The sequence below is a fragment of the Lepidochelys kempii genome, chromosome 6, assembly GCF_965140285.1.
Source record: "Lepidochelys kempii isolate rLepKem1 chromosome 6, rLepKem1.hap1, whole genome shotgun sequence".
Lineage (NCBI taxonomy): Eukaryota > Metazoa > Chordata > Testudines > Cheloniidae > Lepidochelys > Lepidochelys kempii.
This window is the reverse complement of record NC_136385.1, coordinates 3,078,932-3,139,055: the sequence shown is the minus strand read 5'-3', so window position 1 is coordinate 3,139,055 and position 60,124 is coordinate 3,078,932. Positions and strand designations below refer to the sequence as shown.

General features: G+C 52.4%; 3 protein-coding genes across 3 annotated transcripts; 1 reads left to right on the top strand and 2 right to left on the bottom strand.

The window, feature by feature from the left end:
- Positions 1-6,991: 6,991 nt before the first annotated feature.
- Positions 6,992-25,134, top strand: NOL3 (nucleolar protein 3). Its single transcript, XM_073346565.2, has 3 exons — positions 6,992-7,352; positions 11,757-12,058; positions 18,522-25,134. The coding sequence occupies exons 2-3, from the start codon at positions 11,776-11,778 to the stop codon at positions 18,923-18,925; spliced, it is 687 nt and encodes a 228-aa protein (XP_073202666.2). The 5' UTR covers positions 6,992-7,352; positions 11,757-11,775; the 3' UTR covers positions 18,926-25,134.
- On the bottom strand, positions 23,994-42,112 carry BCKDK (branched chain keto acid dehydrogenase kinase). The gene is made up of 13 exons (XM_073346562.2): positions 42,000-42,112; positions 36,480-36,546; positions 35,998-36,218; positions 33,342-33,410; positions 32,049-32,159; positions 31,664-31,711; positions 30,796-30,915; positions 29,449-29,547; positions 28,922-28,995; positions 28,196-28,324; positions 27,866-27,955; positions 27,452-27,613; positions 23,994-25,727 (listed from the first exon to the last, which is right to left on the bottom strand). The coding sequence occupies exons 3-13, from the start codon at positions 36,196-36,198 to the stop codon at positions 25,583-25,585; spliced, it is 1,248 nt and encodes a 415-aa protein (XP_073202663.1). The 5' UTR covers positions 36,199-36,218; positions 36,480-36,546; positions 42,000-42,112; the 3' UTR covers positions 23,994-25,582.
- A 2,473-nt stretch (positions 42,113-44,585) lies between these two features.
- LOC140912336 (vitamin K epoxide reductase complex subunit 1-like protein 1) lies at positions 44,586-49,300 on the bottom strand. The gene is made up of 3 exons (XM_073346566.2): positions 49,094-49,300; positions 45,906-46,015; positions 44,586-45,819 (listed from the first exon to the last, which is right to left on the bottom strand). Exons 1-3 carry the CDS (start codon positions 49,261-49,263, stop codon positions 45,593-45,595), a joined length of 507 nt encoding a protein of 168 aa, XP_073202667.1. The 5' UTR covers positions 49,264-49,300; the 3' UTR covers positions 44,586-45,592.
- Between the last annotated feature and the right edge of the window lie 10,824 nt (positions 49,301-60,124).

Sequence of the window (60,124 nt, the reverse complement as noted above, 5' to 3'; positions counted from 1 at the left end):
TTAGTAGACATTCCAATTCACTTTGGTTGGAGGGTGAGTGTTGGGACATAAACAACTGAGGCAGGGGAGGAACATCTAAGTATGGTACCGTCGCCTGACGTCAGTCACCACTGCGGGTACCCTGATGCTTTTACACAGCCAATAAGAGGGGCTAAAATCGGGAGTAGCAGGCTCCATTTTTGAACAGATCATGATTTAGAACAAAGAAAAGCGAATTTCTACTTTGCCGTTCCCCTCTTCGCTCACTGACAGGAGGAAGTTCAACACACAGCTGAAGACGCCTGGCCAGGGTGACTCATAGCTGCAGCCAAACAGGACAAGAAGTATTGGAAGAAATCAACTCTGGCCATGAAAACAAAGAGCCCTTCTGAAAGGACAGTTCAGCTGGGGACCAGAGCAGCTGGGGACAGCACACGGGCATTTCCTGGTGCCGTTGTAAAACGGCTGCAAACGCAGTCAGGAAGGAGCAAAAAGCTTCCCTTTTGGTAGCTGATACAGCAAAGTTCAGTGGCCCCTAAGGAACAAAGTTCATCTATGGGGCAAACCACAGAGCAGACACTCCCTCTCCTTCCCCTTTTCACACACCACTCTAATTGTTTTCTGCTCAGGAACTCAGTTCCTGCTGCTGCTCTGTCAGAGAGACCAGGGACATCCTGTCAAACCAGTTTGAAAGACACATGTTGAATATCACAGAAAAGGATCATAGAACATCAGGGTTGGAAGGGACCTCAGGAGGTCATCTAGTCCAACCCCCTGCTCAAAGCAGGACCAACCCCCAACTAAATCAACGCTCAGCTGCTGATGCTGACCCAGAGTTTGGAGGCCTCTCCTGTGCCCCCACGACCCTGAAGAGGGATTCTCAAACTAGGCATTCCCCTACCTACCTGACTGGCGTGGCCCCGCAGGAGTTCTCTGCACACAGGTAGGACAAAGGACAGCAGGTTGGAACATGGTGTGAATGTCCAAGGGGTTAAGGCACTCCCCTGTGGTATGAGTAGGCTTGGAAGGACAAGACTTCTGTCAGTAAACAGCGATTTCGCCATACGCACACAAGCCGACAAAAATATATTTCCATCGATGGTCATTGAAATTTACAGACAAACGTTGCATGAAAGCTTATTAGGGCTTGATTTGAGGCTGGTTACTTTGTACGTTTTGACATGAGATGTTGATAATTTTGTTTGAAGAGTTATAAAGTTTTAACTTTTTGCACCTTAACCTCAACTGTCATTAAATAATTATTGTTCGACCCTTTCCTACCGTCCAACCCCGCCATGAATAAATCATCCCCGGAGCCCTGCCATTGCTTGCCCAGGGCTCCGGCAGCAGAGCTCCAGGGACGGGGCTCCGGCCACCACTACTGCCCCGGGCCCTTTAAATGTCCCCGGAGCCTGCTGGGAGCTGCAGGTCCTTTAAATTGCACCTGCGGAAGCCGATCCACCCCGGTATGGTGCACTGGCTCTTGCCGGTACGCCGTACCGGGGCGTACCAGCTTACTTTCACCTCTGGGACTAGACGACCTTCTGAGGTCCCTTCCAACCCTGATATTCAATGAGGCTGTGAAATATTCACTGGGGCTGAGAAGGAGCAAGACTCCGTGGCCCTGCGATTAGCGCATTCACCTGGGATATGACAGAACCAGGTTCCCGTCCCTCGGCTGTTTAATGATTTGTACAAAGCAGAGCAGCTCCAACAGGAGGGATTGAGCCAGGGCCAATGCGGAGTTGCCAGCAGCGTACTGGTGAGAGCACAGACCAGCAGTGTCGGAGCCCCCCGGTCAGGTCACTGCTCCTATGACTAGTAAATTACCTGTCACCGCAGGAGAGACTGGCTGCGACCCGCCCTGCTCCCATGAACGAGCTGCCCTCATCCTCCTGGGGGACGCCCACAGCACCAGGGCAAACATTCAGATTAAAACTCACTTCAATTTTGTCGGTCCGGGGGGGGGGGGGGAATTAAACGTGGTTCCCCTCGCAGTGTGACCAAAGAGCAACAGGCCCAGCCTCAAGAAGCCCAGAGGGCGGGGTTCAGGGCAACCAAACCCTCAGCCGCGTACCTCAGTGGAGCGGTCTGTCTGCAGGAGGGAAGGGGCAAGTCGTTGGCAGGCTGGAGTCTGAGCCGGGGGCCTGTTTCCGGCTGGATCCCCTCCAGAGGGGCAAGGGTAGAGCTGAAATCCTGCAGCTGGTGTTTGGGGGCACAGGCCTGGGAGAGCTGGGGTCTGCGGGGCGCTCTGACGGTTGAGACCACCCGGGACGGAGAGGGATTTAGTTGTTTATTTCCCAGTGGGGGGAGGAGATGTTAATTTTAAAAGGATCCCCTAGAAAACTGGATGGTTGAACATGGGCCTGTTGCTGCCCTGTGGGGGAGTCTGATCCCTCTGCGTGGGGGGAGGGGAGGGGCGATGGAGAGCTGTGAGGCAAGGAACCGCGGACATGCAGGTGGTGGCTGGGGGGGCTGCATGGCGGGGGGGCTTGCACAAGGGAGGCAGGCTGCAGCGGTGCTGACTGACACAGGGGGAGCTGTGGCTAGTGGGGAGCGCAGAGTTGCCCAGGAGGTCGGCCCTGGAGTTCGGTGCTGTCAGGGGCACAGATGTAGGCGTGGCGGGGTGGGGGTGGGAACAATTGCTGTGGGCTAACAGGGGTCCCAGCGATCACAGATAGGATCAGGACTGTTCAATATTTAATTAATGGCCTAGGATTACAGGGTGAAGAGTGAGAGGGGAAATTTACTGACACTACCAAATTATTTTGGTGTGGGAGGATTGTGAAGGGCTCCAGGCTAAAAGATGCAGATAACTGGGTAACGGGGCGGCTGGTGAAATGCAGTGCAGAAAGGGTGAGATTGCACAGGGGAAGGAACCGTTTCAACGGCGCGATAGGACAATATCAGAAAGCCAAACTAACCAAAATCCTGGCTAGAGCACTGAGGAGAGACTCCATCTACGGGACACAAGAGGGAGCCATTGCCCCATCCAGCCATCCCTTCCCTAACCCAAAGCAGAGACAGGCTATAAATAGGTTTGAAAGTACTAGATTATTATCAGTAAATGTGGGTAAACGTCGATTTCACCCTACCCGCACAAACCGGTGGAAACATATTTCCATCCATAATCATCGACATTTACAAAGAGGCAAAGTAAGAAAATTCCTGCCCGAGCATTTACCAGAGTTTGATTTAAGGCTATTGACTTTGCACACTGTGACATGTGATGTTGACCATTTCTGTTTTAATGGTTATAAAGCTTTAACTTTTTGCATCTCAACATCTACTGTCTTTATATAATCACTGTCTGACCCCCGCTGTTGTCTGATCCTCCCCCAAAATACCCTCGCAATAGTGAAACCTCAAATTGATAAAAATCACCAAAAATCCATCAAAATTATTTTAAAAAACTCCAATTCTGCCAAGCCTACTTAAAGTTGACTTCCCTTTTCCCCATATAACTTCATTTAATCACAGTAGTTTATTCCATCTAGTTCCCTATTTTTCCCTCTACTCTATCGGGCAAAATAGTATAATATTTTAATATTTGACATCTATACTTCAATTCACTCATTCACAGACAGGGAAAAAGGGAAGTCTCTTCAATTTATACCAGTGGTACATTCTGGTGCAAGGCTGCAAATATTGACTTTCCTCGGGCTATTTAGAAAGTCTTAAGAAACCCCGCAATTAGACGTCTGAGGGGTTTTTTGATTCTTTCAGGCCTCTGTCTTGCCTTTTCTAGAAGATCTTGATGGCTGAGCAATTCTTAAACAGTTTGAATTTAAATAACAACAATAACTAAGAAAGATGTCAAATAATTGGCTCAATTGGGATTATTTAATCAGAGATTATTAGTCAAAAATTAACAGCAGAATACACAAAGGAAAAGTATACATAAGAGTGGCCATACTGGGTCAGACCCATGGTCCAGCTAGCCTAGTATCCTGTCTTCTGACTGTGGCCGGTGCCAGACGCTTCAGAGGGAACGAACAGAACAGGGCAATTTCAAGCAATTCATCCCCTGTTGTCCAGTCCCAGTTGCTGGCAGTTGGAGGCTTAGGGACACCCAGAGCACGGGGTTGCATCCCTGACCATCTTGGCTAATAGCCATTGATGGACCTATCCTTCGTGAACTTATCTAATTTGTTTTAACCCAGTTATACTTTGGCCTTCACAACATCCTCTGGCAAGGAGCTCCACCGGTTGACTGTGCGTTGTGTGAAGAAGTACTTCCTTTTGTTTGTTTTAAACCTGCTGCCTATTGATTTGATCGGGTGACCCCTAATACTTGTGTTATGTGAAGGGATAAATAACACTTTGCTATTCACTTTCTCCACACCAGTCATGATTTTATAGACCTCTACCATATTCCCCTAGTCTTCTTTTTTCTAAGATTCTCATCTTTTTAATCTCTCCTCAAATGGAAGCTGTTCCATACCCATAATCATTCTTGTTTTTCTTCTCTGGACCTTTTCCCATTCTAATATATGTTTTGGGATGGGGTGACTAGCACTGCATGAAGTATTCAAGGTGTGGGCGTACCATGGATTTATATAGAGGCAGTACGATCTTTTCAGTTTTATTATCTATCCTTTCCCTAATGGTTCCTAACATTCTGTTAAGCTTTTTTGACTGCCGCTGCACTCTGGATAGATGTTTTCAGAGAACTATACTAAACCAGTCTGGACAACAGTTTAGCAGCATTGGATTCTTCCAGCTAGCTCCTAAAATTATGTCCCCTTATATACTGGTGTAGAACAAAGACAATCCTTTCTCATGATTTGATTTGATTTTGAATCAATAAGCCAATGACAGCTGTAATTACTTAATTACCACTGGGAAAATTTGCAATCACAATTAGCTTTTAAGGCTTAGACATTAATCAGTAGATTACAGGTTAGCTGTTACATTGATTTCAGAACACATCTGCTACACCAGATGTTCCTTGTCCATTTTGTCCATTATGAATCTTACCAATTACACTACATTTATGTATATTCCTTATCAATTACACTATTTTGTCTATTACAATGCACTTCTATAGAAACAGGCATCCCTTTATAGACTATGCGGCTTTCCAGAAAAGAGACAAAGGAAATGACCTATGGATTGTGAACCTCTTTTCATGGTATCTGATTTACATAATGGATTCATACATTTCAAGGCCAGAAGGTACCATTGTGATCATCTAGTCTGATTTCCTGTGTAACACAGGCCGGAGAACTGGCCCCAAATAATTCCTAGAGCAGATCTTTAGAAGAAACATCCAGTCTTGATTTAGAAATTATCAGTGAGGGCGAATCCACCACGACCCTGGGGAAATTGTTCCAATGGTTAATTACTCTCACTGTTAAAAATCTACGCCTGACTTCCGGTCCAAATGTTTCTAGCTTCAACTTCCAGCCATTTGATTGTGTTAGACCTTTCTCTGCTAGATTGAAGAGCCCATTATTAAATATTTTTCCCCTTCAGATAGGTATAGACTGTGATCAGGTCACCCCTTATCCTTCTCTTTGTGAAGCAAAATAAATTGAGCTCTTTGAGTTGCTCACTATAAGGCAGGTTTTCTAATCCTTTGATGATATAATGTATATAAACTGGCCAGCAGGAAGTTTAGACTTGAAATTAGACCATCAGAGGAGTGAAGTTTTGGAATAGCCTTCCAAGGGAAGCAGTGGGGGCAAAAGATCTATCTGGCTTTAAGATTAAACTCGATAAGTTTATGGAGGAGATGGTATGATGGGATAACATGGTTTTGGTAATTAAATATTCATGGTAAATAGGCCCAATGGCCTGTGATGGGATGTTAGATGGGGTGGGATCTGAGTTACCCAGGAAAGAATTTTCTGTAGTATCTGGCTGGTGAATTTTGTCCATATGCTCCAGGTTTAGCTAATCACCATATTTGGGGTCGGGAAAGAATTTTCCTCCAGGGCAGATTGGAAGAGGTCCTGGAGGTTTTTCGCCGTCCTCTGTAGCATGGGGCATGGGTCACTTGCTGGAGGATTCTCTGCTCCTTGAAGTCTTTAAACCATGATTTGAGCACTTCAATAGCTCAGACATAGGTGAGAGGTTTTTCGCAGGAGTGGGTGGGTGAGATTCTGTGGCCTGCGTTATGCAGGAGGTCAGACTAGAGGATCATAATGGTCCCTTCTGACCTTAGTATCTATGAATCTATGATTCTCATGGCTCTTTTCTGACCTGTCTCCAACTTACCAACTGAGAAGCTAACAGCATCTGTTCAACGATCCATTATTTTATCAGCTGCAAAAGATCTCTGTAACCAAGTCATTATGACAGGAAACATTGGTTAGAGCAATTCCTGATCAGCAAAACGCATCTTACAGTAGATGATTTTAATTAACCGCAGGAAACGCCTGCCACATACCAATTACAAGTGACCCTTTTCTTGGTATCTGGACTAGGTCAGCTAAAGTTCAGCTTAGGTTCATCTGAAATACAACAAATTATAAACGCAAGGCATGCTGGGACTTTGGTTCACCTCCGAAGAACAAAAAGGTGAACGGGACTCTGGTTTATTTACTAAGAAGAGTGATCATTCATAATTTGGGGGCTTCGGTCATTACACTAAGAATAAAAGTTGTGTTACATTGCAACCGTTCACCAAGAGTGTTTGATGTTTTTTATCTCACTTCTCCATCTGTCTGCCGGGAACTTGTTACTTAGGACCAGATGCTAAAGATGCCTAAAGTTGCCAAGAGGCTCCTCGAGCAAGATCCTGAAAGCGAACTGTGTTGAAGTGCAAGTGAGGTATACAGGTGCCTAGTTAAGCGTGGCAGCACCCAAATGAGCCAATCTAAAACAGCCCATGTGTGGTGGAGGGAGCAGAAACCAACTGCCCTCTCCCCTCCATCTCATGCAGCTTGTCTTGTCCTGCCAGCCATGCTGTGTGATGAAGGGCAAGCCGGCACTGCAGTGAATGCCATGACCTAAGATCACACCACCTCCATTTCATCTTGGCTCATCCCCAGCCAGACACAAATAGCATCAGGGACTGTGCCAAGCATCACGTGAGAGGAGGAGGATGCAAAGTGTCTCTGGCTTGTGACTTCTCTTGTGCTGATTTCCCACATGCCCAGAGAGAAGCCAGCAATGCCCTTGTCCCCATATCCTGCTCACAACACCTGCTTGACTCAGCTGTTCTGCTACCGAAAGTAGAGCAGGTGCCTCCCTGGAAGACAAGATCTAGAGAGCAACTCTGCTTTTCTGCTGTGTGAAACAGAGCCAAGACCACGCTGCAAGACAGGATCTCTGTCCCAGAGTGACTCTGCATTTCTGCCATATAACGCACAGCGGACACCCCGCTGGGAGGTGGGATCTCTCTCGACTCTTGCAGACCCTGGGAGGTAGGTACTGCTTTTCAATAAACCCTCCAGCCTCCTTCCCGGTAAACATTTCTTCGGCCAGATCCTGAGTGCCCGCTGCACTTGTCCTCACGTCTTCCGCAGACTGAGTCTGGCCGAGCAGAAGCAGAGCTAGGATGTGGAGACCGGCTTCTATGATGATCTATTTTTTTGGAGATTCATAGAGTTTAAGGCAGGGGTGGGCAAACTTTTTGGCCTGAGGGCCACATCGGGGTTCCAAAACGGTATGGAGGGCCGGGTAGGGAAGGCTGGGCCTCCCCAGACAGCCTGGCCCCCGTCCCTTATCCGCCCCCTCCCACTTCCCGCCCCCTGACTGCCCCCTTCAGAATCCCTGACCCATCCAACCCCCGCTGCTCCTGGTCCCCTGGCCGCCCCCTTCCGGGACCCCCCGCCCCCGGGACCCCACCCCCTATCCAACCCCCCTGCTCCTTGTCCCCTGACCACCACGCCCTTCCAGGATCCCACCCTGTATCCAACCCCGGGACTCCCACATCTATCCACACACACCCCCAACTCCTTGTCCCCTGACCACCCCCTCCTGGGATCCCACCCCCCATCCAACCCCCCCGTCCTCTGACTGCCCCCATCCCTATCCACACCCCCACCCCCTAACAGCCCCCGCAGGACCCCACCCCCATCCAAACCCCCCGCTCACGGTCCCCTAACTGCCCTGACCCCTATTCACATCCCCTCCCCCTGACAGGCCCCCCGGGACTCCCACACCTATCCAACCCCCCTGCTCCTTGTCCCCTGACCACACCACCCCTGGGATCCCACCCTGTATCCAACCCTGGGACTCCCACACCTATCCACCCCACCCCCACTCCTTGTCCCCTGACCGCCCCCTCCTGGGACATTGCCCTCCTATCCAACCCCCCCGTCCCCTGACTGCCCCCATCCCTATCCACACCCCCACCCCCTAACAGCCCCCACAGGACCCCACCCTCTATCCAGCCCCCCTGCTCGTTGGCCCCTGACTGCCCTGACTCCTATCCACATCCCCTCCCCCTGACAGGCCCCCTGGGATTCCCATGCCTATCCAACCACTCCCTGTCACCTGACCGCCCCCCCCCGGGACCCCTCGCCCCTAACCTCCCCCCCCCCCCCCGCTCCCCTCCTCCTTACCAGGACTGGCAGGACCCCCCTGGACTTACCAGGACCCCCCTATCAACCCCGCTCCCTGTCTCCTGACTGCCCCCGGGACCCCCTGCCCCTTATCCAACCCCCCCCGCCCCCGCTGCCCGCCCCTTACCAGGACTGGCAGCCATGCTGCCCAGAGCACTGACGGCATGGCGAGCTGAGGCTGCGGGCAACGGGGGACAGTAGGCGGGGAGCCAGGGACTAGCCTCCCAGGCCGGGAGCTCAAGGGCCAGGCAGGATGGTCCCACGGGCCAGATGTGGCCTGTGGGCCGCAGTTTGCCCACCTCTGGTTTAAGGTCAGAAGGGGTCGTTATGATCATCCAGACTGACATCCTGTCGAGCGCAGGCCGGGGAATTTAACGCAGGCTGTGCCGAGCGATTGTCATGGAAATGCCAAGGTGAAACACGCAAGGATATTTCACTCTGCTCTGAAATGGGACTACGGCTATTCCAGCTCTTGCCCCTAAATCTTACCTCCCCGCTGTCAGAAATAGGAGAGAAGCACCCAGGGACTGACTTAGCTAGCCAAGCTGGTAGCCATCTGGCAAAAGCAAGTAACTTCTCCGTTTCTCCTCTGAGATGACGGCTAGAGAAAGGAGCAGTTCTGAAGGTGTTTTCAGGGGGGTGGCGGGGGAGGGACAATTTTCTCAGCGCCTAACTTGGAAAGATAAAAGGCCCCAGAGCTGCAGTTACATTTTGGCAGCATTATCTGAACTGGCCCTGACCCCTTCCTTGCATGGGCTAAGATGGGGTCGTCCACAGGCAGCCCGTGTGGTCCAAACCCGGACTGCCAGAGACTTTCCAGCGGACCACGGGGTGTGCCAGGACTCGGGGCTTTAGCCCTTCCTGGAATCGTGCCAGGACTCGGGGCTACAGAGGGAAGCGGGACACGCTTTGTTCCAGCCCTGCCGGTCCCGGTGTAGACTTGGGATTGCAGAGAATTGAGAGGAGCTCTCTCTGCACCAGATAATCTTACAGACATGAGAGTTGCTGGCTGCCTCCCTCCTTATTTTCCCCATCCCTCAGTCAGAAGTTTCAGGGGCAGCACATAGCCTGTAGCTGGCCCTGACAGGAATGGAAAATTACTCTGACTTGCGAGAAGCCCCTGAATCACTGAGGTACACTCATCGTGATCAACAAAGCCCAGCACAGCTGGCAAAGGCTGCCTATGACCCAGCATCCATGAAGACATTGGATCATAGGCTACAAAGGGTTAAGCAAAGCAACAGCTAGGACACAGAGGCCAACAGGTAGGTGAGATTCCTCCCAGTGCAGGATGGAAAGATGAGAGGGGGTGAAGCATTCTTCTCTTGTGGAACCAGAGGCCACCGGACAGGAGGGGCACCTGCCATCACTGCTTGGGGAGGATCTGAGGGGGAAGCACCTGCAGCCATGGGTCCCTAAGGCTATCAGGTGCTGGGGAGCATCCCCCTAGGGTCATCCAGGCCACTGGGTGGGTGGAGCACCCACCAACACTGGGTGGGGCATGGAACTGCAGGATGGACATGTTAGCGTCTGGGTGAGAATCCATTGCAAGTTGGGTGGCCTCGAGGAGGGTGGTGGGTTTGCAAACACAGGTCAGAGAAATCGTTAAGCAAGAGAAGGTTTCCAGGTGCTTCTGACTCTGTGGGGAAAGGATGAAGAGTTCATGGGTACAAAGTGTTATTTTCTTTCAGACTCGGATACTTAGGTTAAAGAAACCACAAAAGGCCAAAAAGTTTTTAATATGTTATCTATATACAGCTATGCCTCTAATAACTGTATTTGACAATACTCATTCAAAACTTAAAACCGTTGACTGAAAGTGTTTTAATGCTGATATTTGCATCTATTCGACATTTTATCTAAGTACTTTCTCAAAGTCTCAGCTGCGATTTATTACATCTTTCTTGGAGATTTTTTTTAGGTTATATAGTGGTTTGATTTTATTTTTCATTTAATGCACTAAAAATATAAGCAATAGGCCCTGGGTATATTTCACAGCATTGTACACATTCCTTGAACATGGGCACTTGCAGTGTGAAAAATGTTTCTCTGGAGTCCAGAGCTTGAGTATATCTCGACCAAGAAATTTGGACCATGACAAAAAATTATTGACTAAGAGCTGAAGTCTTGGCCCAGATACCTGTGAACTGAAAAAACTGTGAACCGTTACACCCCCTGTAGGTACTCCAGGGGGCGCTAGGCAGAATTTGTCATATGAAACTTACTCGGGCACAAAACGCAAATTCGGCAACAACAAAACAGTTTATAAATTTTTGTTGATTTCACTGAATTGTTTTGGTCTGGGAAAAAATTAAGGCTAAAAACAAATTCCAAAAATAAATAAAAATAAAAACATTTAAATTTTGACATTTCTGATACCAAACACTTCAATTTATCAGTTTGAAATGATTTTTTCAAAAAGTCCTTTAATTTTGCGTTTGTTTTTTTAAAAAAAAACAAACAATCAAAAGCATTTAAAAATGCTCAAAATGGAACCAGTGCTTGCTTTTTGCAGGTCAAACAAAACATTTCATTGGATCCAATTTTTTAATTTCTATTTTTTGCATTGCCAATGAACCAAAACAGCTGTTATTTGCCCAGTTCTGATAGCAGAACCATTCTGCTTCCAAGAAGAAATGGAGGAATCTGATTAATTTTACAGATTGTTTAACCTGGGTGAGGCCTCAGCTGGAGTACTGTGTCCAATTTTAGGCACTGCACTTTAAGAAAGGTGTGGCCAAACTGGAGAGAGTCCAAAGGAGAGCAACAAACATGACAAGAGAACATAACCTATGAGGAAAGGTCGGAAGACCTGGGCATGTTTAGTTTAGAGAAGAGAAAGCAGAGGAGGGACCTGATAACAGTCTTCAAATATTTACACGGCTGTTCCAAAGAGCACTGTGATCAGGTTTTCTCCATGTCCGCTGAAGATAGGACAACAAGTAATGGGCTTAATCTGCAGCAAGGGAGATTTAGGTTAAATATTAGGAAACACTTTCTAACTGTAAGAGTAGTGAAGCTCTGGAACAGGCTTCCAAGGGCGGTTGTAGAATTCCCATCGCTGGAAGTTTCTAAGAACAGGCCAGACAAAAACCTGTCACTTATGACCTAGGTTTACTTGGTCCTGCCTCAGCACAAGGGGCTGGACTAGATGACCTCTCAAAGTCCCCTCCAGCCTGACCTTTCTGTGATTCTAACCCTCGCACCTTCTCTAACTCTAGTTCTTGCATCTCATGTCATTTTTTTATTAAATCATTCCAGATCCTGTGATTCGGTAGCAATGGCCACTGGCGACAAATACACGGCTATACGCACCAAACGCAAAGAGCTGATAGGAATCATTCAGAGAGACCCCGAGAGCGTCTTGGATGAGTTACTAGCCCAGTCCGTCATCACCGAGGAGGAGTATGACAGCTTGAACCAGCTACAAGACAAAGCGGCCAGAATTAGGAAGTTGCTGATTTACATACAGAAAAGGGGGGAGTCAACCTGCCGAGACTTTCTGGAGTGTTTAGAAATCTTATTCCCAGGCACAAATCGGCTTTTGCAACCTTCAGAATATGGTGAGTTGCATCTCTTTCCGATTTGGTTTCCTGCCGGAAGAGCCATTACACCAGTGCCCGAATGGCATGTTGCATTCCCTCGGTACATCGGTACTAAAGCAGCTGTTCCACACACATGCGCCACCCAGAACGTGCTGGTTGTCCGGAGGCAGATGACTCCGGTCCGTCCTTCTTTCCTACTTTTTTCTACAGGTGTCTAGGCCCATCTTGGCAAAGGAGAGCTTGGAAGTCTGTCAAAGCAGCTGGAAACAAAGGGGTTGGCCCAGCCTTGCTGGATCTACTTGGGGGGGCTGCTACAAGTTGAGGTTGGCCTCAGAGATTGGGGTCACCAATGGGGGGGTGAAGCCGCCAGCCTCCAGCTGGAGAGGAATGTCCAGAAGCAGGGAACAAGGCCGTAAGGCCATGGAGAAGAGGAGAAGTGGAAAGAAGAATTTGCAGGGAAGTAGGTGAGGAGAGAGAGGAGCAGAGCAGATAAAGAAGGAGATAAAATGAAAGCAAAAGGAAATTAATAAGACACTCTCTATTAAGTCAACACAATGAAAAAATCCTTGCTTCAAAGGACATTCAGACTTATAGTTCCCACAGGATTCATAACCTGGCTTCTTTGCTGTAGAGAAACTTTTGGATACATCTTTACTGTTGCATTGAAAGCAGAGTGATACTCAGATTTTCCATCCTGCAGTAAATTCTGATATTTCCACATTTGTCGGCAACCCAAATCAGGATGAAACATTGAGACTTTTATAGAATTTTTTTTCTTTTCAGTTTTACTGAAATGCTTTGTTTGGAGTCAGTTCAATATTTAACTGTTTTTCCATAGTGGCACATTGCCTGGTGGGAGTTGTAATTCAGAAGCCTGGCAGCCTCACGCTTCCTTATGCACTAGGCTTCCTCACTGTACTACATCTCTCATAATGCACTCAGCCATGTGCCCTTGTGCAGCTTTGTCAGAGGAAATAGCCCCATTGCAATATGGGAGATGTAGTCCTCCAAGGAGCCTATTACACAGGTGAGACTCAAATTACAACTCCTATAAGGCAATGTGCTCCCATTACCAGCTTCTGGAAAACAGAGGCTAGGGACACCATCCCAGCCCTTCCTGGCTAATCCTCCATGAAATTTTCTAGTTCTTTTTTGAACCCTGTTATAGTCTTGGCCTTCACAACATCCTCTGGCAAGGAGTTCCACAGGTTGACTATGTGTTGTGTGATGCCTTGTGGAGGCAGATTAACTCTTAATCATAGAAATGAAGGGTTGGGCCTGGAAAGGACCTCAAGAGGTCACCATGTCCAACTCCTTGCACTGAGGCAGGACCAACTAAACAGTTGCTTGTCCAATGATGGGGATTCCACAACCTTCCTCAGAACCCTATTCCAGAGCATAACTCCCTGTATAGTTCTAAAGTTTTTCCTAATATCCAGCATCCATCAGAGATCCAACTGTTGACTTGCAAACACTGAGCTGATTAGCCACAGATCTGTGACAATCCAGTCTATCCAGCTTCCAGTGGGCAATAGCAACCTGTTTGTGCACTGCTATGGCTCGTGTCCTGGTGCTGAAGGGCTGGAGCAAATTCCTCACACAGCTCCAGGAAGGCGGCCTGTGATGGGGACACACTCTCCTCTTGTGAGTGCCTCCTGTCAGACGGCTGTGATGCTGCAATCTCTTTTGCCCCACCCCTTGCGCCCCCTGTAGGTTGTTGACCTCACTCAGCGGGTCGTCAGTGGCTCAGCCCTCCAGCCAAGTCTAAAATGGAGGAACAAACCCCTTCTGGAGGATTCAAATCCAAAGCAAACACCAAACAAAGTCTTCCAATCCCTGGCTCAGACTGGACTCAGCCCCACTGTGCTGAGGGGGCCTTCTCTCTTCAGCCCCTCTTGGGCTTCCTTAAATCCAGACCCCTGTCTGGGCTTCTAACGGAAACATACCCCCTTCTTGGTGCTTAGTCAAGAGCCCCACCAGGCCGGTCGATCTGCCCCCCCACCTTCAGCCCTGTCTCTGGGCCTCTTTTATATCTAGCCCCTTTTCTTGGGCTTTTAAACTAGCCGTGCCCCCTTTCTGGGGCTTAGGCCCCTCCAGAGCTGGCGGGTGGGCGGACCTGGGCCTCCAGGCTACTCTGGGTCCCAAGCCAGGGACCCTACACACCACAGCCACGTGCCGCTTCCTTTACTTGGCTGCTGCTTCGCTCCGTGGGCCTCTTCCCACTCTGGAAGAGCGAAGCGCAACCCTGTCACGTGGCCTCTCTCCTGCAGAAGTTCTGGACCCGTTGCTGGTGGTCTCAGATCTGCCCGATGACGTGGTCCCAGCACTCTGCGCTTGTGAGCCTGGTCTAGGACAGCGCTCAGCATAAGGGAATCATCTAGCAATGGAAACTACATCAGCTGCCTCCCCCCTTTGCCATCTGCACGCAACTTGAGCGCTCTACTAAAGAAATGATGCCCGCCGCTTTCCCCTGGTGCCATGCCACTGCTAAAATGCCCTGTCTCTTCCTCTTCTTGCCGCTCTGATGGCTGAATCGGTGCCAACATTTGGTACAGAAGGGCCTCAGTCCGAGATGCGGGCATGCTGTGGAACTGGGCCTTTAAGGGCTGAGCTTCTGGGATACAGAGCGCAAGCAGGGCAAGGTGGAGATCTAGTTGTTGTTGGGCTCTGCCATCTGGAGCCGGAGCCAGAGCAAAGCAGATCATCTGCCAGCATCTTCAGCACGGAGTGATCACTGGACACCACACAGGCCTTGCACCGGGCTGGAATGAGGGACAGAATCCTGGAGTATAGCAGAATCTGTTTAATTTACCGACTTGCCAGGTTCATACCATTTCCACTCACTAGGAATTATATTGGGGGAGTTTGCTGGCCTACGGATTATTTTGGGGCAGTTCTCTGGCCCGTGTTTTGTAGGAGGTCAGCCTACGTGATCACGGTGGTCCCTTCTGGCCTACGAGTCTATGACATTCTCTTGCAGTGCATTGTGGGAGCACAGTCTGCCAACGCGCTCCCCACTGTGGCCTGTGCCTCCCGAGACATTTTTGTGGCGTCCACGCGAGAGGAGCACCCCAAAACGGACCGACAGCAACCCCTGCAGAACTCGCCTGCTAGTTGGGCACCTGGCAAACTTTCATAGGCTGTAAGGCCCGACAGGAGGGTTAGAACCTCCAATCTGACTTCCTGCGTAACACAAAGAGAATTTCCCCTAGTTCCTCTTGTATTGAGCCTTATAACTTGTGTTCGGGTACGGCGATTTCCAGAAAGACGTCCAGTCTTGATCGGAAGACGACAGGAGATGGAGAATCCACCACTTCCCTGGGGAGTTTGTTCCCACGGTTAACGGCCCACGCTGTTTAAAAAAAATGGGTTCTTTGTTTCTCCTTGGAGTTTGCCTGGCTTTAACTTCCAACGGCCAACCAGGAATTTCTTTATTGACTCGATTCACTTTTTGCCCTTGTGGCTTTATCATTTACAAATCTATGAAACTGAAACCAAAAGCAGGTAAGCTTTTCTGCACCATGGAAACTGAAAGCACTGACGTGACTTGGAGAAAAGTAAATACCAGCATTGACTCCACTGTAAAGCATAAAAATAATACAGCAGCATACTTGAAGGAGAACTTGAAGGAGAAGGAGAACGGTCGTATTGTGCCAGATTTATAGAGCCTGAACCAGGAGTGGCGGAAGTACCCGAAAGATGTGGGTGCCTGAACTGTGGCCCTGCCCCCCCGAAGCCCCGCCCCTTCTTCCTGAGCTCCCGCCCTGGTGCCATCCATTCCCAGCAAGGCCCCGCCCTCACACCGCCCCTGCTCCATGAGCCTCCACCCTTGTGCCATCCCTTCTTGCACCACCTCTTCCCCCCCCAAAACCCTGCCCGCCGCTCGCTCCTCTCCACCCCCTGCCTCCCGTCGCTCGCCCTTCCAGCCGGTAAAAAGTAGAAGGGCATAGTCCTCCCCCTTTTAACAGTGCGGGCGGGCATGGCTCCCTGGCCTCCTCTGTTCTGGTGCCCCTGGGCTGACCTCAAAAAGCAGTTAAAGATGCTGTTTTTTCTCCTTGGGGAGGGGGGGGCTGATTAAATAAATCTGATATGCTCAATCAAATGAGTTTAACACAGAAAATATTAATTTTAGGTCACAACATAGATTGCCAACTTCAAATTTAGGTTTAAACAAATTTATTTTAACAAAGAAAACCACTGACTTTTTTTTTTAAAAAAAATGATTTCAATTAAAATAATCTGATTTTTAATTAAAAATATTATCCACCCTGACAGGAAAAAATCCTGCCCAACAAAACCCATGCTGAAGGCCATCTTTCCCCTCTTCTGTGCAATCTTTGTTTTTATTAATGCACGACCACCTCACATAATGCTGCGGTTACATGGATCTACACACGACAGCCCTTACGCAAAAGCAAGGGAGTGAAAAATGAAAACACCAAATGCCACAGACAATGCATGGCAACCGACCCTTTCCAGAATCTTCTTCCCTCTATTCTATAGCTGACCAAACATTTTCCAATGGAATATTTTTCTGGCAGAAAATGCCATTTCATCAAAATCAGACTTTCTGCAAGAATGTGTCAATGTTGACAACATTTTGTTCTGAAAAAGGAAAACTTGAAAGGAAGCGTGTTCTGTTTTTACCTTAGCCGAAGGGAACGTTTTGATTTTTCATTTTGAAATGAATTTTCGTTTCATTTTTTATATTATGGAATCATTGAAATGTGGGGCAGGAAGGGACCTTGAGAGGTCCTCTATTCCAGTCCCCTGTGCTGTGGCAGGACCAAGTAACCTAGACCCTCCCTGACTGGTGTTTGTCCCACTTGTTCTTAAAAATCTCCAGTGATGAGGATTCCACAACCTTGCTTAGAAGCTGTTCCAGAGCTTAACCACCCTTACAGTTCGATCGTTTTTCCTAATATTTATCCGAAATCTCCCTGGCTGCCGATTACCCCATTGCTTCTTGTCCTACCACTGTTATATTATATTAATTATATTATATTTATATTATTTGAAATGAAAAGTTGTGTCAAAACATACAATATACATTTTTAAATAGTCAACGTCAGAATGAAATATTTTGCTATTATCAAAACGCAGCTTTTTGACTGGACTTGGGTTTTTTTTTCAAAAATTTCATTTCATGGGAAATTTGGAAATTTCGGGATCTCATTCTGATTCGGAACCAAAACAAATTTTGAGAGGCGGCATTTCCCGCCGTATGGAAACCCTGAGTTCCATCCAGCCCTGCTAAATTCATCACCGCCACAAGCAGACCAGACTTTCTGACCTATCCCACAGATCCTTCTCCCCTTCCTGTATGGTCCTGGAAAACCACACCCTCGTGTGAACGTGTCTGAGCTAACAGACCCAACTCTCACAAATGCATCAACCTCGGTGTGGCCACATCACCAGAGGGAGCCAAAGCGCCATATCCTTTAGTGTGCGTTGCACACGCCCCCTAGTGGAGGAAGCTCGTCCTAAACTCCAGTCCAAGTTCTTTCGTGCTGCCAACAACCTAGCCAGAGACATCTCATGACAATCACATTTGGGTGTTGTAAATGAAGCCTGAACACTGGGCGGCCTCAGTTTATAACACGGGTTTGAGGATAATTACATCCTTGTAATGTATTTTGTTATTTATTTATATTTAATAGAATCATTATTAGTATTTATTTGTACTTTTGGAGGGCCTAGGCGTTCCAGGCATGGGCCAGCACCCCAGTGCACCAGGTACTGTACATTCTTACTGTTTATTATTTGTAGTGTGCTCATCTACGAGGATGGCGACCTTGCGGTTTCTGTGCCGTGAATGAAGCCAGAGCGTCACCACCTGGCAGGTGGAGGAAAGCGCCAAAGAGGCTGATCAAAGGAATCCCTCCGCCAAACGGTGCTCGGAGTGGGGAACCATACGGGGCTTAACAACATAGAGGACAGACACATGTGGCAGATATCATAGGCCAGGGCAGGCTAAACCCCCCCTGACCCAGGCTGGGGCCCCGCCCGTGTTGCGCCTCGAAGGCCCTCAGTCCCTCTCTACCTGAAGCCAGTGACGCTCCAGCTGGAGAGGCCCCCCGACTTGCTCTGGCCCAGGGCCCTATGAAACCTTAATCCGTCTGTGGCCTTCACAACGTATATCAAGATTATGCATACATCTCTATATACAACCCGCACATCCTGACTCTCACTGGAGTCTCACCAGTTTTTATACGATACTTTACAAGACTCTGGTTGGCTAAATATTTTGACAATATCGGGTTGGATGCACCCTTCGCCAGTTGGCAGAATGGGGCTGTTAGAATCACATCTATGTAAATACTCTCAAACTTAACATAACTTTAGTCTGGGAATTTCCTAGAGCTGTGTACTGCACCATTCATTAAGCAGGTTATATGAGTGTATGGAGATACATGAAGCAAAAGAAGACAATTTGCAATTGAATACCATTCACCTATTCCTCCTCTGTTTTTCTTGGTAGATTTTTTCAATCCGGAGCGAGATTCACGCACTGTGCGAGACCCAGAACCACGGGAGAGAGATTTTTTCAATCCAGAACACCATACAGAGCTGGAGGAAGAAGATGGTTTCAGTCCAAAGCAGGAACCGGAGACTCAGCAAGACCCCGAGCCAGATAAAAAAGATGGTTTCAATCCAGAGACCGATCCACAGCTGGAGGAGGAAGATGGTTCAAATCCAAAGAAGGAATCAGACATTGAGCCAGACCTGGAGACAGGTGGTTCAGATTTGGAGCAGGAATCAGAGACTCAGCAAGATCAAGAGCCCGAGGAGGAAGATGGTTCAAATCCAGAGCAAGAATTAGAGACGGAACCAGACCCTGAGCCAGAAGGTTCAAATTCAGAGCAGGAATCGGAGACTCAGTGAGACCTAGACCCTGACGGAAAAAAACCATCACTCAAAAGATGTGTCCTCATAGGTGATTCATTCTATATCCGTAGAGTCCACTTTTGACTGCCATGGGCTGCCCTTAGAGTTTCAACTGCTTAAAACCATTAATTCGCTCCATGAGCCCGCTGATGGAGAAGAGCAATTCCCTTGCTCTTGCCAGGACTGCATTGTGAACTAGAAGGGGGATCACTTCGTAGCGCTGTGTGTGATCAGAGCAGCACCACGATTTCGTCATCCATCGGGACATGGTGCCTGAGAACGTCCCTCGGGAAACTGCAGATGGGCTAGTCGAGATTTCCTGGTATTTCCCTGCTGGGAGGGAGAATTCAAATGCACCCACGTGAACCACGAATCCCACCCAGTGCGAATGGTCAGGAATTTCAGGGCACCGGCAGGACCAGTGGGAGGCCACAACCATTTCTCTAGCTGTGGCTCTTGCAACTGGCATCCAAGCCTTTGTCACCTCGCTATCAGACCCGGTCGGACATGGCACAGAATTCTGCAGCTAAGCAGGATGTCATTTCATGAGCCAAACCTGTGCTCTCTGACCCATAATGGCTGCCAGTTGGTTCCCAGATTGACTTCAAGATCTTGGTTAAACTAAGACCTACCAATTAATAGCTGTTTCTCTCCCTGTGATATCTGCTGCCATATCCACCCTCTGCCTAGGTCCCTTCTCACCCAGAGCTGGGAAGCTCAGATGCATTCTGCAGTAGTTCCCTCACTTGTCCAACGGTGGTGAATCTTTCCTCTCCAGGGCCTCATTCTTATCTCTTCTTCTGGCTTCTTCCTTATATTTTACCATCACTCCCTAGATGCAGCCCCCTTGCACGTTCTTCACTGGATGTCACCAACTGTCATGTGGCCCAAATACCCATTTTATTAGCCCCATCTGAAGCCCTTCACCATCCGACCCTCCCAAAAGAATTGGGTGAGACTGGCCAATTTCCCCATCTCCCTCTTCATCCCATTATTTTCAGCCTGTAATAAATATAGTGAATAACTCCAGCCCTATTGACCCCACCCCTCGCACACACTCTGATGGAGGTGAGGTTGCATCTTCAAACCAGTTTGATAATTTGCACTCACTGCTCCTATGGAGGGGTCGAGGACGAGTTCCAGAACTGCTCAATGCACAGTGGCAGTCAAAAAGGTTAACTATGTGTCAGGGACTATTAGGAAAGAGATAGAAAAATAAGACAGAAAAATATTGTCATGCCACTACACGAATCCATGGGTTCAGAAAAGAGCAACCAAGATGATCAAGGGCATGGAACAGCTTCCATACGAGAAGAGACTAAAAAGATCAGAGCTGTTCAGCTTACAAAAAGAGACAACGAAAGGGGGATATGATGGAGGTCAATAAAATAAGGAACAGTGTGAGAAAAGGGAACGGAGAAGTGTTATTTACCCTTTCCCACAACACAAGAACCTGGGGTCACCCGAGGAAATTAACAGGCAGCATGTTTAATACAAACAAGAGCTAGTACTTTTCCCATGCAACACACAATAAACCAGTGGAACTCATTGCCACAGGATGTTGTGATGGCCAAAAGCATAACTTGAGTTATTTCAAAAAACAACTGGATAAGTTCATGGAGGATAGGTCCATCAATGGCTATTAGCCAAAATGGTCAGGGACACAACCCCATGCTTGGAGCCACCCTAAACCTGTGACTGCAAGAAGCCAGGAGTGGAAGGCAGAGGTGGATCACTCCATAATTGCCTTGTTCTGTACTCTCCATGAAGCTCTGTTACTGGCCATTGTCAGAGACAGGATACTGGGCTAGATGGACCTTTGGTCTGACCCACTAAGACAGCTCTTATGTTTCGTATGTAACCTCCCTCCTCTGATGGGTACAAACCTTCTTCTGATCTCCTGCCTCAGTTTATTCCTGGCCAGTTTATCCCCCTTTGTTCTTGGGCCGACATTGTCCTTTAGCTTCATTAGCTCTTTTCCCTCCTTAGTGTTTGGCCCCCTACGTATGGGATTTCCAAGGCAGTATGTTGGGAGAAGACAATTTCATCACATTTCTCCATTGTCAGAAGAGCTGGGGTGGAAAGCCAATAAGGCTGAATGGATCTAACTGAAACAATGGCACAGCCATCAGAGCGGCATTATCTTAGGGCTTGTGTACATGGGGGAAATAATTCAGATTAAGGTAGGGTGTGAATTTAAAAGCAGAATAGCTATTCCTTATAAACTCCATGTGCGGACACACTTAATCTGGAATAAGGTACCCCTGTTCCAGAATAAGCGTACTCCCACATGGAGTGAATCCGGAACAGTTAATCAGGAATAACTCCATGTGTAGACAAGCCGTAAATCTACATGGGGAGCGACTGAGGAATAGCTATTGAGGTTAATGTTCCCATATAGACAAGCACTGAGATGCTTTCCTTATCTGGAGTTAACTGGGAGCAGGCTTCTGGGCTTGCTAAAACAATGTAAATGGGTCTGCTCCTGTAACTGAAAAGTGAAGCTTACCTAATTTCGCTTGTAGTGAAGCAGAAGGTGGTTTGCCAGGAGTAGGTTTTTATTGGCAAATGTCGATAAACGTTGGTTTCACCGTACACACACGGCCCCATGCAAAAATACTTCCATCAGTAATAATCGAAATTTACAGAAAACTAAGAAAGATGCTACCTGAGAATGTGCGAGGGTTCGATTTAAGGCTATTAACTGTGTGCACTTTGACTTATGCAGTGTTGGTGTAGCCATATCGGTCCCAGGATATTTGAGAGACAAGGTGAGTGAGGGAATATCTTTCATTGGACCAACTTCCGTTGGGAGCGGGAGAGAAGCTTTTGAGCTACAAAGAGCTCTTCTTCAGGTCTGGGAAAGGTACTCCGAGTGTAACAGCTAAATACAAGATCAAACAGATAATTTAGCATAAGTAGTTAGCACGTATTCTAAGGGACCATTCAAGGTGAATTAATACCCAATGATACACCTGAGATATAGTGATGATATTTTCATCTTCTGAACGGACAACTTCAACTCCCTCATCGATTTCCACCACAACCTTCAACAACCACCGCCCGTCCATTAAACTCATTCTAGAACAGTCCCACATTAGCATCAACTTCCTGGATGCCACAATCAGCTTCAACAATGGAACCTGACAGACAACCATATATAAGAAACCCACGGATCACCACACCTGCCTTCATAGATCTAGTAACCACCCCAAATGCACCAAGACATCTGTTATCAACAGCCAGGCACTCAGATGCTCTGAGGAGAAAGTCCGTTATGTACACCTTAACACACTCAAAACCGCCTTCACCAAACAAGGATGCTCCACCAGAGAAGTAGATCGCATCATGGAACAGGCCACCCAAATACCCCGAGAGAACCAGCTTCAATGCAGAAATAAAACCCTCTCCGACCACACGCCTCTAGTTGTCACCTACCAACCACGCTGGAATCCATACAGGGTAACCAACAACTATAACCCATTCTCAATGGGGACCCCATCCTGAAATAAATCTTTCCTGAACCCCCTCTTCTGGCCCTCTAACAACCTCTCCAAGCTCATCATCAGAAGCAAGCTCCCCACATATGAGGACACACCAACTCAAAGTGGCACCAGACCTTGCCAGAACAAGAGATGCAACACCCGCAGACATTTCTCCACTGCTAAAATGATCAACACCCTCCAAGATCCATGGGTCCTACCCATGCCTATCTCAACATGTGGTGTACCTCATCCATTTGCACTAAATGCTCCAATGACAACAGTTGGGTGAAACCAGACAGACAATCACTATACTCTCAGAGGAACTCACAAGGGAAAATGGTAAAACACAAGAACACCCTGTCACCTGTGGGTGAACACATGTCACAAAGCGATCACTCTCTATCTGACCTATCAGTCCCCATCCTCAAAGGAAACCTGCACCACACTTTCAAAAGAGGAGACTGGGAGTTTAAATTCATAACTTTGCTCGATACAAAATCATGGACTGAACAGAGACACTGGATTTGTGGCTTATTCCAACAATCTGTAACCTGCTAACCCTGTTGTTCTGTCCTTTGACTAAAGGAGTGTGAACAGGCTGTTCCACCTTGAATGGTCCCTGAGGCTGAGAGTATGAGCTAACTATTGACACTGTACTATCTGTTTGATCTTCTATTTAGCAGTGACTCAGAGTACCTTTTCCACACCTGCAGAAGAGCTCTGTGTAGCCGGAGAGCTTGGCTCCCTCACCACCAGAAATTGGTCCAATAAATACCTCATCCGCCTTGTCTCGCTCCCGTGCTTTGACTCGGGATGTTGCCAGTTTGTGTTTGAACGGTTGTACAGCTTGAACTTTTGGAATCTCAACCTCCACTGTCATTAAATTATGTCTGACTCTCCACAATGTTGCACAACTGTGAAAATTTAAATTGATAAAAAAAATTAAAAATGCTTAAAAACAAACATCGGGATGAGCTGTTGAAATTATTAAAAAAATTCATCCAAGCCTCATCATAAGACTGGATGACACCAGACACACCTGTTGGTTGGTTGGTTATTTCGAAACCATTTTTTCCTCAACTGTTTTGTTCCATTGGCTAATAAACCTATTTGTTTCCAGAAGGCTGTTTGATCCCTGGATGGCATTGGCCACAGGCTCCCAAAGGGAAGAGATGCAGGGTCCAGGTGGCTCTGCCCAGTAATAAGCAGCTGGCATAGACGGGATGTTGTTCCCATATCATCGATATAAGAGAAGGGAAATGCAAAACTACACCCAGAGCTGCGTGGGGGCAGGAGACCTGACCCGTGACGGTGTGAACTCAGAGAGAGTAGAAAGGGGACGGAAGTATACGCACATAACTGGGTTGGATGGACACACACAAACAGTGTACTTCCAGCTGCTACAAGAAGAGTGGGAGGGAGGCAGAAAAACACACTCCTGGGGGACCCTCCCCAATAGAATATCTGACGGGCGGGATAGGAACAGCTCCCCCCTGCACCCCCCGCTGTTTGGATAGTCCAGCAGGAGAGAATAGGCCCCGGCCCCAAAAGATGTCATGTGAACAGAGGAGAACCTCAACTTTTGTTTCTTGTTTAATAGAGAAAGTTTCTTGCCTTCACTGGTGGCAGAGAAAGGGCAAATTTCTCACCGGATCATTTCCTTTCCGTTACACCCTCAAGCAACCAGAAGAGCTCCTTCCCACAGAGAGGCCGAGAGCAGAGCTGCACGGCAGGGTCACTGTGTGTCATCCCGCACTTTTTTCCCCATGCCCCCCCATAAGCATCCACACTCATATGTTGAACTCCACTGCCATTCCCGCAACGCCCTGTATCCGTGTCCTCCGGCTTTTCACACGTCATGGATTCCAAGGCCAGGAAGGATCTTTGGGATCTCGTCTGATCCCCTCACTCCCCTCCCATAACACAGGCTAGAGAACTGCCCCAAAATAATTCCTAGAGAAGAGCTTTTAGCAAAACATCCAACCTTACCCCGCCCATTTCCCGGAACCCAATATGAGAGACAGACGCAAGGAGCTCCATCTATTTAGCTTAACAAAGAGAAGGGTAAAGGGGGGGTGACTTGATCCCAGTCTATAAGTACCTACATGGGGAACAAATATTTGATCACGGGCTTTTCAAGCTATCAGACAAACCTAACAATTTCCAATGGCTGGAGGTTGAAGCTAGACAAATTCAGACTGGAAACCCAGGGCAAATTTTTAACATTGAGAGGAATTAACCACTGGAATGACTTCCCAAGGGTCATGGTGGATTCTCCATTACTGGCGATTTTAAAATCAAGCTGGGATGTCTTCCTGAAAGATCTGCTCTACTTCAAACAGGAGTTGATTCGTGGAAGGTGCACAGCTTGTGTCTGACCAGATGATCACAACGATGCAAGGAACCGCAGCTCTGCCCTGCTCCCTCCGGCACAGAGTCACACGGCCTCGCCGCCTTTCAGAATCGGCGCTTTTAATCAGTATCACAGCGAGATACACGTCCAGGGTCTGGTTCCCCCGGGCCACCCCCGAGGAGGGGGGTCAAACCCACATCCTGCCCCACCCCTACCCCCCTGAAATAAACGAGAAAGCGGGAAAACAAAAACCAGGGCTAGAATTGGCATCCGCCATGTGCCGCGGCTGGGTGGGGAATCCAGCATCCAGGCGCAACCATAAAATTCTTCCCCTGTCCAAAGTGTGAAGGGGTGGGGCTGTTGAGACAGGTGGGGGAGCGATTCTGGGGCCATGCGCAGCAATAAAAGTCTTCCCCCCCACTCCAACGCCGTCCTTCGATTTGGTTTCTTGAGAAGAAGGGAATGAAACAAGGGTGAGAAAACGAGTGTGCAAGGTGCTGGCAGTGTGGAGCTACCAAGGGAGGTACATGCGCCGGGAAGCGTCCGTTGCCTTCAAAACCTGTTTGGGGTTGGTCGACCCAGGCCCCGCCCCACCGAATAAAGAATCCATTAGGGTGCTTCCAGGGGCGGGACTGGAATAACCAGCAGGAGGCGACGTCCCGTCCATAAGCTCAAAGCCCCCCCCCGTGGAGATGCAGGGAACCCAGGAGTCCGGGGCCGTGGGATCAGGGCCGTGGGTATCCAAGCACAGAGTGACGGGAAGCAAAGCCAATGTCCATGCGGAGGGGGCCACGGCCCAGGGAGAGGGGGGCGTCTCTAGATGCGGAAACTCTCCTCCTTGCCATCAATGTGTTTCAGACGGAGGTACACGTCGGTGCCGATGCCCTGCAGGGACTGGATGCACAGCGATCCCCCCAGGTACTCGGCATAGGCACGGGAGGTTGGCAGCCCGAAGCCGAACCTGTGGCAGAGACAGACAGATGCGGGGAGGGGGGCAGGGTAATCACATGGGAGTTATAGACTGAGACGGTCAACTCTTTGGTCTACCATAATACACCTAATAAATAATGTACAGCACCTAGCACAACAGAGTTCTGGGCCATGACTGGGCTCTGAGGTGCTACGATAATACGCCTAATAATGTACAGCACCTAGCACAACGGGGTTCTGGGCTATGTCTGGGTTCCTAGGAGCGACTGTAATACACCTAATAACGTACAGCACCTAGCACAACGGGGTTCTGGGCCATGTCTGGGCTCTTGGGCACTACCATAATATACCTAATAATATACAGCACCTAGGACAATGGGGTTCTGGGCCATGTCTGAGCGGCTAGGCGCGACCGTAATACGCCTAAGAACGTACAGCACCTAGCACAACGGGGTTCTGGGCTATGACTGAGTGCCTAGGCGCTACTGTAAAACACCTAATAACGTACAGCACCGAGCACAATGGGGTTCTGGGCCATGTCTGAGCTCCTCGGCGCTACCGTAAAACACCTAATAACGTACAGCACCGAGCACAACGGGGTTCTGGGCTATGACCGAGCTCCTCGGCGCGACCATAACCACAGCTAACAAATAAGAATACACACCACCACAGGTGCCGACCCTGAGTGTGCTCGGGGGCTCAAGAACTCACAGGGAAAAAAACAGGGGGGGTGCTCAGCACCCACCACTCGCAGCTGTTTGGCCGGGGTGCCGCTCAGCTGTTTGGTAGCTGGCTGGAGGCACTTGGGGGAGGGTAGAGAGCAGCGGACGGTCAGGGAACCTCGGGGAAGGGGTGGAGCGGGGGGAAGAAAGGGGTGGAGGGAGGGCAGGGCCTGGGGGCTGAGCACCCACCGGGAAGAATAAAAGTCAGCACCCGTGCATGCGACATATTGTAAATGGCCAACACGGAGATGCTGTGGTGTGGTCCTGGCCCGGGAAGCAGGACGCCTGGGTTGTGAAGGAGCGGAGCGCGGTCTAGTGGGTTAAAGCACGGGGGGGCTGGGTCTCAGGACTCCTGGGTTCTAGCCATCCGCTCCAAATCTCCGTCAGACTCTCCGGGGCAGAGTCGCCGGGGAATCGTTCGACGACTCGTCTTTTCGTCAAAACACACGGGATGAACAAATTGGAACCGGACGAAACGTTTCGTCGTTTTCCCAAATGACAACGTTCCAATTTTCCCAATTGAAACCCCTTCGACCTTTGAGCTCATCAGACCGATCAGCTGGCGAAAACGGGTTGAAATCACAGAACGGTCGGACAGGAAAGGACCTCGAGAGGCCATCAAGTCCGGCCACTGTGCTGAGGCCAGGACTGAGTAAACCTAGACCCGCCCTGACAGGTGTTTGTCCCACCTATTCTTAAAAACCTCCAATGAACATCCCCAGTGCTCCCAACCGGGGGTGAACTAGCCTTAACGTTAGAAAGTTTTTCCTAAGATCTAAACGAAACGTTCCAATGGACCCAAATCGGGGGTGGGGGGAATCGGCTTTTCAATCCGCGGACGTTGTCAAGATTTTGGTTCGCGGACGGTGAACCTCTTCAAACTCTCGGCAATACTGGCAGGCTGGGGAAAGCCTGTTCCGGCCCGGCTGGGCGGATCCCGGCTGAGGACCCGTCCAGGACGCCCCGTGGGCGGAGGATGCCGGGAATGCTACCATGCAGCTGGCAATGCGGCGGCTCGAAGCGCCGGACTCACCCATGCATCGGGCCCGACTGGCCGCTGTTGACCATGTCCACCATGTTCCCGAAGAGGGTGTTCATGCGGGGGTCTTGGGCGCTGGACTCCGCCGTGGTGAAGTGATAATCCGTCACCTTCTCCAGGTGTTCGTGGGGGATCCCGCCACCCCGGTCCGAAATCCTATCGGGGACGGGGAACGGGGTCCACTCAGTACCGGGCAGCCGACACACCACGGCTCACCCCACTTCCACCCATCTCGCTGGTCCCCGCCCGGGGCAGGATCGTCTGTTCCCCAACGGAGACGCCCCATCCGGGCCCACCCGATTCTCAGCCAACATTTCCCCTTTCTTAATTTCAGCCCCTGCCTCAGCCACCCCGGAGGGACCCCCGCTGACGTCACCGGGGGGCGGGGTCGCAGCCGGCACACGGTACCTGATGATCAGGTCGATGTCGTTGTTGGCGATGGTGATGACAATGTCCGGTACATTGTACGGCGTGTCCAGGTGAGACTCCATGGTGGCCCTGGGGAAGGGGGAGAGTGAAAAATGTTGCCTAAAATCAGGCCCCGCCCTGCCTATCCGCCCAGTGCCCCCTAGCGGGGAAAGGCCCCGTGTCCATTCCCCACCCCCCTGAGCCAGCCAGTCCCCTGCCCTGGGGCTAGATCAGAGCTGGCGCCCCCTAAAGAGGAAAGGCCCCATGTCCCATTACCCGCCCCCCTGAGCCAGCCCCTTTGCCATGCACTGGGTGGACGGCGGAGCTCACCTCATGGCGTTCTTGAGCAGCTCCGGCAGGATGTAGTCGAGGGGCATGGGGATGAAGGGGAAGCGAGCAGCCACATGCCCATTGATCCGCACCCGCGGGGCGTTCCCGTACTTGTGCTCACACAGACGCCTACACCGAGGGAAAGGGGGGAGGAACAAACCATTAGCCAGGCTGGGTCGGTCACTCAACCTCCCCACCGCACCGGATCAAACCTGATTCCGACTCCCCCCGATCTAATCCACCATATCCCACGCCCCTGCCAAAACTGGAGAGAGAACCCAGGAGTCCTGGCTCCCAGCCCCCGCTACTCTAACCACTAGACCCCACTCTTGTTTATATGGACAGATGTCCCCTTCCATTCAGGATGAATGAACATCCCCAGTGCCCCAGCCATATCTCAGGGAGTTCCCTAGATACACGCAGCAGCCAATCATCTACCCTTAAAAGATCTATTCATAAAACCGGGGTGATTTTTCCAGACACATCTCAGCCGGTTAGCGGTTAAACAAGAACAGCAGGATCTCTGCAAGCCACCAGCTGAACGGGAGAAGGGAACCACCCCGTACGAATCCACCTGCAGATCCAGCGGAGCGACACTTGGAGGAAGAAGACATTTCCTCCGCTCTCCCGCCACGCTACACGTAAATCGGAGCAGGGCGAAATGTAAACGGTGTAACTCCAGGCTGCCTCCACCAGTTGGTGCCACAGACCGTCATTATTCCATACCTTGCAAAATCCACCCACTTCTCAATGATTTTCTTCGGGGAGAGACGGGTGCAGATGATGCCCACGAAGTCCGGCTGCCAATCAGACAGAGACCACTAATCAGGCAGGGCTTTAGCCCGTGCCCCATGCCCTGCCCCCGCCCCGAGCCAGCCAGTCCCCCGCCCTGGGACCGGAGAGGAGCCAGCGCCCCCTAGAGGTGAAAGGCTCCATGTCCATTACCTGCCCCCCGAACCAGCCAGTCCCACACCCTGGGACCAGATGAGAGCCAGCGTCTCCCAAAGGGGAAAGGCCCCATGTCCATTTCCCGCCGCTCTGAGCCAGCCAGTCCCACGCCCTGGGACCAGAGCCGTGCCAGCACCCCCTAAGAGGGAAGGCTCCAGACCCAAGCAGGGTGGTTCCATAATATATTATGAATTTCCAGGTGGCCGACTCTAATCCGTTGGGGGCAGCCAGCTATTTTGCGTGTGTTGCCCGTTCTAGGGCGGCAGGGAGCCGAGGGGAATGGGTGAGCAGAGGCCGGGCCGTACCTTTTCCTCGTGCAGCGCCAGGTGATGGATCGCCAGCATCCGGATCCCCAGCCGGGAGGTGAGCATCTTGTCCAGGAAATAGCGGAGGACCTTCTCGTCCTGATACGGGAGGAGAACGGCAGCGAAGGGGTTAACAGACAACAGCTCAACAAAGACGTAGAGAGGACTCAGGGGACCTGGCCTGCTGTGTGATGTTGGACAAGTCATGTCCCCGCTTCGTGCCTCAGTGTCCCTATCTATAAAATGGGTATAAAGATACCGGCCTCCTTTGTAAAACGCTTTGAGATCTACGGATGGAGAACGCGGGTTAAGTACAAGGAATCAGGACTGTGCTGAGACCAAAGCGACACACAGAACCAAAGCCAAATACTTCCGTATGGCTCGGACAGACAGGGTTATTTATGAGTAATAACCAGAGACAATAAATGGATAAAAATTTTAAAAAGCTTCAAAATAAACATCGATATTCTCCATGGAAGCCGCAAACAAATAACAATGGAATTCCGCCAAGCCTAGACATCGACAAGTGGCTTAAAATATTGAATGATTATTCAAAAATAATCATAAATGCAATCAGCATAATGGGATTTAAGGAGCTAATACAATGCAAGAGAAAATCAACAAGAATCAGTAAAAGATTAGTAAAAGATGAATACTGATGATTGGAAATGAGTGTAATGGGGGGGAGGAATACTGAAATAAGGATAATTAATCCAAAATAACAATAAATACAACAAGCATAAGGGGAATTAATAATTGATAATAAAATCTGTATTTACCAGTTAGTAAAATATGAAATTACCAACACAGAACATGATGATTTAGACATAAGTAGGTGGAATATTGACAAAAATCTGGAAACGATGATAATTAGTCATCAATAATAATAACAGACGTAAAAGGTGCTAGCAAAAATGATCATTCTAAATAATAATTAATAAGCATTAACTCAGCAGTGACAGTGCGGGTTATAATCATTCCAAGTGCTCACGTAGTACTTTTCATCAGCAAACGTCACTTTACAAAGGATGGTATCTGTCTCATTCACAGATGGGGAAAACGACACACCAATAGGGGACGTGACTTAACCAGGCTCACCCAGCAGAGCGCATAGCAGAGCTGGGAATGGAACCCAGGAGTCCTGGCTCTCCACCCCCGTACCCTAACCTACTAGACCCCACTCCCCTCTCAGAGCTGGGGAGAGAACCCAGGAGTCCTGGCTCCCAGCCTCCCCTGCTCTAACCCACTAGATCCCACTCCCCTCTCAGAGTTTGGGATAGAACCCAGGAGTCCTGGCTCCCAGCCCCCCCCGCTTGAACCCTTCTCACAATCCCAGCCCCCCAATACCTGGATGTGTTTACGACACTCCCGCACCCCCTCGGCCAGCAGCGTCACCACGTCCTTATGATCATCCAGCAGCTGCCGGACCAGCTTGCAGTACTGGGCTTCTGCCTCTTGGTCCTTGATCTGGGAGGGGGACAGGACGGAAGGGACATGAACCTGTGTGGAAGTCAGCGCCCCCTGGAGGGGAAAGGCCCCATGCCCCGGATCGGAGCCGGTGCCCCAGAGAGGGGTAAGGGCCATGTCCCATTTCCACCAAACCATCAGCATATGGTCAATTTATTGTGTCACCTTAGCCATATAGATCAAAGTACAGAACAGGAAGTAAGTAAGAAAGAAAGAAAGAAAACTTAGATCAATCATTCAGTTGAGATACTGGATGATGCATTCAGAGATGGATGGAGGGATGGATCCAGTCGAGATAGATGGCTGGTGTGTACTGATGGATGGATGGATCCAGTCAAGACAGACAGATAGCAGGTATGGGGTGGATGGATTCAGCCAAGATACATGGCTCACATCTACAGGGATGGATGGATGGATGGATCCAGTTGAGACCACCGGATGACATGTACAGGGAGGGATGGATGAAGGGTTGACAGATGGATGGATCCAGTTGAGATACATGTACAGGGATGGATGGCGTATACAGGGATGGATGGCGTCTGCAAGGGCGGATGGAGCAGTGTGGGGTTGGGTGGATGGAGATGTGATAACCTAGGTTATCCTGACCCTCCCTGCAGATATTCTACCCTTCGCTCGATTGGCCCAGGCACAGGATCAGTCGGCAATGGGGGAAGAGAACGTATAACCTGTTCCCGTAATTTAACTAGCGCTTTGGGTGCTGGGGGCCACCCGATAATCGACTACTCACCGTGGGGAATTCGCTCAGCATCTGGAAGGCTCGGATGTACAGCTCATGCTGAAGGACGGAGAAACGAATAAGCGTCAAGCGAGGCAGGGAAACACTGACTGGCAGCAGGGTTCACCTGATAGCGCACAGGACTCCTGGGTTCTCTCCCCAGCCCTGGGAGGGGAGTGGGGGCTAGTGGGTTAGAGCAGGGGGCACTGGGAGCCAGGACTCCTGGGTTCTAACCTCGGCCCTGGGAGGGGAGGGGAGGCTAATGGGTTAGAGCAGGGGGGGCTGGGAGCCAGGACTCCTAGGTTCCATCCCCACCCACACTACAACCGCCAGATCCCCCCTGTGTCCCCTTCCCCCTCACGGTGTTCCTCAGCTGTGCCCCCACTCGGGTACGTACCACGTGGAGGATGGTGGGGTTGCATCCGATGATGAAGGGGAGGCTGCGGAAGCCCTTGATGCGATGGGCGATGCGGACGGGCAGCTCGCGGTGAAGGTAATGGGCACTTTTCTACAGGAGGAAGAACTCAGAGTGTTATTGATCGGGGTCAGGGGACAGTGGCCAGAGCAAAGGGACTGGGAGCCAGGACTCCTGGGTTCTCTCCCCTGCTCTGGGAGGGAAGTGGGGTCTAGTGGTTAAAGCAGAAGGGGCTGGGAGACAGGACTCCTGGTTTAATCGAACTAAAGAGATAAGGTGCTGATCCTATGTCTGTACCTAATTCTGTTCTTCCTCCCTTAATCCCGACCCCTGCAATCAACCAGTCCGAATTCTCCTTCACTTTCTGTCTTAAACTGTTTTGAAGAAAAATTTCATGGCTGTTCCTCAGCCGCCCCCACCCCAGAGGTGGCTGCATCTCAGCGCTGGGTGAGCCATTCCTGTGCAGAGACTGGGATGAAGGTTGTTACAATCCCATCAGTTCATTTAATGGGGTAGGACGTAACACGCCGGGCGATCTGCCTGGAAACAGCCAGCACACCCTCAGGCCTGGGCAGACTGGAGAACTGTGCTAAGCAACGAGGCAACGAGTGTGTCAGTTCTCAGCTGCACACACAGTGGGAGAGAACCCAGGAGTCCTGGCTCCCAGCCTCCCTGCTCTAACCCACTAGACCCCACTCCCCTCCCAGAGCTGAGGAGAGAACCCAGGAGTCCTGGCTCCCAGCCCCCCCTGCTCTAACCCACTAGACTCCACTCCCCTCCCAGAGCTGGGGAGAGAACCCAGGAGTCCTAAGAGATCCCAGCCCACAGGCTGAATGAGGCACTGGCTGGGTGTGCCCTGGCATCTGTCCTGCTCAGGAGATGCTGGCACCCATCTGTTGGCATCTTTAGGGCTGCTTCCATCCCTCCCTCACAGGACCCAACCTGCAGCCTGCAGCTCCTCCCCACCAATTCTAGCAGAACTAGAGTCAGAGTGGCTGGGAGCCAGGACTCCTGGGTTCTCTCCCTGGCTCTGGGAGGGGAGTAGGGTCTAATAGTTAGAGCAGGGGGCTGGGAGCTGGGACTCCTGGGTTCTATTATTAATTCCCTGCGTGAATGTGTGATCCTTCCCCCCGACCCTTACTCTGTGCCTCAGTTTCCCCTGCATGTATAACAGGGATAGCACTTTTTTCCCCTCTGGTTAAGTGGGGTTCAGCTGGAGCTCTCAGATGGGCCAGGTGGGGGCATGCTGGGGGGCTGTGCCGGTCCACAGCTTACCAGGAGGTGGCTGCCATCCTGCGACCGTCCCGAATACAGCATGGTGGTGGGCGTCAATCTCACAGACGGCTGGGAGAGAACATGAAGGAGGCAGATTAGTGAGGGGTCCAGAGCGCCCCCTGAGGGCAGAGGGGGGATCAGCTGGTGGAGCATGGCAATACATCTGTAAGGCACGGCCACGCCCACGTGGGGCATGGGGAGTGGGTCTTTGGGGTGCCCACAGGAACAGAGGAGAGAGAGGGAGGGAGTGTGAGATGGGGAAAGAATGGGACAGGAACGCCGAGAGAATGAAGGAGGAAGAAACAAAAAAGGAAAGAGAGGGAAAGTGGATGAGGAAGAAAGGAAGGAGAAAGAGGAAGAGAAAAGAGTGAATGAGAAAAAAAAGAAAAACAAGAATGCATGAGGAAGAAATAAAAGGAGCACGAGTGAGGGAAAGAATGAATGAGACGGAAAAAAAGGAGAGAAATAGGATTGAATGGGGGAGAAATGACAGGAAACAGAAACGAGTGAATGAAGGAAAGAAAAAAGAGAAATGGAGAAAGAAGACTGAATGAGGAAGAAACAAAAAGGAGGGAAAAGATGGTGAAAGAAGCAGAGCAGAGGGAGAGAAAAGAACCAGACAGCAAGAACGGAGCAGGAAGGGGCCTGATTCCATTCCTCAGGAGACGCCCACACGGGGCTGGACCCCCCGCCTCCCGAGGGGACCCCCACATGGGGCTGGACATCCCACCTCCCTAGGGGACCCCCACATGGGGCTGGACATCCCACCTCCCTAGGGGACCCCCACATGAGGCTGGACACCCCACCTCCCAAAGGGACCCCCACATGGGGCTGGACACCCCCCGAGCCAGGACATTACACACACACAGAACAGCCAAGTGTCAGGGTTGGGGTTCAGGAAGGGGCAGTTCGGGGAAGGAGGAATTGGAAACCCCGACGCAGCGAACACCACCAGGCTCTGACACAGTGGGGGGACAGCAGGCTAGATGGGCCCGTGGGTCTGTTCCGGGGCAGCAGGGAGGGGGCAAGATCCCAGGCTAGATGGGCCCGGGGGTCTGATCCAGGTGGCAGGGAGGGGGCGGGATACCAGGTTAGATGGGCCCTTGGGCGAACCCCGGACTAGGTCGTGCCAAACACCTGCGCTGGCAGTCCTCGCGGCTTTCGCTGCCAGGAGGCACATGGGAGCCCAGACCTGCTGCTGGGACCAACGCCCCAGATTCCCCGGTGATGAGCCAGCACCCGCCGCGGGGGGCAGAGCAGCTACAGCCGTCCGGACGCCTTCAATCTGCAGCGCCTGGAAGGGCCGGGTGGGTAACGGCTCCCGTCCCCCAGTCTGTTCCCTTGTGCGGCTGTTCCCCAGCTGCCCCACCCCAGAGGTGGCTGCATCTCAGCACCAAGCGCGCCGACCTCGTTCCTCAGGAACTGGGTCTCACAATTCAGCCCCGGCTTTCAACGGGCCGGGGCCCAGGATCCGGGCCTCCCCTGGCTGAGGTGTGGGCTCTTGAGAGAGGAGGAGCAGGAGTTGCCATGGATACCTAGGCAACCGAGAGGGTTGCCACGGCAATACTGCTACCTGCCCAGCAACGGGGAAGGGGTTTTCAAAGGATGCTAAATGGAAAAAGCAAACAGGAAATCAAAAGTAGCAAATGCAAGGCGGGGGGGGGAGGGGGGCGCTTCTGATCGGCCTCTTCAAGTCCGGGTCAGAGCCGGCGCCCCCTAGAGGGAACAGGCCCCGGGCCCCATTCCCCACGCCCCTGAGCCAGCCAGTCCCTGTGTCTTGGGCCAGATTGGAGCTGGTGCCTCCTAGAGGGGAAAGGCCCCTTAATTTCTGTCTCCGGCCTATTTCACTAAACCCAGATTAATACCGCCTGGACTGGCAATGCATCCCTTCTTCTGTGGCACGTGTGTGTGTGTTTTATTTGCCAGCAGCTTCGTACCTGGAGAGCGGCTGAAATTAATATTATTAAACTCCCCTCTAGTACAGGGGACAGGCAGTAATTCTTCAGCACGTGGCCTGGTTTCTCTTGAGTAAATATTTGGCTGCTTAATGCTGGCTCATGCTGCCAAGCTTCTGCTCCCCGCCCGCTCTCCCCTTCCTATTTAACACAATGGGACCGACTTACCCCGCTGCACATCCATTGTAGCAGGGAATGAATCTGGGTGACTAGCTGCTGTGCAGCGTGGGGGAAAGGAGCCAAGAGAGGAACAGATGACTCTCACACAAGAAATGGGTCGCCCAGTGCGGAGATGCAGCCACCTCTGGGGTGGGGCAGTTGGGGCCCAGCCGTGCAGCAAGGCCATAGGGGGTCGGCTCAGCTGGCGCTGAGATGCGGCTGACTCTGGGGCGGGGCACGGCAGCCGGCTAAGATGTGCAGGGCTTTGGGACAGGAAGTGAAAAGGAATCCTGTGTCCAATTGAAAGAGCAGAAGGGAATTTGGGAGAGTAGAGAGGAGTCCCCGGAGCTGGAATTTGGCCAGGATCCCAGGATGAATGAGCCCCACCCGGCTCTCTGCAGCACAGCGCTCCCTAGCGCCACACTGAGGCATTGAAGCCAGAGGAGAACACCCTCTCCCACACCCCCTGCAGCACAGCACCCCCTAGTACCACCCACTGGGCTTGCCTCAGTTTCCCTCCTGACTGAGCCAACGCCCCTCACCTTCTCCGCTGCGATGTCAATGGCCGACTGGTTGTAGAAGGAGGTGACTGTCTTGGATCGCTCTCGGGCCAGCTCCACATGGTGGTTATCCATGACAGAAGTGGACCGGTACCGGAGGGCCGGGGACAGGAGCCAGTTCATGGAGGGGGCCCGGTTGCCTGTTCCCCCCAGCTCCACCCTCAGCAGAGCTTTCCACAGCATTTTCCTGCCTTCACAGACACCTGGAGATGACAGACAGGAAGGTTCAGAGCAAAGCTGGCACTGGGATGCGACTACCTCTGGGGTGGGGCAATGGACGAACAACCAGAGATAATACCACACAGGGATGGCTCGCCTGGGGCTGAGATGCACCACCTTTGGGGTGAGGCAACTGGGGGGAATTGCTGCACTCAGTGGGGCGGTCTGGGCAGCAACCGTGGGCCCGATCGTGGTTAGGAACTCTTAGCTGCTCTCATAATAGACGGCCTCCGGAAGTCACTTACCTCAGGTGAACTTGGTTATTTTGTGGAGGTTTCCTTCCTTGCCAACAGCGGGGAGCGCCGTTTCCATCTAAAAGAAAAGAGACACACAGTGGGGATTTCACATCGTCATGAAGAGATAATAATTCGCCCCCAGGACTCCTGGGTTCTATTCCCCTGCTCTGCTTCAGCTTCCTGGAGGCATCCCGGGCCAGTCACTGCACCTCACTTTCCCCATCGGCACAACTTGGAAATTGATCCTGCCTTTGTCGGTCTGAATGGTAAATGCTGCGAGGTCGGGACTGCCTCTCCCAGGGGTCTGCGCTGTGCCAGGCATGATGGGGCCCCCATCTCAGGCAGGCGAAGGGTCTATGCAGCATCCGGTGTGACGGGGACCTTGCTCTCGGTTGGGGTGGGTTCGGGGTGAGTGGGGGTCTGTGCAGTGCCCAGCATGACAGGGACCTTGCTCAGGGTAATAACCTCTGGGTGTACTGAGAAATTCCAAAAGAGAGAATGTGTGGATTAAACAGGGTGAGTGACAGACAGAAGGGTGTTTACAGGATGGAGGGGGGGGGGGTGTATGGGGATGGATAGATGGATGGATGAGAGGGGTGTATGGGGATAGATAGATGGATGGATGAGAGGGGTGTATGGGGACAGATAGATGGATGGATGAGAGGGGTGTATGGGGACAGATAGATGGATGGATGAGAGGGGTGTATGGGGACAGATAGATGGATGGATGAGAGGGGTGTATGGGGACGGATAGATGGATGGATGAGAGGGGTGTATGGGGACGGATAGATGGATGGATGAGAGGGGTGTATGGGGACAGATAGATGGATGGATGAGAGGGGTGTATGGGGACGGATAGATGGATGGATGAGAGGGGTGTATGGGGACGGATAGATGGATGGATGAGAGGGGTGTATGGGGACGGATAGATGGATGGATGAGAGGGGTGTATGGGGACGGATAGATGGATGGATGAGAGGGGTGTATGGGGACGGATAGATGGATGGATGAGAGGGGTGTATGGGGACGGATGGATGAGAGGGGTGTATGGGGACGGATGGATGAGAGGGGTGTATGGGGACGGATGGATGAGAGGGGTGTATGGGGACGGATGGATGAGAGGGGTGTATGGGGACGGATGGATGGATGGATGAGAGGGGTGTATGGGGACGGATGGATGGATGGATGAGAGGGGTGTATGGGGACGGATGGATGGATGGATGAGAGGGGTGTATGGGGACGGATGGATGGATGGATGAGAGGGGTGTATGGGGACGGATAGATGGATGGATGAGAGGGGTGTATGGGGACGGATAGATGGATGGATGAGAGGGGTGTATGGGGACGGATAGATGGATGGATGAGAGGGGTGTATAGGGATAGATAGATGGATAGATGGATGGATGAAAGGGGTGTATGGGGATAGATAGATAGATGAGAGGGGTGTATGGGGATAGATAGATGGATAGATGGATGGATGAGAGGGGTGTATGGGGATAGATAGATGGATGGATGAGAGGGGTGTATGGGGATAGATAGATAGATAGATGGATGAGGAGGGTGTATGGGGATAGATAGATAGATTCATGGGGGTGGTGTATGGGAGAGGGAGAGAGAGAGAGATAAGAGGGGTATATGGGGATAGATAGATAGATAGATAGATAGATAGATAGATAGATAGATAGATAGATAGATAGATAGATAGATAGATAGATAGATAGATAGATATTAAAAACTAGAGAGAAAGTGCGCTGTTTGGAGATGGACAGCTAGCTACAGACAGACAGAGGAGAGAACAGATGCAGAGGGAGGACACCGACATAGAGATCAGAAAGTGACCGAGACACCTGTTGAAGAGCTGGAGGGGGCGGGGGGGAGCTGGACAGATCACTGAGGGCCTGGCTAGAGAGAGAGCAGATTAAAGAGAAACCAGGGTGACGTGTTTTGTCCTTGGCTTGCTGGATCTGCTCCCAGGGAACAGCCTAGGTGGACAGAGCGGGAAGGGGCGGGCACAGGGGGGGGAAGAGTAGAAATGCAGACAGAGAGAGAGAGAGAGAGAGGGAGAAAGAGAGAACGAATCATTGACCGGACAGAAGAAGGCCAAGCACCGACCTGCGCCCGAGTGGAAGGAACCCCGGGAGCCCCGGTGTCCACGGAGTGGGTGTCTCTGCCTGGCCACTGAGTGGGCAAATCAAACACCCAGCATGGGGTTACACGCGCCCCACCACCACCAGGTGCATGGCCCATTGGTCCCATCCATCCCCACCCCCCTTAGCCAACACCGGCTGCCACAGCCAACCAAGGAGCACCCTGCCTATCCGCCCAGAGCGGGGCCCGCGGGACCACCCAGGGGCTGGATTTGCTGCACGAGCACCTGGACCGTGCCGCCAAGGGGGTGGGGAGGGCGTCAGAGAGCAGATGGATGAGTCAGACAGCCCAAGGACCTAGAGATGGCCAGACATCCTGGCATGGACAGACACCCTAAGGGCAGGCAGACAGACATCCTACGGACAGGCAGACAGAAGGCCAGACATCCTAGAGATGGACAGACACCATAAGGACAAGCAGACAGACGGACTGACACCCTAAGAGCAGGCAGACAGACATCCTAGAAACAGGCAGACAGAAGGCCAGACATCCTGGAGTTGGACAGACAGATACCCTATAGACAGACAGATGGATAGGCACCCGATGCATAGGCAGACAGACAGCATCCTAGGGACCTAGGGACAGACAGACAGACATTAAGATGGACGTGCCAGGGAAGGATGACAGACTGACATTCCAGGGATCTAGGGATGGACAGACACATGGACAGAACCAGGATCCCCCAATGCTTCGCGCGAGGTCTTCGTTCCCAGTTCCCCCTCTCTCCAGCAGCCCCCCAACATCAACCCCAGCCGCGCTACCCCCTCCCCCCCACTCTAGGTCAACTCAAGCTGTTGCTGTGATACACACCCACTCCCCACCCCCAGTCAATCCCAGATCATGAGCAGCTGGGGGTGTCATAGGGGGAACCTTTCCTTCCGGGGCCCTGGTTCAAATCCCAGGAGCGGCCAGTGGGGCCCCCGCCAAGCAGACGCTTGGCAAGATGAATACGGTGGGTCCAGGCATCACCCCAAGGAGGGCCAGGGCTGGAGACCCCACACATACCAAAGTGAGGAGAGCCTCATTGACACGGGGTTATTGGTGTGGGGACAGAACCCAGGAGCCCTGGCTCTCAGCCCCAACCCCACTCGACCCCACTCCCCTCTCAGAGCCAGGGATAGAACCCAGGAGTCCTGCCTCTCTGCCCCACCCCCCCAAACCTAGAAGACCCCACTCCCCTCTCAGAGCCGGGGAGAGAACGCAGGAGGCCTGGCGCCCCGCCCTCTGCAACAGACTTGGATGGTTGGATTTATCTCAGGCCACTGGCATTTAGCCTGGCGTGAACCTCACACAGAGGAGAGGAACCAGAGAGAATAAAAACCAGGCCCCACCCCAATCGCTCTGTGCCACCCCACCACCCACAGAAAAGCCATCTGCCACCAGACATCGAAGAGGAGAGAAAAAATATCCGGACTCCTGGGTTCTCTCCCCAGCTCTGGGAAGGGAGTGGGGTCTAATGGGTTGGAGCAGTGGGGGCTGGGAGCCAGGACTCCTGGGTTCTCTCCCCAGCTCTGGGAGGGGAGTGGGGTCTAGTGGTTAGAGCAGGGGGAGCTGGGAGCCAGGACTCCTGGGTTCTCTCCCCAGCTCTGGGAGGGGAGTGGGGTCTAGTGGGTTGGAGCAGTGGGGGCTGGGAGCCAGGACTCCTGGGTTCTATCCCAGCTCTGGGAGGGGAGTGGGGTCTAGTGGTTAGAGCAGGGGGGCTGGGAGCCAGGACTCCTGGGTTCTATCCCAGCTCTGGGAGGAGAGTGGGGTCTAGTGGTTAGAGCAGGGGGGGCTGGGAGCCAGGACTCCTGGGTTCTCTCCCAGCTCTGGGAGGAGAGTGGGGTCTAGAAGCCAGGACCCCTGGGTCCCGAGGCTATTCACCCACCTTGTCCTGGGGCTGGGGCAGCTGTTACCCTCTGGGAAAGCAGCGACCACGCTAACAGCCGAACAAGGCTCTGTTTGCCTGGCTGGCGCGGTCGGATTGCAAGCGCTCTGCGAATGTGCATAGCAGCCTTGCCTGCCCTCCCCCAGCCCTGTCCTCAATTCACCCCCAGCAGCTGTGCCCGGTGGGGATGGTCTCCAGGACATGGAGGGGAGGGGCCTTGTTCCCACAACGCAGCCCGTTCGGGGAGAATGACTTTGGCCTCCCCCTGCCCCCTAATATACAGTCCCATGTTGATGGAAGGGGGCACTGTGTCTTGGGACCCCACATGCCTCTACAGCTTGCTGCACTGGGACAGGGCTGATATGGGAATAGTGATCAGGGCCATACGCTGGGTATACTGCCTTGTCCGCGGCTGCTATGGGGCCAGACAGGCTTCCCCAAGCTCCAGGTGAGCTTGGAGGGGATACCACCCTAGACAGACTGCCCAAGCCATGTGGCACTGGGCCAACGAGCCATGGTCCATCTAGGCACTATGCTGCATATAAGGCCCAGTTGGCATACAAATTACCCCCTTGTGTTCACAAGCTGCCGAAAACTCTCCATCCCCAAGATCCAACCCAGCCAGATCTCAGGGCCCTGGGGTCTAGTGGGTTACAGCCGGTGGGGCTGGGAGCCAGGACTCCTGGGTTCTCTTCCCAGCTCTGGGAGGGGAGTGGGGGCTAGTGGGTCAGAGCAGGGGGGGCTGGGAGCCAGGACTCCTGGGTTCTCTCCCCGGCTCTGGGAGGGGAGTGGGGTCCAGTGGTTCGGGGGGGTGGGGGGGCTGGGAGCCAGAACTCCTGGGTTCTCTCCCCAGCTCTGGGAAGGCAGGGAGTAAAAAACTCTTATCTGAGGTCCAGCGTGGTGCATTTCAGGTCTCATCCCAAGGTGCCCGATATCAGGGGCAGGTGCATGCCAGGCCCCCAGCGCAGTCCATCGCCCCCTAGCCCGGGCTCTTCGCACCCCAGAAGGCAGGGCTGGGGGCGGCGGAGCCGGGACAGGACAGCGGGAGCCCAGCCCTGGCATCGGGGACGTACAGCCCCGGCGCCTGCCCCCCACCACGGCCAACTCACCGGCATCAAAGCATTGCAGGAGCATCCCTGGCACCCAGCTCCACCCCTCCAGACCCCACTCTGGGGATGGAACCCGGGCGTCCGGGCGCCCAGCCTTGCCCCCCTCTCTATGCACTAGACCCTGCTCCCCTCCCAGAGCTGGGGATGGAACCCAGGAGTCCTGATCCCCCAGGCCCCCCCGCTCCAGCCAGCCCCCGCTTCTCTAACCACTAGAGCCCACTAAACTCCCCCTCCCCGGGCCGGGGATGGAACCCAAGTGCCCGAGGCCGGACTCGAACCGGCGGCTCAGAAACCCTAGGGCCCGTTTCCCATCCCCTTGCGCCACATGGGGAAAGCAGGGAATGGTACAGCCCCAACCCCCCCATTCCCACCGCCACGGTGGTACGTTCTAAAGGGGGCCCTTACCGCCAGGTGCGGGGCCTGCAAGGTTCCACTCTGGGGGACCGGAGCGAGCCAGCAGCCTCCGCCGCTGAAAGTGGGGGGGAGCCTCAGCCACCACGCAGCCCGGGAGCAGGGTGTCTTGGGAAACGTAGTTCCGACCGGCAGCCTTCCTCAGGCAAGTCAACAGTAAAGCGTCTCCTGGAGAACTACAAATCCCAGAAGGCAATGCGGTGAGAAAGGGCTCCATGAGCGGCTGGGGGCGCAAAGCCTCATGGGCAACGTAGTCCCATAGGGCATCTCCCTGCTTGTCAATGGGAAAAGCCGGCCGGCCTGCCTGCAGTTCCCAGCATGCTCTGCAAAGGGAACAGGATTCCACCCCCCGGCATAAAACACAGCACAGTGCCTCATGGGAGGTGTAGTGTTGGAAAGTTCTGTGCAGAAGTCACTAGGAGCCAGGACTCCTGGGTTCTATCCAGGGCTCCAGGAGGGAAGTGGGTTCGATCTGGGAGCCAGGACTCCTGGGTTCTATCCAGGGCTCTAGGAGGGAAGTGGGCTCGATCTGGGAGCCAGGACTCCTGGGGTCTTTTGTTCATTTTTTCTACTCCAGAAAAACCTAGAGGCCCCAGGCTCAGAGCAGGGCAATATTGTGCAAGGTGCTGTACCAACACCTAGGAAGGCCATCCGTTCGGCAAGGAGGAGAGGGGACAAGTAACTGTTGAGGGTGGGGGCAGGAGGGGGCACAATTTAAAAGTTCTGGTGATTTGCAGCAGGGTTCAGGGTAGGTACTCAAGAGACAAGGGAGTTTCGATTTCTAGAGCTGCTTCTGAGGTCATGCTGTACAATACCACATAATAGCAGATGGAGACTGTTCCAAAATTAAGCTACCCAGGAAAAAAACTGGTTATAGGATTCATATGTGCATTAAAAATCTTAACAAGAAAGTTGTCTTAATATACGGTTAAGAGTTAAGGCCAGTTTGTACAGGGGTAGCTCGCACACTTGAAATTCTTTTTAAAAAACACTCTGAAATCATTATGCATTCTGCTATTTGGCTTCTTTGATGGGCTACCTGGAAATAAAGGGCCGGAACCAATCTAGTGAATGAATATAATCCCCCCACAACTACATACAGCTTTATTATTACAACCAAACCATGCGAGGTTTTGATCGGAAAAAAAACCCTCTCTTTATTTCAGTGAAGATGTTGTTTGGAGCAAAGTAACAGCGTTTGCAGAATTGCGTTTCTTTCCCAACTAAAAGACAAACAAACGTGTAGAGGTCGGCATCGATTCCCCTTGGGTTTTAATTACCCAAATCTCTCGGGTATAAATTATTCGATAAACTACTTCAGATAAAATATAGCAGCAATTCTGTTGGTGACACACATTGCTGGCAAGCGTAATTTAGCCATTGTTGAAACAGTTTTAAAATTAATATTGGGGCTTATTAATCACAGGGAAACGTAGCCCTTCTTAGTGTAGGAAAAAGTCCAAACTTAATTGTCTTTTCACCATTGCACAAAGCTAACAACAGGTACCCTATTAAATTGGCTTAGTTTAAACGCAGACTGTCCTTGAACCGCTTTTCAGAAAAATAAGTAAAAAAGCCAAATACAATTCCAAGGCCTAAGGAACACACTTGTGAATGCCACGCTGCCTGAAAAAGTGAAAGTCATGGGAGAACAACTATTCAGACGAAGGGTCAAAGGCACCCCCTTGGTTACGTTATTAAGGTTTGAAAGTCTGGAAAGAAACGACTGCCCATCACATATTGTGAACCCACTCCCTGCAAAAAATATAAAAATATAAATCCTGGCAGAAATATGGGGGGGCACATGACCCCTCTCCCCACACGTCGCCTCGGCCAAAGAGCTTAAGAGCCAGCTGCATCCACCTCTTCCGCTGACCTGCTGTGTGACCACGGGCACATCCCTGCCCCTCGCTGTATCTCAGTTTCCCCCCTGTGTGAAACAGCATCTCACCGGGGGCACTGAAGATTAACAAACTTGAATTTGCAAATTGCTTTGAGATGGTAGGTGGAAAGACTCTAGGGAAGGGGAGATTAGACCTTCAAAGAGTCCCTCCTACTGACACATGCAATTTAGGATTACGGCAAGCAACAGAAGATTTAAGGTCACACTGGCCCAACTGCCCCTTCAGTGAAATTAATGCGCAGGGAAATTTGAACCCTATGCATCTCTGCAGCAAGCAGAGCTAACCTGTGGAACTCACTGCTGCAGAAAAGCAGAGATCAGAGACTGCATCTAGGTGAAACACACATTGAACATGAATGCTACAATCGGTCTGCAGTGAAAGAAGCCCAGTGGGAACTCATGGCTCACCGCAGCAAGGCATCGAAGAGGGGTTGCATCTTCCTATGAACCATCCATTGTCGAGCAGAGATGGAAGCAGGACACCAGATTTACCGAGTCCATGGATCCGAGTTGGGGCACCAGGGCGAGGGCACGACCCCAGGCTAGATCCAACCCTTGTCCTATCGCCATATCCTAATGCTCTGTACCCTTTTAGCCTGACACCACTATCTACGCATTGCCTGGCTCCCAAGTTTCCAAAGGGTTAAATAACGAGACACCAAACACACCCAGCGGCCTATTGCTGAGGGCACCTTTATTTCAGCTACAAACAGGGAGCTCCAGCTGGTCTCGTCATGGTCATATTGATTTGGTGCACAGTGCCCCCTGCTGGTCAGTTAACAAAAGTACCGCGGTCATTGCAGCAGGGGACTTACAAGCCGGGGCTACATAGGGCTAGATCAGGATCTCAAACTTGAATCACCATGAGGGCCACACGAGGACTAGTCTATTGGCCCGAGGGTCACATCCCTGACCCCCAGCCCCAGCCCTGTCCCCACTCCACCCCTTCTATGAGGCCCTGTCCCTGCCCCACCCCCATTCCAACCCCTTCCCCATATCCCCGTCCCGCCTCTTCTCCCTCTCCTCCCCTGAGCGCCTGGCTCCCTGCTCCTCCCCCTCCCTCCTGGAAAGCACTAAGCGCCGCCAAACAGCTGTTTGGCAGCAGGAAGCGCCTACAGGTAGGCGGAGGAGCGGGGACACGGTGCGCTGGGGGAAGGGGAGCCTGGCTGACCCCAGGAAATAATCCCACGGGCCGCCGCGTGTTTGAGACCCCTGGGCTAGACTGCGTTCTTGTTTAGTCCATTCACACTGAGTTTGTCAAGACCAGAATCCAGCCCTGCCTCCATTGACGTCAGTAGGGTCATATGTCTCTCACTCTCCCTCACACACACACACACGCTGGTCCCTGCTGGAAAGAATCGGGCATACGTGAGAGCTGCTCTGCCCCCTGCTGGAGGTGATGAAACCTGATCTCCCGTGTGTGCGTGTGTCTCTCACACTCAGTCCCTTGCTGGGTATGTGTGCGTCACGTAACTATTTTAACCCACATGATACCAGCATTTTGGTTAAGCCAGAAATGGCCTCAGTTTGTGTTTGAAGGGTGAAGGACCCAGGGTCTGATCTGGTCTGGCACAGAGGGGGCAGGATACCGTGCTAGATGGGCCCCTGGCTCCTATACAAAGAGGCTTCGCGGTCGCAACTGCAGCTCCAGGAGGGGGTTGGGCCGGGGCTCCCTCAGCCATGCTCACTGCCCCTTGGGCTTGGCGCGGCGCGGCCCGCTCCCACTCAGGCCGACCAGACGCTGGTAGTTGAGGAGGAGCAGGGCGCCGTTGAGCAGGTAGGTGGTGACGCACACCAGGCAGAAGTCGTGGAGCACGAAGAAGAGGATGTAGGCCAGGTAGAGCGAGCCGGCGATGGAGACCAGGGAGGCGCCCAGCAGGGTGACGGCCGCCAGGGTGCTGGGAGTGAAGCCTGGAGACGGTTCGAGAGAGGGCTCGTTAGACTATCAGGCACCAGCCTGCCCGTGTGGGACGGGGTAGATGCCCCTCCCCACTTACCCAGCAGTGTCTGTAGGATGTAGAAGACGATGCCAAATAAGCTGTTGGGCTGATTAAAGACGCTGTGTTTCCCCAGGAGATCTTCCACCAAGCCAAAGCCACGGCCCCACCTGCAGAGAGAACGGGGACATAGGACCAGGGGCTGCAAGGAGGCTGGCAGTGTACAGACAGCGACCCTCGCCTTCCACAAGGTGGACTCTGCTCTAACCACTAGACCCCACTCCCCTCCCAAGGCCAGGGATAGAACCCAGGAGTCCTGACTCCCAGCCCCCCCCTGCTCTAATCACTAGACCCCACTCCCCTCCCAAGGCCGGGGATACAACCCAGGAGTCCTGACTCCCAGCCCCCCCCCGCTCTAATCACTAGACCCCACTCCCCTCCCAAGGCCAGGGATAGAACCCAGGAGTCCTGACTCCCAGGCCCCTAACTCCTGCTCCAGCTGGGGGGCCGGGGAGCTCTGATTCCTGCAGCCCCTAGTGCAGGGAGCTCTGCCCCCTTCCTGTTTGCTGCCCCTCCCTTGCAATTTTGATGCCAGTAACAAATTCTGATGATAGCTCATTTCACACCCCCTGGCACTGAAGGACCCCAGTGAGCTGAGGCTGGGGGGCCGCAGGGGTGGGCCGGTTCAGCTGACTGGAACAGCCCCCAGGAGCCCCAATAGGGTCCAGAACTGGGTTACATTGCAGCTCCCCTGGGCCCTGCAATTGCCAACCGCTAGGCTGGCATGAGCCCCTACACACGTGGCAGAAACAGAACACCCTGGCAATGATTGACAACGGCCCCCACCCGTCACAGCCCTGGCGGCAGGCGGGACTGGTGGCCTAGGAAACGCTTTCATTGATAAAAGCTCCCCTCTTCCCCACCCCCTGGCAGGAGATAAGCCAGCTGTTTATCCGGCAACCAGATGTTTCAGGGTGTTGCCCACTGCGAGGGGAGGGGGGAGCCCAGGCCCGTGCAGTCAGGCCCGCGGATGCTAACACACGCATACAGCCAAACCCGAGTCCTGACGGAATCCGAATCGGTGTTTCGCCCATGCCCCAGATCCCTGCGGGGGTGTTTCTCACCGAGATCACGGCCCCCGTCACGCTGGGCGGACACCCCCTCCCTCGCCCGCCAAGTGCAATCAGTGCCCGGTACTGCATGGACCCGACTTGCCCTTCCCTGACTGAGATTGGGACCCCTGTCGTGTCAGGCACTGCATGGACCCCCCCCCCAGCCAAAACCAGATCCCCCACTTCTCCAGGTGCTGCACAGACCCCCCCTTCCCCGACCAAGATTTGGGCCCGCCATTGTTCCAGATGCTGGGCAGACACAAGGCGAGAGACGGTCCCTGCCCCGCAGAGCTGACAGTCTAAACAGACAAAGGATCATTGTCCCCGTTTTACAGATGGGGAAACTGAGGCCCAGATGCAGGATCGGAGGTGGAGCTGGGAACAAAATCAAGATCTCCTGGGTCCCAATCCTCACTCCATGGCCCAGTCCTCCCTGGCTCTGTTGACAGGCCAGGGTCATTCCCCTTCCACCTCTCTCTGCCAGTGATAAAGCGTCCATCACCTCTGCCCCGTCCCTGCGTTCGATCTGGCTGTTTGCAGAAGACTAAGTAAACTTAACTCCGGTTCTTTCCCTTCACCCCTCTCCGCCCCCAGGAACATTTTCCCCCTCTACTAAAAAGGACAGCAAATTCACTCCAGACTCTTCAAAAACATTTGTAAAAGAAGTTTTAAGGGCCTCACAATGAGACGAAAAAAAATAGTTCCAAGTGCCCCCCCTTCCAATTCACTTGCCAAATGTTTCTCATTTTATAACCATGTTTCCCTATATTTTTTAAAAGTGTTTCGCGCCCGCCCCCCTCCCCAGTCTTGGTATCCTTACAGTCGCTCCTAGAAGCGCCAAAGAAGGATCACCAGGCGCTGTACAAACCCGGGCCCAGATGACAAACCCTGCCTCCCAGAGCTGAGCAAGAGCTCCGAGCTACAGCCAAGCCACTGCTCTAGCCACCTGGCTGGTGGGTCCGGCTCACTGAGGGCCGCCAGATTTGGGAAGAGGAATTCCCCCAGCTCAGACCGGCAGGGACCCTGGGGCAGACTTCACCTCCCTCTGCAGCGTGGATCCCCTGGGCCCATCTAGGATTATCCACTCCCTGGTATTGCGAGGGCCTCGGGCATTGGGGGTCCTCTGCCTGATCGCGCTCAACACAGAGGTAACTGGGATGATCTCAGGGTCTCTCTGGAGCTAACAAACAAACTGGGGTGGGAGCCGGCAACACAGAGCACAAAGGGGCCAGGCTGGAAACAGAGATGCCAGGTCATCAGCAGGGCTGAGGCTGCAGGAAAGGACTAAGCAGAGGGTGCAGAACCACAGGGCTCTCCCATGGAGTGGGAAAGCACATAGGGCCTAGGAGGCTGGGGTATGCCCCGTGGGATAGGCATGTAGGGCTGCAGCACAGCACGGCATCAGGGTCATCGCACAGGGGTGTGGGCACAGCACAGGGGGCAGCAGGGTGGAACATAGTCCATGGGATTGGAGCAGCAGAGCGATTCCACTGGGGGGGCTGGGGCAGCTGGGGGGGGGGGCTATTGCACAGGGCGGCTGAGAAAAGGGGGCTATAGCACAGGGGTGTTGCAGTAGGGAGCAGGGGAGGTTCATGCAATGGGGCTGGGGCTGCAATGGGAAGCAAGGGGGGGTTGCAACGGGGAAGGGGGAGTCATGCAAGGGGGCCAGGGGTTGCCGTGGGGGGAACGGGAGTCATGCAATGGGGTCGGGGGTGTTGCAGTGGGGAGCAGGGGTTGCAATAGGGGGAGGGGGAGTCATGCACCGGGGCCAGGGGCTGCAATGGAAAGCGGGGGGGGGGGTGTAATGGGGAGGAGAGGATCATGCCGTGGGCCGGGGCTTGCAGTGGGAGGAAAGGCAGTCGTGCAATGGGGCCGGGGGGTTGCAGTGGGGGGAAGGGGACTCGTGCAATGGGGCCGGGGGGTTGCAGTGGGGGGAAGGGGACTCGTGCAATGGGGCCGGGGGGTTGCAGTGGGGGGAAGGGGACTCGTGCAATGGGGCCGGGGGGTTGCAGTGGGGGGAAGGGGACTCGTGCAATGGGGCCGGGGGGTTGCAGTGGGGGGAAGGGGACTCGTGCAATGGGGCCGGGGGGTTGCAGTGGGGGGAAGGGGACTCGTGCAATGGGCCCCCCCGCGCACCTGGAGGTGAAGACCTTGGAGCAGCTGACGGAGGGGCTCAGGTCGCACATGGCCCGGTAGCCGGGGTCCCGCTCCCGCGAGCTCTCCACGTGCAGCGCGTACACGGAGAGCGCCAACCCCAGCGCGCAGAGCCCGAGCCGCAGCGCCCGCTCCCAGCCCGGCGCCGCCATCGCCCGCCACCACCGCGCGCTGGGCGCGAGCTCGCCCCCACCGGCCCGCGCGCCTGCCAATCAGCAACCGGCGCGGGCCCATTGGCTGCCCCTTCAGGAGGCGGGGCTGGGGAAGCAAAGGGTTCTGGGACTTGTAGTTTTCTGGAACCAGCGGAGGAGAAGGCGGAACTATGGGGCTGATGGCAGGGGGGTGGGGTCTAGGGGTTGGAGGAGGGGCGGGGCCTGAGAGCCAGGACTCCTGGGTTTTCTCCCCAGCTCTCGGAGGGGAGTGGGGTCTAGTGGTTAGAGCAGGGGGGGCTGGGAGCCAGGACTCCTGGGTTCTCTCCTGGCTCTGGGAGGGGAGTGGGGTCTAGTAGTGGCTGGGGGGAGGGAGGAGGGCTGGGAGCCAGGACTCCTGGGTTCCTCTCCTTAGCCGTGCCGGGGGACCTAGTCGTGGCAGTTGCACCCCCAGGTTGGGCACACACCCCAGCACATGGTAATACTCCACCCCGCTGCCTCGCCTGAGGTTGTGGCAGGTCTCCCAGATGCTGCCTCTGGCCACGAGCTCCAGGCGGCAGGCCCCCAAACAGTCATCGCTCTACACGCCCTGGTGGTCCCACACCTGCTCCTCTAGGACACTGTGCCCCGTCAGCCTCCTCTCTCCCAAATCCAGACCCTACGCCACCAGGGCGGAGTTGTTACAGTCCTTGATGGAGCGCATCCGCCGTTCCCGGCCTTAGAAGGAGACCTTGACGTGGGGGTCGGTGGAGGACGTGGGGTCCCCTTACAGGCCACTGCCCCACAGCACCCTGCCTGTGTGGGCCGCACATGGAGTTGGTGGGGGGGGGGTCCCCCTAGCACTAGCATTTGCAGACGTCCCAGGAGACGGCATAGCCCCCCTCCGGGCAGCCACGGGGGCAACTCCTCCTCTGCCCCCGCTCAGCCACATACTCCTTCACCACCCACCTCAGTGCCTCCCACCTGGGGTCTTCCGGCCCCACCAAGGTATAGATGGGCAGTAGGGAGTAGGAGCCCCAGCCGGGCTGGCTTTGAGGCTCTCCATCCAGGCCGAGAAGACCCCGACATCCTACTTCGCTGTCAATGGCCATGAGCCCTCCAGTGCTGCCTGGCTCTCGTAGGGGGTGCCGTATGTGGCAAAGCAGGGCCCTGTACATGTCCAGGCTGCAGGTGGGTGGGAGGCGGCGCAGGGCCCGGGAGAAGTGGGGTATCAGCAGGGAGCTTGGGGGAGTCTCAACTTCCCTAGAGGGGAAAGAGAGAGGAGTTAGGAGCCATCCAGAGACCTCCGGCACCTTCCCACCCACACACAAACTGGGCCCCACCTTCCCCAGTGCCCACTCTGTGGCTTCCCTGGGGTCAGAGAGCTCCGTAGGGGGTGTTCAGCCCTCACAATCCGTGCTGAACCCACTGCCGCAGTGCAGTGCTAGGGGGCGCTGTGATCCAGAGAGAAGGGTAGGGGTCCGGGGGGGTGCCATGCTGCAGGGAGCAGGGCAGGGGCCCAGCAAGGGATGCTGTGCTCTAGGGAGCAGGCCGGGGATAATGAAGGGGATTCTCACCTGATTGCTCCTGGGGGAATTCTGCACTACTGCGTGTGTGCATAATTAATGAGCCGTGCATATTTTTCATTTTTGCGCAGAAAAAAGCTTCTGCCAATGTGTTCCTGCAGTTCCGCCATTTGCCAGAGGGTGCTGTGGCGCAAGAACAGCAGCAGCTCCCAGCAAAAAATAACATCTGCAGTTCTGCCTTTTGCCCACCAGAGGGCACTATGGTGCTAGAACACAGCAGCAGCTCCTGGCCAGCTAGGAAAGAGAAAGATCCTGCCTTCTTCACAGCGCCTGTCAGGCCAGGTCAGGAGGCAGGGGCTATGGGGAAACAGACAGCGCAGGGTGCTGGGGGGTCAGACAGGGGTTCACAAGGGCTAGTGGGGGAGGACACACTGGGGCAGGGGCTGAATGGGAGTGGAGGCATAGGGCCACAGAAGGGAGGGAGGTGCAGGGCCACAGCGTGATGCGGGAGGGGGTGTAGAGCTACATAGGGACAGAGAGTGGCTGAGTGGGGGCACAGAGACACATGGGGAAGGGGGAGGGGGTACAGGGTCACTTAGGGATGGGTGTCTGAGCGGGGGTGGAGGGACACATGTGGACAGGGGTAGATGTGTCTGACTGAATAGGAGAGGTTAGGGGTCAACCAGGGTCTGTATGGGGGAAGCTCCCTAAGAATCCCTCCTCGCCCCCCAGCAAAACCTGTTCCATAGTTTTCCCACCCATATCCAACAACCCTCTAAGCTCACACCCAGGTTCCTTCCCAGCGATTTACTTCCCTCTCCCTCAGCTCCTCCGTTACCCCGACTCCCCCCAGCCTTTGCCCTGCTTCTGAGCGGTGCAGCAAATAGGGTTCTGTATTGTAGTTTAAATGAATTATCACTCAGAGTTCTGTATTAATGTGCCTAGTAAGGAATCTGTTTGTCAAAAAAACATTTCCTGACTCTTTTTTGTTGTCTGTATTGTTACAGACATACCTGCTGACAGGTATTTTGAAATAAATGGCCAAAACTAATTGCAACTAGTGTGATTATATTGTGTTATTTTGACACATAAAATATGCAGAATTTGAAAACACGGTGTGCAGAATTTTAAATTTTTTGTTGCAGAATTTTAATTTTTTTAGTGCAGAATTCCCCCAAGAGTATCACCTGTAATACACGTAGGACACCTCATGCGGCTCGAACATGCATTTGTCCTGCTTCTCCTTCAGGTGCGCATAGCTAGGATTGGGACCACCCAGGGCTAAGCCATGGGGCTCACCTCCAGCTCCAACTTCCAGTCATTTTTCACGTCTGACGCCATTACCCGGACCACAGCCGTGTCTGACTTTCCCACTGAGCTGCTGAGGTCCTGGTTGCCCCAGCTGTGGACCCTCCAATCCACCACCGCCAGCGGCAATCTCTGCCATTACCTTCCCTGCAGTGGGTTCTGGCATAGGCTGCAGGTGCCGTTTGGGACGCACCCCAGACTGGTGTCCATCAGGTAGGCCCGCGTCCAGCCCAGCATGGTGGTCACATCAATGCCCTCCCCAACCTGGTTGTGCGCGGGCAAGGAGGCCACATGCTGTTCACACACCTCAGCCATGCCCATGTTGAAGTTGTGGGAGACTCCAGGGAGAAAGAAGAGGAGACGGATGAAGGCACTGGATCTGGATGTGGCTGGGAGGGGCCATCAGTCTCTGAGCCTCCCTAGAGAGAGAGAAACAGAGAGAGCCTTCATTAAAGACAATCCAGTGGCAGGCAGTTCCCCAGACACAACACATCCTAGCAGCATCCCAGCAGCCTCCATGTTGCTATGACCCTCTCAGGGACTGGAAGGGAACTTGAGAGGTCATCTAGTCCAGACCCCTGCACTCACGGCAGTTCTAAGTATTAGCTAGTCCAGGCTGGGGAACCTTTTTTCTATAAGGGTCCATTGACCCACAGAAAAAAAATCAATCATGGGCCACACACAACCCCATGGAGGAACGGGGGGCGGGGGCATGGAGGCTCAGGGCTTTCCCTAGGGTTGCCTACTTTCTAATTGCACAAAACCAAACACCCCTGCCCCGCCCCTTCCCTGAGGCCACGCCTCCCACTCACTCCAGCCCCCCTCCCTCAGGGGCTCACTCTCCCCCACCCTCACTCACTTTCACTGGGCCGGGGCAGGGGGTTGAAGTGTGGGAGGGGGTGAGGGCTCCAGCTGGGTTATGGGCTTTGGGGTGGGGCTGGGGATGAGGGGTTTGGGGTACAGGAGGGGGCTCAGGGCGGGTCAGGGTGTTGGGGTGTGGGAGAAGGTTCGGGGTGCAAGCTCCAGGGGGCAGTTAGTGTGCGGGAGGGGGTCTCAACCTGGGGCAGGGGGTTTGGGGTGTGGGCTCCGGCCCAGCAGCGCTTACCTCAGGCAGCTCCCAGTCGGCGGCTCAGTGGGGCTAAGGCAGGCTCCGTGCCGGCCCTGGCTCTGTGCTGCTCCTGAAAGCATCCGCCACGTCTGGCCCCTCGAGGGAGGTGCGCTGCCCCCGCAGCTCCCATTGGCCACCGTTCCCGGCAAATGGGAGCTGCGGAGCTGGCACTGGGAGCGGGGACAGCACGCAAAGCTTCCCTGATCGCCCCTGCGCCTAGGGCCCACCGGGACATGACCGTCACTTCCGGGAGCTGCGTGGAGCCGACCGGACTTTTAACAGCCTGCAACCCTAGCTTCCCCTGCAGCGGGGCGAGACGGCACTTGTGGCTACAGCCCCGCGGGAGGGCACCAAGGCCCGGAACTTGCGGCCCGTGGCACAGAGACTTGCTGCAGGCCGGATGAAATGAAGCAGTGGACTGGATCTGGCCTGTGGGCCATAGGTTCCCCATCACTGATCTAGACCATCCCTGACAGGTATCTGTCCAACCTACTCTTAAAAATCTCCAGTGATGGAGATTCCACAGCCTCCCTGGGTAATTTATTCCTGTGGTTGACCACCCTGGCAGTTAGGAAATTTTTCCTAATGTCCAAACTAAACCTTCCTTGCTGCAATTTAAGCCCATTGCTTCTTGTCCTATCTTCAGAGGTTAAGAAGAACAATTTTTCTCCCTCCTTCTTGTAACAACCTTTTATGTACTTGAAAACTGTTAACCTGTCCCCTCTCGGTCTTCGCTTTACCTGACTAAACAAACCTAATTTTCTTAATCTTCCTTCATAGGTCATGTTTTTTAGACCTTTAATCATTTTTGTTGCTCTTCTCTGGACTTTCTGCCATTTGTCCACATCCTTCCTGACATGTGGTGCCCAGAACTGGACACAACACTCCAGTTGAGGCCATATCAGCGCAGAGTGGAGTAAAAGAATTACTTCTTTTGTCCTGCTGACAACACTCCTGCTAATACATCTCAGAGTGCTGTTCGCTTTTTTTTTGCCACAGTGTCACACTGTTGATCCCCCAGATCCCTTCCTGCAGGGGAAACAGGGACCCTCAGAGCTGAGCTGAAAGACCCTGACTGTGAAACGAGACAAAGCTGGGGGCTGTATAAGAGAAGGAAAAGGGACACAAGATGAGATCCATCATGGAGGTGATGTTCTGCCCAAAGGAGGGTCTCTTGAGAGGTGGGTACCAGCCCCCTGCACTGGTCAGGCACTGCATGGACTGGCCACTGCGGGCGGGATCCCTTATTAGACAGGAAAGGAGCTGGGTAATAAGGACAGGCTCAGGACTGCAGTTTATGTTTGTCAGTAACCTGGTGTTTCCAACCCTTCTCCTGGCCTCTATTTTGAATCTCTGTCTCCAGCTCTGTAAAATAAACCTCCGTTTGGTTGTACTGTTCCCATGTCTACGTACCGGATGTGAAGGAGAGTGGAACTGAGGTGATGCCCATAAACTGGGGGGTGCTGCGGGAGGCAGAGGCTTGGTGCACATTGCAGCTGTCCCGATAACAAGAGATGGGGCACCTGAGCACAGCAGAGAGGGGGGTGTAAACTGCTCTCCAGCAGGAGAAAATGCAGGGCTTGAGGATCCCAGAGCAGAGCATCAGTGCTACCAGCATTTGGCAGTTAAGGGCAGATTTCCCCCTTCTGGCCATGGGCACGGCTCTCCCACGCTGTGAGCAGTGATAGTAGTTCACCCCGGACACCTTAGGTAACCCCAAAATGTCACAGGAAGTTCACACCTCTCTGAGCGATGGGCTCAGTCTTTCTGCAGCTCAGGCAGCTCCGCTGTTAGTTACATTAGAGGCTGTTCACACCTCTTTGAGCTACAGATTCAGGCTCTCTGCAGACTCAGGCAGACATCACTGCTTTGATTACTCTAGAAGGAGAAGAAATAGGGGGACACTGGTCCAGCGACTAGCGAATGGGGGTGGGGGTGACAGGATCCCCAGGGTACAACCTGGAACTGTGGGACCACTGTGCCTCCTTAATTCTCCATCCTCGGCTGCATCTCACAAACCTAAGCGAGTGACAAGCAGCAAAACCCTCCAGATGCTGGGATCACTCAGCCAACAAAACGTGGAGTCACACACCCAGCTAAGTTGCACGAATGCTCCCTGAGCCTCACAGACAGACACACCAGCAAATCACCTCAGGCTGCAGCCTTGCACCCCAGAAATACACCTTCTAACACTGCTCAAGACTCCCTTGGACAGCACAAGTAATTAATAAGTTTGCCTCTCTGATAAAGGGTAGTGGACGTCCAACAGCCCTTGTGAACCTGAGCTGAGATTCTCTGAGCACTTCAACCAGAAACACACACTGTTTTAGGTAAAACGTAAAACAGATTTGTTAACTACAGAAAGGCAGATTTTAAGTGATTATACATAGCAGGCATAGAAATCAAAGTTGGTTACTGTAGCCAGACAGACAGCCCCCCACTCCCCCCCTCAGACCAGCATTGCTGGAAACACAGGAGGAAGCCGGAACAGGGCACTTAACATATATTCCAGCACAGCCTTTGAAGCTGTGAAAGCACAGGTGTGCTGCTACAATGTGCCTCTGGGAACAGATACGACGATTAAGCTCACAGCAGGCAGAGGCCCTGTGACAGACATGGCTCTTAGCCCCTACTAAATAGCGTGATGCACACACACCAGCATCCTAGGTGGGAAAATATTTACCCTGATAAAAGAAATGTCCAGTAGTCGACACTTATTGTTTCTCTCCCTTGCAAGTGTAAACTACTCTTGCGAAAGCTGGCGTCACCCCGACAGACCAGCCTCAATTTGGCATAAGAAAGGAGAAAGAGAATAAAGGAGTACAGAGGTATAAGTAGGGGACCTACAGCACCATGATTTTTGAGTGCTTTTCACTATCTATCTGCGGGTCAGATAAGTGACAGCCTCCCAAGGCTTCTGCAGCTAAGAGGGTCCCTAAGCCTTGTCCCTTATTCGTCTTTCCGCGGAATTGAGTGACCGATCCTGGCTTGGCACCGCTGGAATCGAGAGATGCAAGGAGGGTAAGAAGCACCCACACCTGATCTCCTATCTTTAGTGTACACATATTTTGAAATAGAGCTCTATACTTTGTTTTCTTTCTTTGGGATTGTGGCTTCAGTTTTGTAACTTGTTTGTGTGTGTAACATCTCTACATTTAAATAAGTAGGCACTAGCAATTTTGTAACCGCATGATTAGAATCTAGCTTAATAAATTTTGGTAACCATTTGTGCATAAGCCTGACTTGTTTTCTCTGGTTTACTGTAAAGCAGCCAACACAATTAAAGAACCTCAGCCGTTTTGGCTCTAAAGCCTGGCCATTAGGTGAGAGTACTAAGAGCCTAGCGTTGAGTTGTGCCGCCTCCACGGGGCAAACTCTTGGGGCACCTGTCAGTCAATCCTGGCTGCCCGCTGCGAAGGAGCTCTGAGCTCTAGCAGTTAAAGTCACGGGCGTGGAGAGGCTCTTAGTGCTGCCATTGGGGCACCTGTCAGTCAGTATTGACTGCCCGCTGCGAAGGAGCTCTGAGCTCTAGCAGTTAAAGTCACGGGTGGTTAGGACCTTGGGGCATCCGTCAGCCTAGCCCGGGCTGCCCGCCGCGAAGGGACAGTGCATCCTAGCGGTTAAAGTCACGGATGGTATAAACGGGCATAGCTGGCACCTCACCAAACATCCTTGGCCGTCGGCTAACAGTTACTTAAGAAATAAAAAATGGAAATGCAGTCTAAATTCTAACTTTAATAGACTAAGCAAGATCTGAATCAAGCAGTGTCTCACCCTAACAGATGTTACAGGCACCTCATAGTTCCTCAATACGCAGACTGGACTCCCTTCCAGCCCGGGACCAATCTCCCTAGCTCAAAGTCTTTGCCTTCCAGACGATCTTCTGGGCGTTGAGATCATAGAATCATGGGACTGAAAGGGACCTCGAGAGGTCATCAAGTCCAGTCCCCTGCACTCATGGCAGGACCAAGCACCATCTAGACCATCCCTGACAGGACAATTTATTCCAGTGTTTAACCACCCTGACAGTTAGGAAGTTTTTCCTAATGTCCAACCTAAACCTCCCTTGCTGCAATTTAAGCCCATTGCGTCTTGCCCTATCATCAGAGGTTAAGGAGAATAATTTTTCTCCCTCCTCCTTGTAACAACCTTTTAGGTACTTGAAAACTGTTATTGTGTCCCCTCTCAGTCTTCTCTTCTCCAGACTAAACAAACCCAGTTCTTTCAATCTTCCCTCATAGGTCATGTTTTCTAGACCTTTAATCATTTTTGTTGCTCTTCTCTGGACTCTCTCCAATTTGTCCACATCTTTCCTGAAATGTGGCACCCCGAACTGGACACAATACTCCACTTGAGGCCTAATCAGAGCGGAGTAGAGTGGAAGAATTACTTCTCGTGTCTTGCTTACAACACTTCTGCTAATACAGCCCAGAAGGATGTTTGCTTTTTTTGCAACAGTGTTACACTGTTGACTCATATTTAGCTTGTGGTCCACTATGACCCCCAGATCCCTTTCCGCAGTACTCCTTCCTAGGCAGTCATTTCCCATTTTGTATGTGTGCAGCTGATTGTTCCTTCCTAAGTGGAGTACTTCGCATTTGTTCTTATTGAATTCCATCCTATTGACTTCAGACCATTTCTCCAGTTTGTCCAGATCATTGGGAATTCTCATCCTATCCGCCAGAGCACTTGCAACCCCTCCCAGCTTGGTATCATCCGCAAACTTTATACGTGAACTCTCTATGCCATGATCTAAATTGTTGATGAAGATATTGGAAAAAAACAGACCCAGAACTGATCCCTGCAGGACCCCACTCGTTATGTCCTTCCAGCTTGACCGTAAACCTCTGATAACTACTCTCTGGGAACAATTTTCCAACCAGTTCTGCACCCACCTTATAGTAGCTCCATCTAGGTTGCATTTCCCTCGTTTGTTAATGAGAAGGTCATGTGACACTGTATCAAAAGTCCGACTAAAGATGTGGGAGTGGGGGAGTGATGATGTCACTGTCCCTCTTCCAGTTGCTAGAAAGATCCTTGCTCTGTCATGGGGGTCAGGCAGTCCCATTGGTCAGGCAGTTCCCCATTGACTACGTGCCCTCTCCAAGGAGTCTCTCAGAGAGTGGATTCTTCCTGATGGGCCATCAATGCCTTTCTGGTCCTCCTATGTTGCAACTGTAAGGTCGACTGTGGATATCTCCCAACCTCACAATATAGTTCAGAAACAAACAGAGCAAAACTTAATAACTCCCTGTCATAAATATAAAGGGAAGGGTAAACACCTTTAAAATCCCTCCTGGACAGAGGAAAAACCCTTTCACCTGTAAAGGGTTAAGAAGCTAGGATAACCTGGCTGGCACCTGACCAAAATGACCAATGAGGAGACAAGATACTTTCAAAGCTGGAGGGGGGGAAAACAAAGGGTCTGGGTCTGTCTGTGTGATGCTTTTGCCGGGGACAGAACAGGAATGGAGTCTTAGAATTTAGTAAGTAATCTAGCTAGATATGCATTAGATTATGATTTCTTTAAATGGCTGAGAAAATAAGCTGTGCTGAATGGAATGGATATTCCAGTTTTTATGTCTTTTTGTAACTTAAGGTTTTGCCTAGATTCTCTATGTTTTGAATATAATTACCCTGTAAGGTATTTACCATCCTGATTTTACAGGGGTGATTCTTGTTACTTTTTTTTCTTTTAAAATTCTTCTTGTAAGAAACTGAATGCTTTTTTCATTGTTCTTAAGATCCAAGGGTTTGGGTCTGTGGTCACCTATGCAAATTGGTGAGGATTTTTACCAAACCTTCCCCAGGAAGGGGCGTGCAAGGTTTTGGTGAGGATTTTTGGGGGAAAGACGTTTCCAAACGGGCTCTTTCCTAATAATAAACCCAGTTAGACGTTTGGTGGTGGCAGCGAAAGTCCAAGGGCAAAAGGTAAAATAGTTGTACCTTGGGGAAGTTTTAACCTAAGCTGGTGAAAGTAAGCTTAGGAGGTTTTCATGCAGGTCCCCACATCTGTACCCTAGAGTTCAGAGTGGGGAAGGAACCTTGACACTCCCCATGCAATGAGAGTACATCCAACCCAACAGGATGTTAGCATTCAACAGATCAAGACTTTTTAAATGATGCCTCACAAGGAATGCATAATACAAAACATCTCATAATCCTATCACAGTGGTGAATATGGGGGTTCAAGGGTGCTACTGTGAGGTCCAGTGTCACAGGCTGTCCTACCCAAAGGCAGTAAAGGCCTGAAGAAAGAGATGCTCACAGAGCCCTCTACAGATGTGAGGTTCAGAACAGTCCTTGGTGACAGCAAGGTCCCCACTGAGAAAACATCAGTGTCACTCTGTAGTTTACCCACCTGTCCCATCCCAGCCTCAGCTGCAACTCAGTGCCTTCTGGGTGGCTGTGTCTGCTCTCCAGGCATGCAGCCAGCATGAAATCTGCTAAATCACTTGTTTTGCAGAAAGAGCCGTTCCCTTGTTTCTTTCAGTTTCCATCTGAGTCAGAGAAGAAACGAACCCAGTGCAAAGTGCTGCTTTGTCTGCGGGTCGGTAACACACCTTTTTCCCTAGCAGAGATGAGGCCAGAGGTTAAAGGAGAAGAAACAGGAATCTCCTGGCTATGGTCTGTTGTTAATATTTCCTGGTAGGGACTCCAAGATGCAAAGGCTGCTCATGTCCACAGTCAATCTCTGGGGTTGTTATTCCTACACAAAGGAAGGTTTAGATTGGATATTAGGAAAAACTTTTTCACTAGGAGGGTCGTGAAACACTGGAATGCGTTACCTAGGGAGGTGGTAGAATCTCCTTCCTTAGAGGTTTTTAAGGTCAGGCTTGACAAAGCCCTGGCTGGGATGATTTAACTGGGAATTGGTCCTGCTTTGAGCAGGGGGTTGGACTAGATGACCTTCTGGGGTCCCTTCCAACCCTGATATTCTATG

Coding starts and splice junctions, on each gene's coding strand:
- NOL3 (XM_073346565.2), top strand. CDS start 11,776: ATGGCCACTGGCGACAAATACACGGCTATACGCACCAAACGCAAAGAG. Junction 12,059..18,521: donor TTTGCAACCTTCAGAATATG/GTGAGTTGCATC, acceptor TTTTCTTGGTAG/ATTTTTTCAATCCGGAGCGA.
- LOC140912336 (XM_073346566.2), bottom strand. CDS start 49,263: ATGGCGGCGCCGGGCTGGGAGCGGGCGCTGCGGCTCGGGCTCTGCGCG. Junction 46,016..49,093: donor TCCAAGGTCTTCACCTCCAG/GTGCGCGGGGGG, acceptor TTCTCTCTGCAG/GTGGGGCCGTGGCTTTGGCT. Junction 45,820..45,905: donor CATCCTACAGACACTGCTGG/GTAAGTGGGGAG, acceptor AACCGTCTCCAG/GCTTCACTCCCAGCACCCTG.
- BCKDK (XM_073346562.2), bottom strand. CDS start 36,198: ATGCTGTGGAAAGCTCTGCTGAGGGTGGAGCTGGGGGGAACAGGCAAC. Junction 27,956..28,195: donor CTGCTCAAGAACGCCATGAG/GTGAGCTCCGCC, acceptor CCCCTTCCCCAG/GGCCACCATGGAGTCTCACC. Junction 25,728..27,451: donor CAGTCGGGCCCGATGCATGG/GTGAGTCCGGCG, acceptor TCTCTGCCACAG/GTTCGGCTTCGGGCTGCCAA.